We start from the raw sequence: 68,607 nt of genomic DNA, 5'->3' as shown, positions 1-68,607 counted from the left end.
CCTCGTTTTGTCCATATTGTTGTTCTACGTGTATATTTAATAAGTGGTATAGTCCTAAAACAAAAAGAACCGGGGCACTACCATAGAAATAGAAATTAGACTAGAAGCACGATTGGATTGAGCGGGGACGTACCAACTAGAAGGCTGCCATCAGAGTGGAATCGCGATAGTCGCACCATCTCATAGAAACAATTTAAACTAAATAAGTAAATATGGTCACGTGGAATAACATAGAACAGATCGTAGGCAACGTATTAAAAACTTTTATTTATTTATCTGACATTATATTAAGTTATTTAAACAGCTTTAGGAAAATCATAAAAATCTCAAGAATCTACTATATCTACCATGTCACCCTTAAAGTCACACGTTAACTTTGCGCAATCATTGTAAGTCTGAAATACCACAAATCATCACAGTTTAACTAAATTTTAATTATTTCAGTGTGGTTTAAAATATGCCTACATGAGATTCCAAAATCTTCGTTTCAGTGTCTTTTAAACTATCATCAGTATTAGTCAAGTCAAATTGAGTGGTTTCCGGTAGTTCACTTTTTCCGTAAGTTTTCTGAAATAACCTCTGATAAATAGGGAAACTAAATAACAATTACTAAAATCAATAAATTGGCATACTCTAGAAGATGTAAATATGCTTTGTTCTGGAATAGATATTTTTGGGAGCTCTTTCAAATTCTTGTTTTAATAAAGAAATTATTGATATTTCAGTTAGATTTTTATTTCAGAATGTATAGGGTAATTTTTAATTGTGTGGGTACAGCATTTGCTTTCAAATGGTGCCTTCCATTTTGAAAGTAAATTTCATCCGGCAGAAAATGTTTACTACACACAAAGTCATATGATTAAGTAATTGAAGATGGAGTCCAATTTTCGCGATTTGCCGCTAAAACCCATTTTCCTAGTAATCCAGCATTTCTCAGAGGAAATCTTAGTGTAATAAAAATATCTTATTGCGAGATTATTATAAAATATTTACTATAATATTACATACTTATGAAATGAGAATTTTATTTCTTTCCCAGATCTCTCTTTACAATGTGAAATAGCGCAATTTTTAACCATTTTTGCGGATATGCTTTTAGACGCAAAATATTAATGCGTTTGTCAGATGGCGCGTACATCGCGATTCCACCCTAATGTCAGCCTTCTAGCTCGCCTGTTTCCCTTGGGATTGGCGGAAAGGGCAGTGCTTCTAGTCTAATTTCTATTTCTATGGGCACTACCTGGGTACGGCCAACTTCGATTTCGCGCGTAATCGAAGTTGTTTCTACCGGCCGCTATAAATGTACGTCCAACTTCGATTTTTAGCGTGATAGAAGCTGGCCGTATCTAGGTAACTTTTTGAAATTGTTATGCTATTTTCCTGCGGCCAAAATTTATAATAAATTCACACACCCTTTATTCGAGAAAAATGATTAACGAAATAGAAGCAAGGCGCGCCCTGGCAAGTTGAAAAAAAGAGGCAGGGCGTGCCCTGGAAAAATGGAAAAACCAAGGCGGGGCGGTGCGCAGCAGGGCGACGCCCGGCGCGCGCCCTGGCCCGACTACACCACTAATTTATGTCATTTTTAATAATAAACCTTTTATAATTCCGACAGTTGACCATGCCTAATTTGAATTTAAATTCTAAAAGGAAGGAATGGTTTTAGTTAAAGTATATTAAACTTAACGTAAATAACTTCAATTAAGAATTAAATATAAGTTATACAGATCATAGAACAGTTCTCTTGAAATAAAATATAAACAAAATCCCTGCCTTCCTCTAAGCCAAAATAAATTCCTAAATGAGGTTCTCCGTCGAAGTATTCCGCCATGATAGATGTTCAGAAGAGGGGAAAATGTGAGGAGTGCATGAAGAAGCCGCGCTCGGTATACAGCATTAAAATAACTTAGCCATTAAAAATGTAAATAAACATTCTTAGAAAACAACGTAGTTTTCCTCGCAATAATACGAAGAAAGGTCAAAACTGGTTTCCCCGAGGTTGAGAGTTTCACACCGTTTCGAATTTTTAAATTACTAAGATTACCATTTTCGTTAGTGTTTTGCCCCATAGTAAAATTAGTAATATGTTTTTATTATTAACTGTGAGGCATCTGAAACCCGCTCAACAATCTGTCGGATTACCATGAATTCAGATTAGTTCCGGAGTTAATCTATCCGGTTTGTATTTTGTCCCATATGAACTGATCTGATTAAATCTGAGCGTAAAGTGCGTATATTTTAATATCTGATCTATCGTAATTACTTATTCGGTTCAGATAACTTAACTGTTATTTAGTGTATATTTGGTTTGGAATCTCCCAATTGAGCCCAATTATAGTTTGACCCTTGCCAATGGCGAATCGTAAGACTAGAACTATTTAATGAATCTATGGTTAGTATGTTTTTGAATGTCCCCCGTTGTAGTATTTACTTGAGTTCCTAATCATATTAGTTGTTGCCAAACAATAACGAGAGTTTTGGCTATTTTGTTTAAATGTTTGCCTCAAATGAAAAAAATTGTGATTGATTACCTGCTAATGTTTCCATTCTGAATTCGAATTTATCCCTATCCTTTTTCCTTTTACGCGACCCCCTCTCTGATTTGATTCAACCAGTTACGAAAATTGAATTTTCTCGCCTTGGTGAATTAATATCGTTGAGTAAGCGCTTGGTATAAAACGCTGGTAAGGTTATAAAAAAAAAACAGATTCAACAATGGCGGAAGAGGTAAAAGCCCTTTTGGACTAGGTGTGCCTGTGGCATTTTTTAAGTTTCTTTGTCTTTCAAAAAGATAATACTGAGTTTATCTAAGGTTACAAAGTTATTTTTACGAAACTCGGGATTTCTAAAGAAATAGAGGCGCTTTTTCAGGAGGTGCGACTTTCCCCCAATCAGCCGCTTAAGAGAAATCGCCATCTTAGAAAATGGCCGTCCAAATATACCTCACATAATAACAGCAATATGCACGCGCTATAGCGCGAATGGTTTGTTATTCTATTATCTGAAATTCATTCTTACAATTAAAATAATGAAGTTATAGCGGTTGGGTTTCTTAAATTATTGACGGGGCTCAAGCCGCACGACGCTAAATTTGTATGAGATTTATTTATATATATTCAGTCGCATAGACAGAAGGGGGATTTCGGTTTAACAAATAAAATCCAAAAAAAACCTATCAAATTGAATAAATGCTTAACGTCTTGTACGGAATACTTTATTCTTGCGAATCATGACGAATTGAAATAAATCTTCACTTACTAGATAATGGCTGGAAACTAAAATGATAAAGGCACAGTTCCACATATAACCATTATTAATAATCACGGGTGTTTCACATAAAATAATACTTAATTTATAAGTTTTTAATTCAAGTTAAGTCAAAAAAAATTTAAAGGTGTCAATTTAGGGTTTTAAAATTAGCTGATAGATAATTATCGTTGGTTTTATTGCTTCCATGCGGCTACAGTTAATATATTTCTGTTGTGTCTGGAGTTGAGTAATCGATCAGGCAGTTTAACTATATTAAGTCGTTTAATAACTAGAATTTTAGGTTACAAAAGTTGGAGTTTTATTACATTGTATCTAGAGCCAAGTTACTACCTTGACGTTCGTCCCCATACTGACGAGTGATTCTTCCTTATGTATGCCGCTGGCAGTGGCGTTACTAAATTATAGAATAGCGCGAAATACAAATGTGTGTAGATATATTACAATTTCAAATAGACTTTGGACAAATTGCGGCCATTATTTAAAGGGATAATGAAATCCCTATTAAACCTATATTTATTCTTTTTCTAATTCTAAGTACGAAAATGGTACTAACAAAATTTTATTGATTAAATTCAATTATTAATTAAATAAAAACTTCGGTGAAAACTGGCTGTAGCAGACGTCGGCCGATTTCCACTGTATTTTGCCGCCGTCAAGATTCATATGGGGGAACCAATCGCCGCTCTTTTCGCCCCTCGAGTCTAGCCGCCAATAAGAGATCTCAATTCCCAAAACCGGAATTTTGGCATTTTTCACTCGCTTATTTTGCTAAGCCTACCTCAAGCAACTTCAGAATTTTCGAAAAATTGTATTTATAAACGTAATAACTGCTTTTATAAAGTTTATAAATGTTGTGGAATAGTAATTAAAGCTGTTTCAGTTCAATTTCATCAGTTAGAGAATAATTTTATGAGCATTATTTAACAGTAGCCGAACAAATCAGTCTAACAGTAACATTCTACACCTACAGATGTCTGCTGGAGATATATGTGCAGTTTTTTACTGTAATAATTCTCGCCAGAACACAAAAGGACATAATGTAATGTTCCATAGATTTCCCAATGATCCTACTATTAAAAGTCAGTGGATTAAAATATTAGGGATATCTGACGATTGGGTTCCAATCACTTCCCTGATCACTGTTATAACTTCAATGCTGCTGGTGAAAAACAACGTCTTAAACGTGGATCAGTACCACATGTAAATAATGATCTTAACCCGTCTAAAAGATTTAGACTTAGTGACCCTGATGCTGGACCAAGCTTTGTAGAGGCTCCAATCCCCGAACCAATGGAAAATCCAAAAGCATTAAATGTAGAAGAAAGTATAGAGAATGTTCCACTGCCTTTGCTTTCACACGGATTGGACTTGATTTTTCACGATGCTGAAAGTTCGGTGAAGGCTTTAGAGTTTCATTCCTATGCCTGTAGGGTAAGAAATTTTTTTCTTCTCTATTGTAAAATTTATTTAAGATATAAATGTAATTAATTTTAGAAAACTAATAAATCGATGGCTGTTCAAACCTCAGAACCAAAGAGAAGAGACATAGGAACCATGGTCCTTCCAATTGGTAAAAATAAAGTTAACTTGGAATGTACAATTCATAACAACTTAGTTTGTTTAGATTTAGGTTTTACAGAACCATTTCCCTCCCCTATATGTTCTACTCCAATTGTGGATCAACCTGATACCTACGAGTCCGAACCAGAAGAAGATTTTCCCGAAGAACCTTTCCCAGAGCCTATTACTTTTTCCCAAGGAACTCTATCAACTAAAAGTGACCCGCACCTTACTGATCCTAATTACGAAGCGAACAGTGAGACTTTAACTGGTAGTCAAGATACTGATGAGGACTTTGAATCTTCAGAGTAATTTATTTGAAATGATATTAAATTTGAATAAATGTTTTAATGTATTATATTTCTTTTTATATACATGTATATAGAGACCTTTCCATCTGAACTTGATCCTCATCTTGAGGATAAGTTTAATGTCTTTTCATCATGTCTCTTCGCACTTTTCAAAATTTGCCATGTATGCCATAAAAGTCCAGTATCAAATTTTAAACGAAGAATTTTTGGTTCTTTTCTGAGCATTGAGACACAATGCTTGGATGGCCACATTTTTAAATGGTCAAGCCAGCCAAAATTTGGTGAAACAGCTTGGGGAAATTATTTACTCGCTGCATGCATATTCTTTTCTGGAGCTTTGCCCACTAAATTTTTGATGGTTTTGAAACCATTTAAACTCCAGTGCTTCAGTTTGAGAATGTATTTCTACTACCAAAGAATGTTTCATCCAATAATAGAAAAAGTATAAGCTAGCCATTCTTTTTAATTTTATTTTATTGTATATGAATTTTGCTTTTTAAATTTCATACATGTAGCTATGGCATAGTGAACAGGAGAAACTGTTAGAAAAAGTGAAAGAAACACCTCTAAATGTCTGCGCAGATTAAAGGGCAGATTCACCAGGTAGTTAATTATTAAATAAAATACTTAATTCTTTGATAAAATTAACCTTGAAATATAAATGTTTAGATTATACATTAAGGTTTCTCTGCTAAATACGAGATGTACAACTTTTCTTATTGGAGAAACTAGAAAAATCGTTCATATTGAGCTTGAACAATTAACTGAAGTCAAGAGCTCTAACGCTATGGAAATTGAAGGCCTAATTAGAGGCTTAAATTTTTTCAGTGACAGATCGACACATTGCAATTACAGCATATATAAGGAAAAAACACCAAGAAATTACCCATGAATTTGACAACTGGCAAGTGGCTAAAAGTAGATATTTTTCAATGGTTTCAAGTTATCAACCATTATTAAGTGATTTTTAAAAAATACTTTTTTTAGACTTAAAGAAGAAACTAAGGGCAGTATTGAAAATAAAGGGTTGTGAAGACCTTGAGTTTTGGATACAGTCGATTATCAATCACGTAAATTGGTAGCTCGCTCATCGGAAACCAAGGATGAACGTATTGGTAAATGGATTTCCCTACTTAACCATATCTGCGACGTACATAAGGGTCACACCAAAGAATTTCCAAATTATCTGCATGATGAGATATCCACTGAGGATGAGATATATTGGATAAGCAGAGGTAAGAAATATATGTTAAACCAAAAGTAGCATAATCACCAAAGTGTGACATTCGAACCAGTGGCGTAGCTAGGGGGGTTACAAATGATTTACTTTTTTTTATTTATTTTCATTGTGTGCCCCTCCTGAAGCGAAATTCTGGCTACCCCACTGATTCGAACCTTTTTCATGATGAATGCTACAAGCGAAATACAAGTTGGGAGGGGAGAATGGAGGGTATGCCTTGGGGAGGGAAAGACAAAACGTCACCCGCCTTTGATTCTACCGCATCGGGTGACGTAAATTTTACAAAGCAAATGAACTAACGGTATGATTGGGTTTATCTTAAGGAGGGAGCGTAACGGTTGAGATGAACTATAAAAAAAACAGCACTACATAGACATTCTCCCTAGGTATAAATAAATACATTCTTGTTACTCCTTATGTCCCATGAAACACCTCGTATAAAATTTAATCCAATTAAGTATTATTTCATTTGCAAAATCCATCACATATCAAAAATATTGCCTATTATCACTGCCCCTAATACTCTAGCCGCAGTTGCTCAGTTATCACAGTAATTTCAAACTTATTCATTGGAGGTTTTTCATTCGGTGCTGAATTCATTTACACCAAAAAGAATTCATTTTCATAAAGATTCGATGCTATCTAGGTAGTTCACTCAAACTTTGATTTTATTTCATATTAATTTCACATTTATTTCCTTCCAAGAACATATCTCGCAGCCCTTCATTTTAATGAAAATGGACAGAAAGTGAAACGACTTAACAAGCAAAGTGAAGAAGAGTATTATGTGTCCTACCCTAAAGCAAAGGCTGGAGAACCAACTGCTAAGGTTATTTTGGAAGAAAACACATGTGGTATTTTTAAACTTTTTCAGTGATGCAATAAATGCTAAATATATGATACTAAATATGTTGATAATCTTTTACAAATGGCATAAGAAAATGCTTTGAAAACATCTAAAGGCAGTACCCTAATGGCACCGGCGTGTAAAGCAGAAACTCTTGCTGCTAAATATTCAAAAGGAGTTGATAAGGGCAAAATTGTAGCAAGAAAACGAAGTAGATTTCAATGAAATTTCAGACTTGCAAATATATCAATTTAATAAAAGTATTATTTTCAAGTAAAAAATGACAATATTTACAACAAACAGTTATGACAATATAACAGGAGAAATTACAAATGAACATTATGAACTAGAGCCTGTACGGATCGTTGTTTTTAAAAGTCCAATCCGTCCATGATCACTCGGTTCGAATTCAATCCGTCCGTGAACTGTTTATGTCGGATAAGATCCGTAAACGTTGCATAAGTAAGTAATTTAATCCGAATGGTCCGATCCGAGAAACAAAATAATACAGATCGTGAAAATATCCAATCCGTAGGATTGAAGATGAATGTATGAAAATAATTGGACGGAATGGTCGATTACGGATTTTCCTCTCTTAAAAATGTACCGATTGGATTTGGATTGGATGAATCCGATACTGAACGGATACGGGTTCACCAATTCCGATCCGTCCGTGGTCCGTTCACTTCGGATTCAATCCGTTCGTGGTTCGGTCTCTTCGGATCCAATCAGAACTGTCCAATCCATAATTTAAAATAAACCAATCTGTGAAAAAATATAATCCGTAATTGAAGTTAATATTTCATCTGTGAAGTTAAAGCGGCTAAATACGCATTAAGCTTTAAAATAACGTTATTCAAAATTGAACGTCAAATTCCCAGAAGTTGCTTGAGATTATTATTCCATGGTGCCGCTAACGAGTAGCGCTATTTCGCAATTTTTTTAAGAATGTACTTAAATATTTTCCCATAGTTACTCATGTTATTACTCATCGCAATGACCATCACAAATTTAGCAAATAGCCAAAAAACAATAACAACAATCGAAAATTCGATCTTACTTTTACAAATTACGAAAAAAGGAAATCAACTAAATTATTAATGACTTTTAACAAAACTCTCCTATTCGAGGCATGATGGTTCATTATTAATTACACTGACAACGTAACTTTTTTTAATTCGAGTGTAACGTGTGGGACCGTTCAGTCCTCTCGTCCATCTTATTAATAAGGGCGAAATATGTGTAACGGCCACGCCAACGGGGGCATACGTGGGGACAGGGGTGGGGACACCCGTGGTGGAAGTATTCCAACCACCCGTTGGGGGATTGGTGGTCGTCCTCACACGGCCATCCACAAACTCTGCCTCCCAGACGCTTGACAACGTAACTGCAACGTCGTTTACTGGGAATGTTGCCGAGGGTGGCAGGCAATTGCCTGATGACCTCATTGGGAAACTATAACCCGAAAAAAGACACAAATGGCGACGATGCGACTTAATAAAAAGTAACAACATTTCGCGCTCCTTTCTCAGCCCTCTCACGGCCAAAACAATAATAATCAGCTAGGCTAATACCCCAGACACCATATTAGGCCTAAGTCATCAAGCGACTCTTAAAGCCTTTAATTCGGGTGGCCAGGTTACAAGGCGTAGAAAGGTGGTGGTAAGCCCTTCATGCCTAGCGAGCCAACAGCTCCCTACACTCACTATAACCGTTAACCTCAACAAGTTTTTACGGAAGGGGAAACCGAAGAGCTAGTGGGAAAACCCCTTAAACCAGTGGGGGAGAGAATAGGCAAAATCACCGCAGAAGGAGTTGTTCCGAGTTTTCACTTAGTGCCACAAGTTGGGCTCGAACCCGGTTCCTCTTGCTGCGAGGCGAAAGTGCCAACCACAGCTCCGCCAGCCCACAAATATCTCGCGTTCAAGAATACCTCGCTTCAAAAACATTTCCGTAATTTAAAAGAGGTTAAAATACCTTCATTTTCAATTTCGGAATTTTTATTTAAAATTAAAAGTATCCCAACTTCCCGTTTTAGATTTATGGCGCTTGACGACAATTACCCCTTTTGACCCCCTTTATTCGAACCTGACATGGAGTGTGCAAATTCACATTTTATCAACAATAAATAGAAATAACAATTATTTGTACGTTAAGCCCCGTTCATACTATACAAGTAATTTGGACACTTAACCGTATGCATCATGCATCTTATTGTACTCAAGAAAACTGTAAAGTGTGATCAGAAAAAATCACTATTGTTTCAATTTTTCTGTTACAGAATACAATGTTCTTGCGTTCAATTAATTGGATACAATTAAGTATCCCATTTACTTGTAGTGTGAACGGGGCTTTAGACCAAAAAGTTAGTATATACTAAAAACATATCTTGTGAAATTGGCATTTTATAAATTAGTCAAAACGTCACCTCCTAAAATAATGGCTTTCAAATTATACATATATGGTTAATCAGCGTACGTAGCGGGGAAAACTCCGCGGAACCCAGGGCGAAGGGGGAAAGGGAAATTATTAATAGCAACTCCAACAATAGGGGCCATCTGCCGTGACTTCTAAGTAAAGTAAGAACCCATGGTGTTTTCTCTCGTGAGTACCGTTCTCACACATTGTCGCGTTTCTACGATTGTAGACTCCTACACTTTCGAATTGAACCCCCCCCCCCGCCTCCCTCGAGACATCCAAACCTTATAATTTTTATGATGAATTGCACAAAACCTTTCCTCAGGTTACGAAAATGGGGTACCAAAATCAGACCAATGTCGAACCTTCATAGGGACCCTAGTCGCGCGTATTGACCCTAGACGGAGCATCATGAAGTTTTCTTTCGTAAGGCTATCTCATAAACTATGGTTACCACGATTTTTACTCTTATATATATGTCCATGATACATAATATCGTAAACCACGATGACCAAAATGTTATGTCTTGTAAACCACGATGTCCTTGAGGGTTCTATCGTAAACCACGATGACCTTGAGGCTTTTTATCTTAATCCACGGTGACCACGACATACTATCACGTTAACCACGATTACCACAATGTATGTTCTCCTAAATGATAGTGACAACGAAATTTTATGTTTTAAACCACGATGACCACAATATCTTCTTTTATAAACCTCGATGACAACGATCTTTCCTTTTGTTATCCATAAGAACCACTTAGTTTTCTATCGTAAACTGCGATATCCACGACATTTATTTCTTAAACTACAGTTACCACAGTGATATATCTCGTAACCCGCAATTATCATGATGTTTTCTCGTGTAAAATACGGTGACCGAGATTATTATATCTCGTTAGGCTCTTTGAACAAAATGTATTCTATCGTAAACTATGATGACCACGATGTTTTCAATCGTAAATCATGCTGACATCGATGCTTTCTCTCCTAAACCCTGAAGAACACTATGTTTTTCCAGAATTATCACAGGTGAACTATGGTTTTTACGCCAAAATCTCAAAGGTCGCGATGTTTTCTCTTGACAAATAGGATCACATCGACATTTCTAAGCTAAGTTGAGTCGAATACCATCGGAAGAGCAAACAGGGACGCATCTCAAACGTAAAAAGAATAAATTGATATCAACACCACTCCAAAGACTCCGAATTCCTCAGTTATAATTTGAACCCGGGAAGCTTTGCCATTTTCGCCATATCAAAACAGCCATCGGTGGCTCTAAATAATAGCGATGTCTAACGTTCGGGACTAATGCAGAGTATCGTGAATCATTTACTATTCGACAAGGAACAAATTCAGTCTACACTCCGCTAATTAATCAAATCCATTCAAGTTCAGATTCATACTGAAAATGCCAATCGTATAACGAGTAAGATGTCAAAATCCGTAACTAACCAAGCAATCTATTTATTCGGATATATTAGTCCGTACTCCTACAAATTTAGGCGTTTTTATCTTCAGTTTGGACTGTTCGAATTATATTTACTACGCATAAAACGCTTACTGTTACATCCGAAGTGAACGGACCACGGACGGATTGAATTAGGAAAACCCAGGGTTGGATTAATCCAATCAAAATCCAATCCCTTAATTTTTAAGAGGTGAAAAACCGTAACCGACCACTCCGTCCCATTATTCGGATACATTCATCCGTAATCCTACTGATTGGATTTTTTCGCAAACTGTATTATATTAATTGTCGGATCGGACGGTTCGGATTAAATTTCTTACGGTTTGAACGCTTACGGATTATATCCGAATATAAAGGGCCGCGGATGGATTGGATCCGAAGTGTACGGATCACGGACGGATTGGGTTTGGAAAATCTAAATCCGTTTAGGATCAGATTAATCCAAGCAAAATCCAATCCGTAAAATTTTAAGTTGTAAAAATCCACAACCGACCAATTTGTCCATTGCTACAGTCTTTATTAGGGGGCGATTTTCTTACCACTATGGCGTCACTATGAATATCTCTCAGTAAAATATTTCTACAATAACGCACTTATTGAAAAATATTATAGACTAATAGTTTTACTGACAAACTTACTCATGAATGTTAAAATCATTTCTATCGTTCATTTGCTGAACATGATATAGGTAATTGTTTTCTAGGACATCCATGTCGGTACAATTAACCACAAATTTACGAAAGGTCTGTATACATGCATGACCAACAGCCTTTTCTCGGATTTGTCTGACCTCCTGGCAACAAAAACTTTCTGACGCAGTTGGCATTATAACACAGTTGTTACATCTGCACCTATTTTTTTTGTTAATTTCTGGTATCAAAGAACTATATAATTTTAAAGCATAACAATAGATTAGACTACTAACAAGTTAGTATTCCCAATTCGTTCGTTATTTGGGTTCACAACACTTAATTCTCAACCTCAGGCTCTTCATCAGAGTCAACACCTCTACCACTATTTCTAAGATCGGCGGCTCTAGGCTCAAACATATATGGCTGCGCACCTAAATTTTCCTCTTCCATCTTCAGCTTTGCCTCCAATTACTATTTAATACCCTTTTTAAAACCGCTTATTACGTTTCTAAGCGAAAATTCTGAAATTGCTTAAAGTAGGCTTAGCAAAATAAGCGAGTGAAGAATGCCAAAATTCCGGTTTTGGGAATTGAGATCACTTTTTGGCGGCTAGACTCGAGGGGCGAAAAGAGCGGCGATTGGTTCCCCTAAATGAATCCTGATGGCGGCAAAATACAGTGGAAATCGGCCGACGTCTGCTACAGCCAGTTTTCACCGAAGTTTTTATTTAATTAATAATTGAATTTAATCAATAAAATTTGGTAAGTACCATTTTCGTACTTATTTTAGAATTAGAAAAAAGAATAAATATAGGTTTAATAGGGATTTCATTATCCCTTTAATTATAAGACTATTGATTTCCATTAGTAATTGTTTTTTTTAATAATAAAATGCTATTAGGAATTCATAATTATCATTAAACGTACACCAAAATCAGCAAATTGTAAGGCCTTATTATTGTAAAAATTAAATTTCGTTGCAGTCGGTCTGTTACATGTAGGTGTATGTGAGTACCAATGGTATGCGTTGTATTAAATTATGAATCAAAATGGAGGAGGATGCGACAAAATAAACAACGAGCGTGATGTAATTAATTTCTTCGGTAATAGTTCATCCCCAAACTCTAGAGAGGGTACGGTATACAACTTTTCTGTTATTTTCATCGAATACACAATTAAAATTATTGCTATATATGCAATTTTTGAATCAGTAAATGTAACTATAAATAGTATTAACTTCAAGAGCTATAAAAAGTCTAAAATGGGTTGACGTGAGACCCATTAGCGTTGTTCTTTGAATCTATCGTGAAGTGCAGTAGTCCCTTACATCTATGTAAATTTTATTTCGGGAGGAACACACAATGAAATATATTAAAAATAACAAGCAATTGTACCTAAAATCATACGTTCCGAAAAGACACGTATCCCCTGTGCCCCCCTGGCTACGCCTCTGGTCAGGTAACTGATGAGTAGTTAAAGCTGAGTCTGAATGTCTGTGTTTACAACGACTACTAGAGTGATCATACCTACGAGCATGCACTCCGAAATGGTAGATAAACTTCATTCAAGTCACTGTGGTATACAAGCTTGTCTACGAAAAGCCAAAGAAGTTGTGTACTGGCCGGGTATTACGAACGACATCAAAGACAAAGTCAGTTTGTGCACCATTTTCAACGAATTCCGCGCATCTCAGCCGATGGAACCGTTAATGCCGCTGCCTTTAGCTTCACCTACGTGGCAAAAGATTTCTATTTGCCATTAGCTCAGTTACACACAAGTATCTGGTTATGATGGTCGTTTACTCAGACTTCTGGGAAGTAGATCGTCTTCCCGACCTAACAGGTGACACAGTAGTTCAGTACTGTAAGCGTCACTTTAGCAGACTTGGAATCCCGGTGATTGTTCTTATCTACAATGGTCCACCATTTAATGGGCGAGCCTTTAAAGAATTTGCCGACTTGTGGGGATTTACGCACAAAACCTCATCTCCATTCTATTCTCAAAGAAATGGAAAGGCCGAGTCCGCAGTGAAACTCGCAGAGAAAATGCTAAAAAAATCTTGAGAAATCTAAAGAAGATTTCCACTCCTTAATTAGAGGAACACACCTACCGAAGGCATTGAACTTAGCCCAGCGCAAACATTGATGTCACGCCATCTACGTTCAACTTTACCTAATTCGGAAATACAACTGCGTAATTAGAAAAAAGAAGAACGCTGTTTCGTGAGTAAGAAGTATTTTTATCAAAACACAAAGCCACTTCGCGAACTCTCAAACGGTGAAGAGGTTTAGGTCAAGCCTAATCCGAAGCTCAGTGAAAGTTTGTGGAAAAAGGGAACGGTGGTTCGAAAGGTTGGGGAACGATCTTATATAGTTTCGATTAATGGGAAGGAATATCGTCGAAATTGAGTTGTTCTAAGACTAAAGGTTAGAGAAGTACTAAATCCTCAAACTGCGAATTCAACTACAAGCTCTTACTCAAATCCAATATCGGCTACAGGTTCTGTCGCAAATCCCGTGCTACCTCCGTTGCCTCGGTTTGGACAACCTATCTCAGTGCCACCATCACCGATTGCCGAACACCGGCAGAACGATTTTCCTAGAACTCCAGTGCGGATAGATTGAGTCTCCGCACCTCCAGAATGAAGATTCAGTCCGAAGATCTAATGCTCCAGTGCGAATACCTAGACCAGAAGTACGTCAAACCAGATCCGGGCGAATAGTGCAAACCCCGAAGAAAGACTTTTCAAAACAAACTGACTGTAAATTTGTAATATTCAAATTATATATATTTGAGTCTTAAACTAAAGAAAACGATTTAGTAGTAACTATAGAAATTCATTTAGTTCATGTTAATTTTAAAAATGGTATGTAAAGTTCTTTAAAATTGTAACTTAACAAACCTTTTTGTTTTAAAGGGGATGTCACAATATGTGCTTATATAGATGGCAACACTGCCTCTCGAAACTTTCAATGTACCTGTAGAGCGAGGGGTTGGTCACTCCGCGAACTCGGTGTACACTGTCGTACCTCTGACTGTGCTAATAAGAGTTCGTGAGCTCTTAAAAATCCGTGCCTTTAACAGTACTAAGTTATTGAACTCTGTGTACAAGTCATCCGAGAGTGTCTTACCCCTCGCTGTAGAGCGCGCTACGACTAAGTCAGTGCGAGACTGAACCATAAACATGAACACGTTGTTACGTTAACCTGTTAATTATTCCATAATGAATTCTAATTACGAAACATGGTGTTAACGTGGTTTTCAATTAGCTTTACTCGATACCGACGTCCTCTCACGTTATTTAATTATTTCATAATGAATTCTAATTACGAAACAGACAAGATCGCCGATGACAATTGGTTTAAGATTATAGTATTCGTATGAAATCATATAAGTGGATCTTTAACAACCACGGCTGGTATAGATATGCGTATAAGGTCATATACCCGAAGGGTAATGAAGATACGAGGTCATTTATGTACAGGTTGAACATAAGGGGGGAAAGCACCGATCCCTGGGGCACACCGATGTTAATTTGCTATGGGTCAGATAATACATTTCTGACTTTCGTAACACACCATCTCTGGTTTAGATAACTTTTAATCCATTTTAGAGCCACGCCCCTTATACCCAGACATTCAAGTTTACGAATCAGTCTGTCGTGGGGAACACTGTCAAAAGCTTTCTCCAAATCTAAAAACACGCCCAGAAAGACAATTAACTCCTTGTTCAGAATAAAAACGGTATAGTTTGTATTTCAAATGCGCTCTTTATTTTTTTTAAAACGTAAAATTGCAATAAGTAAATTTTAATCGTAAAATGAACGGGCAATTAAGAAAAAACATCCATCGGGCGCCCAAAAACCGGAAGAAAAATCAAATGCTTGTTGAGAACCAGAAACGAGCAATGAAACGTTTCTTATGCCATTCAGTGTCACCGGACAAAATACATAAGATGACATCCACTACCAAGGGGAAAAGCGCTTTGACGTAAGCATAGGCAATGATTGTTTGTCTGTTCGGCCTGTTTTTTCAACGTACCGAAAAAAGTTCATAAACGGAGAAACTAGAAGTTCAGTGACATGCAATGTCGATAAACAACACCGAGAGGATGTAACTAGGAACAGAGTAGTTTTGAAAACTCACGTCGAAGTGGTTCTTCTTTGCGCCCAATAAGATTTAGCACTTAATATAGTTCTCATAGATTGCTGCTCAGATATACAGCAATTTATGATTTTCCAAACAATTCCGTACTACGAAGCGAGTATTTCCAAGAATCCTAAAAAGAACTTGGGTACAAAGATAAACTTAAAATTCCACAAAGTTGCCAGACTCGATGGTCCATAAAAAAAAATAATTAAATTATCTTAGAAATAGAATTGACGCGGTGTTATTAGGTTTTGAAAATATTGAATATCGAATTAGATATAGTCGTATTAATGTGGCGGCGTTGGTTTAACGTTTTTTGATATACGAGCTGTCGTTTAGTCAAGTGGCTTTCTGTGCTTTGTTAATGGTAAGGTTTTTGCTTCTTGTTAATACATTTGGTGTGGATATTTGGATATCTACGATTCCTAATGCTGTCATTGATTTCCTGGGTGTGCGAGTCATTATATGATATTGGAAATTGGACGGCATTGGTCTTTTTATGCGGTATGTGTTACAACGTCAACAGGAAGTCTACGAGTCGACCACTACCAGAATTTCGAATATAGCTCTTCTACGGTATCTTCATCAAGGGCGAGTGTGGAAATAAAACAAGTTGGCAAGCCAAAATATACCTCTCCTCGGAAGAATTGTCCCTAGTGGTATTAATTTCTCGAGATAACCCTTAAAGATATCTCCGCAATTTAGAGTTATTTTAAAAAAATATTATCCCAGTTCTATCCCGCCCGGTATAACATTTTAATTATAATTAAAATAATTGAGACGAAACGACCAATTTTAATTTATTCAGAATATCATAAGTTAAGTAGTTACAACAGTGAGTTAGACGTACTATAACAATGCACAATCGAATTAAACCCTTTTTACAGAACAAGTTTATCAGTTAAATATAATATGAAGCAAATTTTAATGAAAGAAATATCTACAGATGGTAATTGTATTTTTCTCGCTTACGAAATACTTGCCGCATCTTTAACGCTCATTACCTCTCCGAGGGGACAAAGTCCCCTAGGAGGGGTTATACAATCACCGTGTCTAACTGTGGGTCTGTCTGTCAGGCCTGCGAACGCGTTCGCATTTTCGGGGCAAAGGGTAATCACTGCGTACGCAGTTTCTTGGCTCACTGCGTTCGCAGTTTCTCGAAGGGTTGGCAAAACCACCGTGTGATGGTGAGCGTTAACGGATTGCTTTGCGGTTGGGTTTGGTTTGGTTGGTCTTTCTTCGTCAACGCCCACCTTCGCGACATTTTTAACTCCGTTTGATTGGATATTTCGTTATTGTAATGTTTATGTGTAGGTTGTGAATGTTGAGTTCGTGTTGTGATGGTTGTGGGTGTTGAGTTTGTTGTGAATGTTGAGTTCGTGTTGTGAATGTTGTGGGTGTGGAGTTTGTTGTGAATGTTGAGTTCGTGCTGTGAATGTTGTAGGTGTGGAGTTTGTTGTGAATGTTGAGTTCGTGTTGTGAATGTTGTGGGTGTGGAGTTTGTTGTGTTTGCGTTATGAAGGTTGTGGATGTTGGGCTTGTTGTGTTTGTATGGGCGTTTTATCTCCAACTTCTTCTTAATGACTTCATGACGGACCGAGTGCTGAGTGTTATGCAACCTCTCAACGTCCAATGGCAAGGTTTCCACCAGTTGTACACGGTATTCGTCTTAGTATCAATTTGCGATTTTTTGGCGCCAGCCGGGAATCGAACCCGGGTCTGCCTCGTGCAAGAGGTGTACTCTAACCACTCAGTCACCAACGCTGCTTAATTTACCGTGTTTTTCTAAAAAACAGCTTTGACGAATGTCCTTCACAAAGTTATAACGTTAGGTAGTATAATTTATTCTACATCATTTTAAATATTTATAAATGAAATTAATCTTATATTTAATTAAATATTTATAAATTATATTAATCTTATATTTAATTAAATATTTATAAATTATATTACTCTTATATTTAATTAAATATTTATAAATTATATTAATCTTATATTTAATTATATATTTATAAATTATATTAATCTTATATTTAATTAAATATTTATAAATAATATTAATCTTATATTTAATTTAATATTTATAGATTATATTAATCTTATATTTAATTAAATATTTATAGATTATATTAATCTTATATTTAATTAAATATTTATAAATTATATTAATCTTATATTTAATTAAATAGTTATAAATAATATTAATCTTATATTTAATTAAATATTTATAGATTATATTAATCTTATATTTAATTAAATATTTATAGATTATATTAATTTTATATTTAATTAAATATTTATAGATTATATTAATCTTATATTTAATTAAATATTTATAGATTATATTAATCTTATATTTAATTAAATATTTATAGATTATATTAATTTTATATTTAATTAAATATTTATAGATTATATTAATCTTATATTTAATTAAATATTTATAGATTATATTAATCTTATATTTAATTAAATATTTATAGATTATATTAATCTTATATTTAATTAAATATTTATAGATTATATTAATCTTATATTTAATTAGATATTTTAGTATTTTAATCTTAATTTGATCGTGATCAGGAATTGAACTCGGATAGTTCACCGCCGAGCCATTGACTTCCTTAGCGAAAATATTAAATTAAAGGAACAATTATGATAAGGCGGGTTTTTTTACTAAACGAATTAATACAATATCTGTATATATTGTTTATTGAACTTTGTTTGTTAATCGATTGACGTGGGAATAGAAATCTTTAGCGTTGACCTTTACAAGACTGGAAAGAGCTGTCTCAGATTTTTTCCTCAAATTACGCGAGTGATTAGTGTGGCCGTTGCGAGCCTTACGATAAGAGGCAACATGTCCAGAGATAACTGACTGGGAAGCGTGTCGTTTATTAGATTGATTAAGGCGACACCAGGCTATAGATTTAGCTTTTCTGCTTAAGGCAGAGCGGTGGTTACAGGTACATTACGATGCTTCGGCTTACTAAATGGGATAAAACACGAAATCCCAGCAGTTAAGAGGGTATGAAAGGCAACCCAAGAGCCAGAGAGAGAATCACGGGAAAGCGTCAGAGACCAATCAATACGCAAAAGAAAGTCATGAAAAGCGTCATAGTTCCCTTTGTAGAAATTAGGTTTAGGTCTAAAAATGGGAGCCATACAAAGCAAATATAATACCGTGGTCACTAGTACCCAAAGGAGAAAAAAGGGAAATGTTCGAAACCAGACCAGGGTCAGAGGAAAAAATTAAATCAATAATATTGTCGCCACTGGGAGAGGGAGGAATCAGTTATACAATCAAGAAAGAGTTTCGTTTGGGCACAGGCACCTACCCGCGGAATATTATTAAGCCAGTCTATAGAGGGATAATTAAAGTATATTAAGAGCAATAAACTATAACGCTTCCCGTCACAATCAGAACAAAGAGCAGAGATTAAAGAAATAGCATACGCGTGGTCAGGGACGTACCTTTGGGGGGGACAGGGGGAGGCTCCCCCCCAAAGTTTTGTAGAGTTGGCAAATCGAGGTGGACTTGGCAAAATGAAAATTATATAAACATGTTAGTTAATTAAAAAAACTCCTAAATCGATAGTAAACAAATCATTTAGAATTTCCCAGCAATTTACTTCCCTAAAGTCATTAACTATGTTTGAGATTTTTATGTAGTTGCTTCTCCTTATGTATAACTTACAAGACCTGATTTCTACGCTAGGCAGCTAGTGTGTCAGAACTTTAGTTCAGCCTTGTGGTAAAAGCTTTTTAAATAGTCATTTTTCCTACAGCACCTTATAAAATTGAAAGGCAGATAGACGCGTGATAGGGAATATCGGTTGTTCGTTATTATTTCAGTGTTCATTTTCTACGTTAAATTTGGCAATGGTATAAAATTTATAAAAATAGTTTTAATTTCTGTAGGAGATGTTACAGTTTTTTTAACTTAGGGAAAATTAGGTAAGTCGTGAATATTATAGTGATATTCTTTAGGAAAGTCAAAATTTCACAAGCCAATATTCCTAAAGTTGCGTTAGGTAAAGATAACGTGTGATCATATCGTGTGATACAGTGTCGGTTGTTCTTACGTTAATATTTCAGTAATAAGTGTTTGAATTGTTTATGTTATATTTTGGTATGAATAATTCCAGTTATTCAAAGCAGTTCAGTTAAACCAAGGTGACTAGAGAATTCACTATAATAGGTGTGCCAGCGCGGCCGGTTTTCCAGAAAGAAAATACGCGGCGAAAAGGGGGAAGAAAGTGACGTCAGCTCCCGACCTCGAGTCGAGAGAGAACCGAGAAAGCGCGGTAGATCGTCAGGCCGCTAGCTGTAGCGCCGAGGCCCAAGTAAATTGACATTTACTGTGGATAACGAATACTGGTGAGGATAATTTTAATTATTTTTGGATATATCTTAATCGGGAATAAGGTGAATTAACCACTCGATGTCTTTACACACTAGGTATTAATCATGCCTGGAATGAGATGCGCAGTAGCATTGTGCAATAACAGTCTAGTCGCCACAAAGAAAGAGCCAAGAAAATGTCACATTATTTATCATGGATTTCCGAAGAACGATATTGAAAGACGACAAATTTGGATTCACAAATGTAGAAGAGCAGACCTTTTCAATCCCTCTACAAGTGTCATTTGCTCAAGCCATTTTACTGAAGAAGATTATGAGCGTAATTTAAAAGCTGAATTATTAGGTTATGAACCAAAAAGTAATGCTAAGCGTTTAAAGACAACAGCAATTCCCACCCAAAATCTAGCAATTGAGGCTTTAGTCTGTAATGCTAATGCTTCAAAAACTGAAAGACAATCACGAGCCCGCAAAAGAGAAAGACAGCAGTTAGCCAAAAGTGTTTTAAACGCAGAGTCAACCGTCCCTAATGTAGAGTTTGAAAATACCAATATTTCAGTGAATGAGCATGTATTTGACACAAACGAAGATAATCAAAATATAACAACAAGGCGACAGCCGTGTAACTGTAACAACTTGGAAAAAGAAAAAAAATTAATAACATCATGGCGATCCAGATTCTCTAAGTCAAGACTTAAATATATGAAAAAAGTAAAAGAAGTAAACTCTTTGAAAATGGAAAAAAAATGCCCTTCAAATGTCCAACAATCAACTCAAAAAAGAACTTAAGCGTTTGAAGACAAAGAAAGCCAAAAGAGAAGAGCTTAATCGTAAGTGCAAGGATATATTAAGCACAGTTTTCACACAAAGTCAGATTAAGCGATTAATGGGCAAGAAAATGGTAGTTTGGACAACTGAAGATTTAACCAAAGCGTTTTGACATTTGACGAAATGAAAATCAAATCGCAATACGAATACGATGTAAAGGTTGATCAAATTGTTGGTAAACATAGTCAGATGCAGGTGGCAATGGTCAGAGGGTTATTCTGGAAACAACCTATTTACATTGGTTTCGATCAGAAAATGACGAAAAAACTATTATTTGAAATTTTATCTAAAGTTTATGATTCTGGATATTTAATAGTCGCGATGGTCTGTGATATGGGAGGGGGGAACATGGGACTATGGAGAGAGCTAGGAATATCTGTAGATCGCACTTATTTTTCACACCCTACAAATCCCGAAAAAAAGTACATTGCTTTGCAGACGCTCCTCATGCATTAAAATTAATCAGAAATTGGCTTTTAGATGGGGGATTCATTTTAGATGGAGGAGATATAGAAATTAATAAATCACCATTAGAAAAGCTATTAACAGCACACAAGGGAGATGTTAAAATGTGTCCCAAGTTAAGGAAATCACATTTGACTTGTTCAGGGCCTGAGAGACAAAACGTTGCTTTAGCTGCTGAACTTCTTTCGAACACTGTTTCTAAAGCTCTTTTGTATATGACTAAAGATAAAAATTATTTAGGAACTGACAATATAGATGATACTACTGAACTAGCTTTATTTATAGAAAAAGTTAATAATTGATTTGACGTCTTTAACTCCTATGTAAAAAATAGTGGGGTATACAAAAATGAACAAGAAGAGGTTTTAGATCAAATGATTAATTTAATAAAAAACATGCAATGCAGAGATAAAACTGGTAAAGCGAAATCTTTTTTACAAATATTTCAAAAGGGAATTATTACTTCCTGTAAATCTCTAAAAGAGTTGTATTATGATTTAAAGTATAACTATGATATTAAGTTCCTATTAACTCATAAATTGAACCAGGACTGCTTAGAGAATTTTTTTTCTCAAATCCGCTCAAGAGGAGGTCTCGATGACCATCCTACTCCACTCAATGCAATATACAGAATACGACTCATTATTTTAGGGAAAAACCCAGGGATTTTTAATACCAATAGCAATACTATTGATCAAAGCCACGGTGAATATTTAGCCTCTCATATTCTTAACAATAGCAATTGTGATAAAGAGAATTGTGATAACTACCTGTTAAACAGTATTTTAAAAACTGCAGATGTAGAAACCGACATTCCTAGTTTTATAGTGAATGATGATATTCTAGTCAATGATAATTTATCTCCAAAGGAAATACCTGCACCTCTATGTTCAATTAAAGTAAATAATATTAATAACAATGTAGATAATTGTCAGGGAGAAAACGATTTTAAAAAAATTGAAGAAAATGGCTTGGAATATTTTGCCGAGTGGGTATCTAAAAAACATTACAAAGCCAACCCAGAATTAGATTTAGTAGATAAGTCAAAGTTAGATCATGATTATCAAATACCTACTTGGGCAAATTTCTTGTCGTATGGGGGTTTAGTTATTCCCTCTAGTGCTTTCATGGAAAAAATAACAATTTATGAGAATATTTTTAAAACAATATTACCCAACATGGCCTTATCTAATGATGAAAATATAGTAAAAACTATTAGTGCTAAAATGTACGAATTTTTATTAGAATTAAACATCTAAATTCTATTAAAACTACCAGCTCAGAGGAGACTGATAAAAAGAGAAAAACTTCAAAAAAATTTGGTAAAATAATTCAGTAAACGAATGAATTATTTTGCTATGTACGATTTTAATCTCAGAATTTTATCTCTTAAAATAATTTTTTTTAAATAAGTTTTAAAAGCAACTTAATAAGCTACTAGGTAAACGTTCCTTTTAACTTTATTAAATATCCTTTGAAAATTGTTAAAACATTTGTAAAACTACGAATTTTTATTAGAATTAAACATGTAAATTTAATTAAAACTACCAGCTCAGAGGAGACTGATAAAAAGAGAAAAACTTAAAAAAAATTTGGGAAACGAGTTAACTATTTTGCTATGTACGATTTTAATCTCAGAATTTGATCTCGTATTTTTTTTTAAATTAAGTTTTAATAGCAACTTAATTGGCTACTAGGTAAATGTTCCTTTTAAATTTATTGTTAGGTATATAAAGACTTGTTTGTAATTGAAATTGTAACAGTAAAAATAATTTACACTTGAAAATTTGTCATTTTACTAAGCTCGCTAGCTGCTAATGGTTGTTATTTACTCGGGCAGTCACGGCTGGCGGAGGTCTGCGGCCGACGTCATGAAAGAAGGGGCAGAAACGGAGAAAAAAAATCGAGAATTTGGAATCGTGAGTCGGCACCCGTTGCAGTTAAACAACAACTAGTATTCGTCAGGATGAAATGTATCTATTTTTTACTACAGCGGGATACACGACGAGAAAATAGTAAGCGGGTTTGATGGGATTTTTAAATTGCTTTAACATCGTTCAATCTCTTTTTTTCTTCTTCGTGTATCTCACTTTATATATAAAGAGAGTACGCAAATGCTTCACTCGCTATAACTAGACGCCGAAGCGTTTTCGCCATTGAATTGGGAATAGTACCGCTAGAATGACATAGGCGCGTTCGGTAGTCGTGGTTTCGCGAAACAAATTCTGAAATTTCCAGTCGGCGCAGTCAGCCGTCAACTCTATCATAATACGGGTGGCGCCATCTATAAATTCCAAAGTACATTAGTACCATTAATTCAATTGTATAGTATATAATTCCCGCCGCTAACAGCGGATGGCGCCACCGATTATAATTTTAATGAAACATTTAAATTGAAATCTACCGTAACAATCCAAACTTAGACGACTTGACAAACTTTCGTTTTTACTTGGCAAATTTCACTTAGTCCCCCCCCCCAAACGTACACTCTTCGGTACGCCCCTGCGCGTGGTTGTGATAATGAGCATTATTTGGCCTACGATATCTTTGATATTTAAAACACTGGCCTGATAAATCAAGTAGGAAGTCAGAATTTCTAATTAATTCAGAGCAACGTGTCTGCCATACTTTTTCAATACGTTTAAACTTTTATCAAAAGTTTTTGAGGAAGGTGATCCGTTTAGTTAATACGGAAGCAACGCCAAGAAGACACTCAATTTCTTCCTGGGGTACTACGTTTAAGCGACGGCTGTTGAGTAGGTGAGATTATAAAAAATCATCGCGTGATTTTAAACTCGATAAATATTGTTAAGCGTTAGGTGGCGCCTTACACGTAGTACACCAGTAATACGCGCAAGGTTTATAGAACTTGATACGGGGCTGTCTGGTAGTTATCGCTCCCGTATATTTTAGGCGAATAACACTCCGCGTAAGGTATCTATTTCTTTAATATATCTATGGTAGCGCCATCCGTAGCAAGAATGTGTTGCCAGCAGCCTCATTCCAAGTTTATTAGTGAGCTTCGGCCCCCATTGAAAAAAAAGCGATCGGCGCCACTGCAACAACTGAAGGAAGAACTTGAAAATTAAATTAAATAATAAATAAATATTAAACTTAAATGGAAAAAATTGAATTGAAATTTGCTAATAAAAACCAAATCTCTACTATATGAATAAAAATCGCAAAATGGAAGTTTAAAAAGAACAATTTCTGAAAAAGTAATTAAGGATAGTGATGAAGATATTTATTTTTAAACCGGGGTTCCAACTTATAAGAGGCTTCAGGCGATATACAAATTTCTAAATTCAGGTTAAAATGGTGAAAATATCATTTGGTGGAATTCAAAAGAAGTGGATAACAAAACTTCTCCCTCAACAGTTGGACGTCCACGAAAATTGGCAACGGAAGAACAGTTCCTAATGGTCCTTATGAGGCTCCGCCGAGGCCTTTTTGTAAAAGATCTTGCTCGCCGCTTTGGAGTTTCACCAAGTGTTGTTAGTGTGACAACTATTTCATGGTTGAATTTCATGGATCTCCAGAAAGGGCAAATTAATATTTGGCCAACACGAGAACAAGTTGATGCCACGATGCCCGAAGCGTTTAAATGTAAATATCCCAGTACGCGTGTTTTGTTGGATGCTACGGAGATTCGGTGCCAAGTTCCAAACTATCTCGCATTACAATCTAGAACTTAGTCCACATATAAATCGTGTAACACCTATAATGGATTGGTTGGGATTAGTCCCTCAGGATGTCTTACTTTTTCGTCAGCTATTTTTACTGGTAATATTTCTGATAAAATGCTGACATGAAGGAGTGGTTTCCTTAGCCTAGACTTTGCACCAAATGACTCAATAATAGTGGACAAAGGATTCTTAATTGATGATTTGTTGCAAAAAAAATATATACCAGTTTTACAGAATATTCCACCTTTTCTTCATGATAAAGGCCAATTCACACAAGAATAAATTGCACAAACTCAGAATAAAGCTGCTTTAAGGATACATGTCGAAAGAAGATTAGCCAGAATTAAACAATTCCATATATTAGATATAGCTATACCAATGACTCTTGCTCCGGTTATAAATCAACTTTGGACTGTCGTGTCTTTATCCCATAATAAAGCCAAAAGCTGTTGGAAGCCTGAATGAAACCTCGGAAATGAATAATATGACAGACGTAGAATCGCCTCTTGATGTTGACCTGGAAATTAATCCGGATCTGGAAACTCTAAGGAACTTCATTTTGATCTTGAAATTCTTGACTATTCTTTTGAAGTGCCAAACTCTGGATTTGAGTAATAGTAACTAAAAACAGTAACTTTACACCATTGTTCTCACTTATTAATCACTTAAATTAACTCTACCTAAACAAAACAGTACCTTAACACCATTTCTCTCACTTAATAATCACATTTACCCGTAAAGTGAAGTTTCAAAAGTAGTAAATTTTTTGGGGTAACATGATATTAAAACCGAAACCACCATGTTTTAAAATCATTTCCCTCCACTTTTTTTCTACAAATTCGATTCGTTCTTTAATCGTTCAGATTAAAAAAAAACAACAAAATCACCTCAAGTGAGCCCTCATATTCCCATTTGATCTATAACTTGGTGAAAATACCAATGCTTTTCATTTAAAGTTGACATATTATCAACCATCTTCATGTAAAAACCATTATGCTTAAAAGCGTCTGTTGGTGTCATATCCTTCATAGAATACGCACATTTAATTTCCAAAACTCCGAAAGGGGGGTAAGCCTGTGGGTCATGGACAATCCCATCGGGTGATGTTCCATACCAATGTTTCTGGGGCGAAATAATTAAACAGCTATTATAAACCTTAACGTTGTGGCCAAGTTCATACATGGTTTCTATGTAAAGGTTTCTAGCAACAAGCTACATGGTTTTCCCATATCGTACGGCTCTCAATTGACCAATGTCACATGGGTAGTTTATACCCTTAGTTGTTCATGATCAATTCTTCTTTGGCCTGCAAATTACTCCAAAAGTTGATGACGTTAGCCTCGAAGATCTCATTTCGTTCCATTCCAAACAGCTGGCTTGTTCAATAGTTTTTCTTTCCAATAATTTATATTCTCCGAATGGAAGTATATTTTTCTGAAAAGTTAAGTATGATAAGAATATTTATAGCTACTATATTTAAATAGAATTAATAAAGTACCTGAAATGATTTCTGAAGGTTCAAAGGCAGAGGAAAATAGCAAGCTTCGTAATGAATGTCTGATTCTGGTCTCCGTAACTCGGTATTTTAACTACTAAAACAGTTTCATCGTAGTTTTCCTTAAATTTGGGAGTGTATGTTTCTAAACTAAGTTCGGTTTTCTACGTAGGAACCAAATTATTCAAGGAGGTCTATAATCAGATTGAAAATATCTCGTCATATACCAGGGTTAAAAGAATCTTAAAAAAATTGTGTTTAGATGGGAAATAACCTAACGTTGCATATTGGTGTCTGGTATAAGGTGTTGCACAATAGGGTGTTCAATAAGTGTTTTTTCTTTCATTGGCTTTTATATTTTATTGAATTGTTTTTTGTTTTTTTTTCCGTTTTTTTTTGTTTTTTTTTGTGTTATTTTTAATTTAATTTAATTTTGTTATAATGACTTGTTTAGTTCTTAACTATTTTTGTGTATTATCTCTTACGTTTGAAACTAGATAAACAAACAAAACAGGGCTATTAGTCGCAAGAAGACTTGGCCCTTGTACACCAATAATTATATATTATACGTAAAATAAAAAAAATTGAATTTGAAATTATGCAAAATGTCTTTCCGTCCAGTAATTTGGGATCCTAACTTAGTTTCGGTCCAACGTGGTGTACTTTGTTTTGGGAAATTGCGCGGGAAATCTAACACAGATGTTAATTCTTCTACGGCTTGACTCAACTCTTCTTTACTTCGAATGATTCTCCGGCCCTCTCTTATCTTACAATTTTGTGACTTTTCACTCCCGTTCTCTTTCAGATATTGAAAATTGGCATCCAAAACGCATAGTGGGGTTATTTTGTCCCCACTTCGTTGGTTCCAGGTTAGCCTTTTGCTAGTTTTAGAAATTACTTCTTAAGTCTGAAGGTTTTCTTTATTTTTTACCTGCGACAGTAGCCTAAGCATTGCTATAACATGATTGCAAACCTTTAGGTTTAAGGTTTTGTGTAATCTGGCAAGGCTTACTTATCAATGCAGGTTTCCAGACTTTTTATATCTATATATTCTTGAACAAAATATAAATTACTTTTTTGTAGGGTCTGTTCGTGGTACTTAATATTGGTACATTTTTCAAACATTTTCACTTCAAGAAAAAATGACCAAAACGCCATCTAGTGATACCGCTTGTCATTATTTATTTTGTACCCCTTAAAATGCTTCTTTTCCCCTGATGAAACCAGTATTTATCTATTGCAATCCTGGAGCTTCTATAAATGGTATTAGTTAGTTCCTTCTCTCCTCCAGCTCCATGGCAGGATGTTGCGATGTAGAAGTATTTATCGGTGAAAGGAATGTGGTGAAGAGGGGTTTCCTTAGAACTCATAACCCTTATTGATAATGACGGTCAACTCACTCTCTCCACCTGCAGGCATCAGTGTCGAAGGATTAAACCCAATATTGTATATACTATCAAAATTGACAGCAGATACAATGCCCTTTGAATCCGCGAAGTGGGGAGAGATTCGACCATCGCTAACTGTACGAGGGAAGCAAAAATAAGATAATTAGATCCGCTATCGAAATTATGATGTCGGTATAGAGGTAAAATTGAATAAGACAAACATATACTTACAATATTTTTTTATTAAATTTTAATATTTTAAATTAGGCCCTTTCGCCCAAATTGGGCCCCTTGAAATTTAAAGTAAGCGACCGCTTACCTCGATTACGCCTGGCGTCGCCTCTTAATTTCTAGTTAATTTCTTGAAAACTATTCGGACATGCGCATAATTCTATGGTGGTAAAAACTATTATCCATCTGCGAAGTGAGTACTTAGCGAAATGCTTCCACGAGGGTTTACGCTCGACAAAACAGACGAAACAATAAGCGAGTTTCATTAATATCTGACCCATGCCCCGTTAGACGAAAAAGCGGACGAGTATGGTACTTTGACGTCATACCTCAGTGTGACATCGGTGACCTTTGACTTCATCTTAGGTTTCCTTTTGTTGTGACAAGTGCCATCCTAATAGTTAATTTTAAAGCCGATAGAGGGCTGTGCGGTAATTGAAACTCGCTTATTTGTCAATAGAACTAACTGCCGTCTCCTTTAATGCGTCAAGCGTGGACCTTCAATAATGAACCACGCCGAAGAGTATTTAGAGCAACATCAAAGGAATAAAGAGATACGCTGAATTTAAAATTCCACCGAGCTGACGGATTTTTTCTCACGGTTAATTCTTTTAAATTTTATAATTGTCCTATGGTGGATTCGTCTATCCTTAAAGCTAGAACTAATATTGTTCAATTTCGACCAGAGTTCTTATTCTGTAAATAATCGAAATCCAGTTTTCGATCGGGATCTCACGTGATTTAGTAAACATTTACTACATATATCTGAATGTCAATCTGTATGTCTCTCTGTCTCTTTCGCTATAGGCGTCCAAACCGTTCCGCCTAGCGCACCGTTGTTCTTATTCGTCAAAGGAAGCGAATCGCACAATTTGTTCATGTGCGTTCGCTCCAGTCAACTGTTTGTGAATTTGTCTGTTTGTCTGTCTCGCTATAGGCGTCCGCACCGTTCCACCTGGCGCACCATAGCTTCACACCGTTGTTCTTATTGGTCAAGGGAAGCGAATCGCCCTATTTGCGCATTGGAGTTCGCTCCAGTCAACTTAGCACTAAATGTATTTTTTCATATTGCGCACCCCGTGAATAGAATCACCCACCCGAACTTTTTTCTCATGAGCCGTATATGCTTTTGGTCCGCGGTCCGCCTGAGGCTTTTAGAGCACCGTTCCATCTAATATATATATATATATATATATATATATCTGAAAGTTTGTCAGCCAGTCTAATTATAGGCGTCCGCCCCCATTGCCCTAGAACGGCCAAATTGACCACATTTGTTCAAAATGAGGAAAGTAAGCGAATCGCACTATTTTGCGTGCTCTCCTAACCTGTCATTCTGTCTATCGGTATAATATATTTCTAAACGTTTGTCTGTCAGTCTCGCTATAGATGTCCGTACCATTTGCCCCAAATTGACCACATTGGTTCATAATGTGGAAAGTAGGCGAATCACACTATTGTGTGTGCTCTCCTAACCTGTGGTCTGCCGGCCATGTCATTCTGTCTGTCGGTATAATATATTTCTTAAATTTTTTCTGTCTGTTACGCTAAAAGCGTCCGTATCTTTGGCCCTATAACGCAAAGAGCTCGGCTTTCCTTTGTGCACCTGACTCATGCTTTAATTTTCAGGATTTCGAAGAGAAAAGTAAATTGATATTGTCACATTTGATGAGTGAACTTGCGGGTTGTGTGGTTTTTTTTGTATTCGAGTGTTTTCGGATGATGTAAATTGTACACAATATTTATAAAGAACTAATTTTTGTGTCCCATAACAACTAGCTGAGAGCCCGACCAAAGGGCGGGCTCCTCAGCTAGTTTGTCATAAAGGTCGAAGTCCAACTCGACATCGTAAACAGTATCGAAGTAGACATTGTTCGCCTAGGAGCTATAAAAAATCAGAACACGAAATTGAACCAAACTTTTCGAACCGCTCCTATATTTCGTATAAAGCGCTTTTCCATCAATTCCCCGGTTCGAGTCATCGCACAAGCTGTTGTATTACGTTTCTATCGCGTCACCACTCTCTCGGAATCAATCGATCCAAAGTGGTCGGGCGTGATGAGTCGCCTATTCTCGGTACCTGAACGCCCTCTAAGCATCCTTGGAATCACTAGCTCGTATCGATCTCATCCGGGGCGCACGACCGGGCACGATTCGTCGTCATTGAAAAAGGGTGGGGGAGGGAGCAACCAGGGAAAAGTCGCGGTGGACGCACGCGCCGTTTCTCGAGTAAATTTGGCGTCGCCTTGGAGATTTTCAGCGCGTGCCTTCCAATTCCGACTCCACTAAGGCCGAGTTGCCGCTTCCGCACTATCCGGGAGAAACAGTCAGCGCCGCTCCCACCCCAACCGCGATCGACTGTTTCACGTAAAAGGGATCTTTCGTAAAGTCCGTAGAGGGGGATTTCACCCGGCCCCTCCCCGCCCCACGCGCTTTTACAATTTCCCATTCTGCCCCCCCCCCTCCGTTATATTTCGACATTGAGGGCCGGCCATCGTGTTCTGGGCAAGAGAGGCGAAGAGCCGAGAATCGTTCTCCAGTCTTTTAATAACTTTTAATTCGGCGGCTAGCTGCTATTGTCGTCGTCGAGAGGCCGCCAGAGAGACTAGTCGCTATTAAAAAACCTGAGGTCGAAAAAAGGGCGAGCAGACTCCCGCCGATTTAAGGTCAACTCCGTGCTCGAAGGAGAAGCCGAGATCGCGGAGGCGAAGACATCTTTGAAAAGAAGTTCGGCGCGTGATCGTCTTGTTTGACCCGATTCTCCCTTCTATCTGGACGTCGCCTTCTCTAGAATCCTCCCGCGCGCCTATTAGCTCGTTACAGTTTCCGATCCCTCGTTCACTTCGAAGATTCGCTCTTTATAGGGCTTCGTTCGAACTAAATACACGACTCACTCGATCTCGACACGAAGCGAAGATGCTGCCGGCAATGTTAACTTCGAAAGCTTGGATTCTACCCGTGGCTGGAATCATACTTCTGTCCATCGCACATCGAGGTAAACGTGCATTTCCTTATTGATTTTCTAACCTAAAGCCGGCCGTATGGTGCTGACGCATCCTTAATAATGCGACAGCGAAATTAATTTCACCCTAAAAAGGTGACAAAATTGGATTATTGTAAGCCAAGTTTGAAATTACGTTATGAGATTGAAAAAGTATTTATTACGAATGAATTTTGATTGAAATAGGTTTTTTTATTATATAAATTTAAATATCAATCATTACCGGTATTTGTTCGTAGCTACACTCTTAAAATGTTTATGATTATGACTTAACTATACCCTTATAGTTTTGGAGATTAATACCGTAACTGCAATCTTATAATTTCAAAGATAAAGTCTATTGGGTTATTAATTACCAATATGAAACGCGTACCTCTACGTGTATAAAAGGCTTAACCGAATTGAAATCTATTACCGCCATGAAGTTCTTCTATCCCATTACGCTCTTAATCTAAAAATTTTAGGAATATTAAATTAAGAATTTTTATTTTATCTTAAATTTTGTGCCCTGTAAATTTCCCAACCTTTCACCTTTTCTCTTATTAGACACTTCAATATTTTCCTGTTTCTTGGCCCTTAATGTACTGTTATTAATACAAATCTACTTATCTAAGGTTTCAGGGGCCTTTGCGAATTAAATCCACAGCCTGACCCCGTTCCTCGCTTGTATGCTCGTAGAATAGCCTTTCCATACTTTCGAGAATTTTAATCGATCGAGCTTAAGAACGTACACTGAAACGGCTCTACATGTATGAAGTGTTGGTGCTGAACGTTTCGTCGCGGTGTGGATTGTGCTTCCAACCGCTATAGCTTATCTGTTATTCGGTCTGATAACACCTAGATTTTTTCAACTGCATCTAAATCAGATGAAGCTACTTTTTTACCATCTTCAGATGTAAATTGGAATGCTCGCAGTAGCCTAAATCAAAATAAAAATTCATCCGTTTTCTTTAAGATAATATATATCAGATCGGAAATAAACGTTATGTTTATTGTGTGTAACTTGTAAGGTAATGTTTTTTTTGGTTTTTTTTTCAAAAAAGCTTGGTTTCAGAATTTACCAAATGACATTGATTTAAAATCTGTAGTTGATAGCTGTTTGATTAATTTAAAAAGCAGATCATATTCAGATTAGATATTCTGACCAGATAAGATTAGGTGGGATTAATGTTTTATCTCTGCAGTGTTATCTGTATAAAACAAGAGTGTGAGAAGCATATACAAAAATGAGGGGTGGGGTGGCGGAGTCGAAATTTTATAAATGTTTATGGCCCATTTACCACTTATTTTAGAATTAGTTTTACCGCAACGACACCTATGCATAGTTTAAAATGTGTATTTAAAAGTTACGTGAATGGTTTTGAAAACCTACTCACATTTAAATAATAATGATGCTTGATTTGTATTAACCGGAAACCCTTTCTAAGAATTTGGCTTACACACGATAACCATTTTAGGTAGAAGATTTAACTTTTTAACCATTATAATCTTTAAATCTGTTCGGAAACTTTAATGAGAGTTAAGCAAAACCTGATTTCATTTCATTACTTTGTGCAAATTTGATTAAAGTAGAGTTAATTATGGTCGGAAAGTAGAACGCTAACCTGAGCCTGATTATTAGAACACCTTCAAGAGATTGAAAACATTAGATCAGATTTAATACCATTTTAATTTCTAGTGTTGGTCTACCTTCTAAGTCATTGGGGCACCGAAATGTCTGGTCCCCTTCTAAGTCATTGGGGCACCGAAATGTCTGGTCCCAAAACATCGCCATAAACATAATAACCTTTGAGCTAGCGAAATAATACAGGTCACCATACTCACGCTGTAGCAAATTAAACTTTAGTTCGTCAACTATGGATCGGTTCGCGTATAAACATTGATTTTCTAGCAGTATACGTTCTTTGGTAAAGAGGGAGCCAACACCATCGATCTGATTTGGAAAAAGGGAACATAATATTCGCATTTGCAAGAAGAGCTATTTCCCTGGACACAGCTTCGATTACTTCAACTAATCAATTCTTAACTGGTGAACCATTTCTACGTGTATTAGACCTTTAACTGGTACCGATTAACCACTCTTCGTTAATAACATTTTTTTGTAAAGCAACCACAATATTTCTTATTGCTATTAATTCTGAGAAACAATTAGGCAATTCTAGTCGCCAATTGTATTTTGTCACTCTCCAAAACCTAAAATTTTGACGTAAATTCACTATTAAACAATTTTATATAAATTTTACGTATTTTGGATCAGTCACGAATGAGCGCTTTTATTTTATTCCTGCGTTCCTTGTTTATCTGCGGAGATAAAATGAATTTATATAAAGAGACTAAAATTAACTCGTCTGATGGCATCATTGATTTTTTCACAGATTCTATTTCCGTCACCAGATGGGAGAATATTGGTTTTTTAATTATAATAAATCTTTTACACGTACGGCATGCTATACTACAATAAATCAAAATTACTTCAAATTGTCGATCAGGGAATTTATGCCGTAATTTGAGCTATAGATGACACTAGGGGTTGATACGCGAAATTGTTTTAAGAGATAACTGGAGAGTGAGACCTCTTATCAGTTAAGAAATGTCTTGGTCCGTAGGAACGAATAGTGACACTCCAGGGACTCGCAACAATAGAACACAACTAAACTGATTTTATGAGAAACGTTTTGAAGTGGACCGTTGAGGCGCACTTTCATCTGGATGCTGTGGGCAGCCTTTGAAAGGAGAAGACAAATGAATGGCTCAATGGCGGACGCCGACCAGACGTCGTGACGAATGTCCTAACAAAGACTAGCGTGTGCCTCATTCAAATCGACACTTTGTCTCCATAGTTTCCTACGTGCCACGAAAATCATTCAAGGCCTAGCTAATCTTCTTTAACATTCAATTTCAATTAATTTTCTAAACTTTTTTTTTACAAAATTAAGTGGAATGAGCGGGCCAAGTCATCTTGCGACTTATAGGCCCCATTTACACAGATAATCATTAAAAAATCATTACATAAAAATTGCAAAAACACTTATGACAAATCATAATTTGGTTTAGATTAAAAAAAATTATTTGTACAGTTCAAAAACATCTTTGCAGTTTAATAAGAATACATTTTACAGCCCAATAACAACATTTCAAAATTGACTTATTTGTTTTGCGTCATTTATTTTGTTTTAAAATCGCTGACTGCCGTTAAAGTATATTCGCAATGAAAACCAGTCTCTATTCTGGTAATGCAATTACAATAGGTCATTCATAAGTCAGGGGGTGAAAATTACCTTTCCCCAAAGGCGTGCACAGCATTTTAAGACAATTTGAGTAGACATTTTATTTTGAGCCTCCTATTAAGCGATTTTGGTGCTCCTTTTAATCATGGCCTACTTTCCTAGAATTTCGCGTCCCTTCAGATACATTTCATATCCGTGGTGACCCACCTGACCCTAGCCGTGAGCACGCCTCTGCCTTCCCCAATCTTATAAATTAATTTCCCCTACGACATAACGTCGTCGGTCTCATCGTCTTCCCTTAAGCTTGAGCAGTTAGCGAGATCTACATAACAGATGAAGTCTTTACAAATTAGTTAGTAACAACATTTTCAACGACTGTCTTTCGGAATCGACCAATTAAGAAATATAAAACGAAATGCTACCTAATTGGAAAACCTTATTTGGAATTCTAGAAATTTCATATAGTAACGTTTTAGTGAAAAGTCTTAAAAAAGTGTATTCATCTTCCTATAATTCTAATATTATTCACTTAGCTACGATTTTTCACCTAGATAGTCTTAGTTAGGTTTGAGTGATTGAATATATACGACAAATATTAATTTATACATGAATTTGAAGGAAACCTAATTTATTTTAAGTCTTAAAAAAGTGTATTCATCTTCCTATAATTCTAATATTATTCACTTTAAATATATTTCTCTTTTATAGTCTATATTTAAAATATAGATATAATTTGCTTCTAGTTTTCCTATGTCCGACCTTTGGAAATAAGCAACCAAATTATAGGTCACATTTTTAGTGGAACATATTTAAAATTATGGTGTCACAAGAAAAACTAGTGACGTCGTGATATCACGAAGTAAAACCATTCTATATGGTACAGGTTTACGTTAAGAAATCGTGATCGCTTGCCTATTATCTTACTTATAAACTCTTTATTTTACCCCTCTTCCTTACCTCCCTCCCGTCGGCCATTGCCTCTGCCCCTGCGGGGAGTCTAGCATCCACTCTTTGGGCTCCCGTAATGGAGGATGGGGCTGAAAGCGGAAAATACCGCGAAAAAAGAGTGTATACGTTGTTTTTATTTGTGGGTCACTTGCTCGAGTTAGAAATGGATTTATGCCCTATTAAGACCTATTAGACAGGTTAAGCCAGCGCTTTAAAAACGTTTACGGAAAACGCATATAGGAGTGTAGACCTAAAGTGCACAGACTGTGTACCATCTATTGTCTCAGTTTGCTTTGGCCTCCATTTTCCCCCTTTTTCAGGTTTATTTTTCGGACATGGCTAATTCACAATATACGAGTCTTAGGATAAAATCAGGTATTGAACTTTGGTATTAATCTTCAAAAGCCATTCGCGTGTTAATACTAGTTTTACCTTAGTTGTGTTGCCTTCACATTCCCAGTGTTTCCCAAGGACGGATTTTATTAGCAAATTTAAAATAAACTAGCGATCTTTCAAAATGGGCTTCAAAATTAATAGAAATGCACCTAAGGTTGGTTCTACTCTCCGATGAACACTGTATAAACAATTTAAAATTTGCCAAAACACTTAGATTCTGATGAACATGGAAAAGTTTCAAATTAGTGTTGTGAGTCGGAAAATTTTCCACGGAAAAGGACCGAGGCCTTATTTCCGAAACATTTTCCGTATTTTTCCGAAAAAAAAAAAAGTTTTCATTCCATGATTAGTCTAATATTATTTGCAAATTTAAATAAAGTGGCAATTTAGCCTCATTTTTTCGAATCTAAAAGTAAAACTAAACCTCTAGACTAGCTTTAAACTGATTAACAATGTAACACTATTAATGTTTAACAGGATGATTTAAAGAATTACAGGAATAGATTTATGGTGAATTCCTTTTACGCTCCCAGAGCACTCTCATATCACATCTCGTGTTTTATTTGTAATTGAGATTCTATTTCTAGATCGATCTGGGAGCAATCCTGGATTGCTTTGAGCGCGGGTAAAAGGAAAAAGCCATTATCTCTGAATTTTCAACGGTTCACAAAAACATTTTGGACGCCCCTAGAAATTGGGCACATTAGGCCTCGGTCCTGGGCTGATTATTCGTAAAATACCCGGGCCTTGACTTCAAGGAAAAAATGATTTAAGTGGAATTTCCAAATTACTGCTTGGTCCATTTTATCAAATCCAGAAAACACGACATTGGATTTAAATGTAAAATGCAAACCGATTCGAATTTTTTAAATTGGCCAAATTAACCTTAAAATATTTCGCTTGATTTAGCTTAAAACTTTAACGACAAATAAATTCGTACAAGTTTTAGGATTTCATAAAACAACCCGCCATTATTATTAGCACGAGTATCAAACAACCGCAACCCTCCCAAAATGTGCTTCGATTGGGTTTCGATCTATTGAGTATATATAATGTTTATACCCATATTTGATTTCCCTCTCAGAAAATATTGATTGACTTAAAATGAAGATTGGCTTATCTTAACCTTGAGAACTTATTTCGTGCTCTAGACGACTATTTATCTTCAGATATCTGAAAATCTAGACCTGAATAACGTGATCAGATAGCCTTTGGAAACACTAATCAAAAGTAATAACTAAATATCAAAGAAATCGATTTTGAAGGTTATGGGGACTAGAGTTTTGGTCATATTTCGTGAAATTCGTGAGAATACCATCTAATATTTCGTTTACGCCAGTATTTTAACAATTGTATCGTTCTAACATCGAAGTGTCATATCAGTTTCGAAGAAATTTAACTGTTTTTAAATGTTAAATGTTTTTAGTGTTAGGTAAGGGAAAGAGAAGTGTAGCTGTAAATATAAGTTTAAAAAGATCTCTTACCAGCGATCAATCAAATTAATGTTTGCTACAGTATATTTGCCAAATAAATAAAACTGGATATCCGCCCAATTAAAATGTAAATCTATATTTCTAAAATGTAATTTACGTCATAAAGTAAGTAGGCATTTTTCCTAATCCGCGCCCTTAGATATTCGTCAATTGAAGAGGGCCGTATTCAAATATATCTATCTAACGAGGGAAGATAAAATACAGGCGTCGATTTGGGTCCCGAGGGAACGAAAATGGGTCATTTCGCGTCCATTAACAGCCAACAACACTACGCTTTTCGTTTCCTTCCAGCCCCTTTCTTTCCCCCTCTTCCACCGGAGATACAAATTTCCGTTTCCCGGAATGGCGCTCGTTGTACGTGTAGCGAGTGATAGGGCTCCCTCCCTTGTTCTTCGTATTCCGTCACATTCTCTAATTACTGCCGGTAATCATCATTACATTGGTCCGGTGTATACGAGTTTGAATTTCCTCTGAAACATAAACGTGTGATAATCGTAATTTAAAACCTTACGGGCAACAACAGAGAACAGTCTTTGCTCAAAATTTCCGTTGGTACTTTTATTTTCTTAGTTGTGCAAGAAACAGTCCAGAACCTCCATCATAATAAAATAGTTCATTTATAAGCAAGAATGTAATTTCTTATATTTAGGAAAAAATACTATGCTAAACCTCATGCTCGAAGACAAAGCTTCTTCCTCTAAAAAAAATTAAATAAATCCGGTATAGCATAGGTTCCCTAAAACTGAAGACTTTTTGGGTTGGCAACTCTCAGCCAGACCGGATTTAACCATTTAGAAAAATCCATGGCTAAACCCGTTTTTTAAAGCATGAAAAGCAAAAAAGCTGTGAAAACAACCGAAACTATCTTTTCTTTAGAATTAGATATGAATAACAAGAGTCTTTCAATAACGAAAGTACGAAACTAAAACTTTCTGATTTGAATAGTTTGAAAAAACATCAACACTAGGAGAAATACATATTAGGGCCTGATATAAGAAGATTTTTTAATGGTGGTTTCATTTTGATTTAACCAATTAAAATCGACGTTTTATCTGGTTAAAACCATAATGGCTTTTCCATTTTGCCCACCCTGCGATTTTCAATTGAAGCGAGCCACGGTGACGTATTCGCTTAGCCACCCCACACGTGCTTGGGAAATATTTGTCTATGATGTCCATGGATCGTTTCAACATCTTCCTCCCTAAGTAAATAAGTACATGTACATAATCATTGATTTTAAATCTATTTAAAGTCATGGCGTTATAATTACAAAATTTAAAATAATAAAGAGTCGAGATACTTCATGACTAAAGTTTTAAAATTTATTTACAATTAAAATAAACACGGCGAGCTTTCGGACCGTGGTCCCTCTTCAAGCCAAAACTTTATTAAAACACAGATTATTCCAAGAATGCATTTGGGTACTTAAAATATGTGAGAATAGCAATAGCCGCTGCATTCATACGCGCATACTTTGCAGTGAAGTTCGTCTGTTTTTTTCTGACACCATATAAGCCGGAATGTCAAACTTTGCTGTCTAATCCCTGTTTCCATGCTGGGAGTCTGTATGCGAGTACTGACACCGTTACACCCTTGCGGTTGGAATTAGTAATTAAAAAAAGCTAATAAATCTAAAAATCAACCTTCCCCTAAAAAGTTACATTATCTGCAAGGTTTTCCTCGTGGGTTTATCAATTTGCCTTTTTGAAAAAGTTAAAGAACGCAACGTGTGGATAGACACTTTAAAATATCAACATTTTCGAATCATTTTCATCTTCACACTGCTAAGTAAATGTTCTTAATCAACTGAAAAATTACACATTTTTTCCACACGAATGCCCGCTCCTTCTTTTCCGTTTTCATTAACTTTTAAAATGAAGCTAAAAAGATAATTATAATCTGGTCTATCACTATCGCATCACACCCTTGTATCAGCCATTTTAATTGGTAACCTGAAAGTTAGTTCAAATGGCTCACGGTGAGAAAGCCACTGCGAGAGCATAGTTGCGAACGTATTAGCAGACAATCATTTCTCGTGAGCTTTCTGATTTAAATAATGTAACTTGCATTTGCTAACCATTTTCCGATGACCAAATCGGACGAAGTAGGTGTTGAGTCATAGTGATTCCTTCAATAACCTGAAATAACAGAAATCGTTAAAATGCACTTTATTTTAAGCCGTTATAAAAAAATGTACGGAGATCCAGTGCCATAGAGCTCTGAAACTTTATTTTTGCGACTAGTTAATCTCTTTTTGATGAAATTCGCAACGAGTCGATAATAGTCCTCAATTCTGCCATATCGAACTTCCTGTTAAATGTTTCGAAAATAGATAAAAAATGTTAATATAAATCAGACCTTTAAATTGTTGAGTGCATTTTACATTTCATTCTGCTAGGTCAGACTGTAGAGGTAAGTCATGTATCCATGCAGATCTCAAACATTATACGATGTATTTACAAGTAGTATTATAACGAAAAAGTATTTATGTCGTAGCAAGTAGCTAAGACTTTGACGTCATTAGGAATGTCCTAGACAGAGATCATGCGGGGAATGCAGTCTACGTGCAATTAGACTACATCTACAACCCCACACATTATCCCTGTCTATTAATTGACTTGTCAATTATTAAATAATTAATTGAAATATAAGGTTTGAGTACTGAATTTATCTAACCAAAAAACGCATTAAACTGATAAACCTATCTCGTAGCATTTTCCATTTCCATCTCTTAGCGTTAAGGTAGCTAAGAATTTAAGAAGAGCAACTCGTTATGTGTGTCGATAGTGACGTCCCACTATACGGTACGAGGGAGGTGCTTCCTTTTTGGGGGCTGATCGAACTCACGGCGGCGGCGTACGATGCGGCGCTGCTCGACTCGATATCGATCACATCGATTGACGGCCCACTTTGTTATTTCTATTTTCGGTGAGCAGTTCCTGTAGGCTGAGCCAGGCCGACTTTAATGGTTTCTGCCGGGCCATTTCTAAAGGCCAAACTGTCTTCTACGTTAATTCAGCTCGCTCCACCGTGAAGTAGTATTTGTTACTATACACAATATACGTCTGGTGCTCGAAAACCATAAGGGCTCGAATCAACCCTTATACTTGTGGTTTTTCGCACTGTCCTCTCTGTCAAGTGTGTTTTCACAACACATCTTGAAAAATGGCAACTCCTTTCGACATACCATCTCGGGAAACGATTTATAAAGATATTTTACTATCGAAAGCACTTTCAAGAGACTTAAATTTATAATAATTAAGCAGATTTTGATTTTTTTTTAAATTCATTCTTAGCTACGATTTTTCACCTAGATAGTCTTAGTTAGGTTTTAGTGATTGAATATATACGACAAATATTAATTTATACATGAATTTGAAGGAAACCTAATATATTTTAAGAAAAGCAGAATTTAGCGAATTGGTGCTAAAGTAATATAAATTTTCATTATTTATAAATAAAATAGGTTAATGCATATTTAACTATAGCTATAACTTTCTTCCTCACATATGTGGCGCCCGCTTAAAAACGGGAAAAAATTGTTCATCGATTGATTTCTCTTCCATTTTTCTGGAAAGTCGTAGTGTAGGTCGCCGAGACATCGGGTCTCAACTTTCGAAACGCGAGCCGGGTCGATAGCACTTTTCCTTTGCACGTCCATCCCAAAAGTACCGTGTGTCGTTTTGTCTTTCTAATGTAGCTGGCCATTTATTTTCAAATTATTCACTAACCGTGCTGTAATTTCTTAATGTCCAGGAATATAGCAAAACATTGAAAATATTTACACTAATACGGTACTTATGAGATTGGGAGACAGCATTCAGCCGCAGTCACAAACTTGTACGTTTTGTGTTCCATACACGAAAAACGTGTTAATCTATAGTAGACCTTAGAGGGCCACAGAGTCATTAGAATTTTGAGGGTGGGTCTACGAAATCATCTTTGCCTGAATCACGTGACGAAATGGGAGGAGATTGCTGACATTCTGGACAAATTTTTTAACCGGTTCTGTGGACCTTTAACTAAAAAGGATCTTGATTTAAATACAGGGTGTTTTTTTTTGCTCGAAAATTTCATTTGTTTCAAAAACTATAATCGCTACAATACTGGAATATTTATGGCTTGTTATTGAAGCTGGGGGATTATGTTTTCTGAAAACTCATCGATTTCTGAAGATACTTTCACAATTTTCAAAATATTATCTTTTCACCACAAGGTGCTAGATCAAATTTGACAAGGAAAAAGTTGTAGAGCGTCATCGAAAAGACCGATTATTCACTGAAAAACACGACTAGAAAATTGACAATCTGGGCAAGTTAAAATACACTTTCCATTCTTTCCGATTACACACTAAGAATGACTTAATCATTCTTTCAAACACCTTTTTCAGAAGTCACTCAGCCGTTTTTTTTATTAAAGCAACGCTTTCTTAAAAATGGGTGTTGAAAAGTAAGTTCATGAAATAATTAAAGAAAGCAGCCATGATATATAATTGGATCGTATATTGGATAATTTACAACAATGGTTAAATTATCCCCCCATCGGCTGCCACACAGGCTTGAGCTCGAACGATCATGTTATCAAACGCACGTTCGATCATTTCTGTGGTTACTTCATGGCATGCATTTATAATTCATTGACGAAGTTCATGAATTTACGTAAACCCTTTCTTTGATAAATCCCCAAAGCAAAATCCAGCGGCGTAAGATCTGGGGACCTTGGTGGCGAATGAACCGCACCATTTCTGTCGATCCAACGTTGAGGGAACTCGTGGTTTAAGGACATGGTCACGCCCCTGTGATAATGAGGCGGGGCACCATCTTGTTGAAACCAAATTCTTGAGCTAAAGGAAGGTCGTCGAAAACCATCACTGGGGATTTCCACACCATCACCAAGTGCAGTTTGAACGCTTAAATGTTTGGGTTGGACTCGTCGCAAATTCCCTCATTGGTCCAGTGTTTTTACCTCGAAATTTCAGAATTATTTGCTTTTCTTACAGAACGAACTTTCAGAAGAAATCGACGACCTTCCTTTAGTTTCAACAAGAGCGTGCCCCGCCTCATTATCACAGGGACGTGATCATGTCCCTAAACCATGAGTTCCCTCAACGTTGGATCGGCAAAAACGGTGCCGTTCATTGGCCACCAAGATCCCCAGATCTTACGCCACTGGATTTTTTCCTTTGGGGATTTATCAAAGAAAGGGTTTACGCAAGGTCAAGAAGAACTTCGTCAATGAATTATAAATGCTTGCCTGAAGTAATCCTAGAAATGATCGTTCGAGCTCAAGCCTGTGTGGCAGCCGATGGGGGATAATTAAACCATTGTTAAAAATGAAAAAAAATTGAAAATAAACTATTATCCTATATACGATCAAATTAAATATCATTGCCATTTTCTTTAATTATTTCATAAACTAAATTGTCAACACCTATTTTTAACGATGCGTTGTTTTAATAAAACCACAAACGAATAAAAATTAAAATATTTTTTGTAAAATAAATAGCTAAGTGACTTCCGAAAAAGGAGTTTGAAATAATTATTAAGTCAATCTTAGTAAAAGTGTACAATCGGAAGGAATTGAAAGTGTATTTTGCCTTGCCCAACATGGCAGTTTTTCAGTGATAAATTGGTCTTTTTTCATGGAATTAACGATATTCGTTCGTTTTCAATGACGCTCTACAACTTTACCCTTGGCAAATTGGATCTAGCACCTAGTGGTGAAAAGATAATATTTTGAAAATTGCGAAAATATTTTCAGAAATCGATGAGTTTTCAGAAAACAGAGTTCCCCGGCAATATTAACGAACCATAAAAATTTCAATATTTTAGCGATTTTAGTTAAAAAAAACACCTTATATTTTAAATTACGCCTCAATCTCGCAAACAAACAGTTCATATGACTAAAACGAGGTACGAAAAGATTTTACGAGATAGCTGGCTTAGGTAAATAAACCTATTCGTACCACCATTTACGCTTTACCATATACTCAGTCATTCGTACCTTCATAGTTTATTCACCATATTTCATTACATTTTATTCGCACTTTTTTCACAAAAATATAGCAGAGTTAACTGAATTGCCTTTAAGGCGCAACTCAAAGGCATAGGCAATTTGCCATTAACACTCAACAGAAGATAGTTCACGCTCAAACGAAGACAATTTTCCCATTCACGCTCAAAAGAAGACATTTAGCACTAGGAAATAGGCCATTCGCACTCAAAGAAGACAACAAGCATAGGCAATATGCCATTCGCACTCAACAGAAGATAGTTAACCATAGGCAATAGACCATTCCCACTCAAAGACGACAATGAGCATATGCAATAGGCCATTCGCACTCAACAGGAGACAACTAGCACTATCTGCTTCACGGGGGACATATCGATGACATTTTACAACGAAAAGCCTTAGGCATAAGGGTAAATTAGACGAGGCGCCAGTGGCGTAGCGTGTATTTCTTCCACCCGGGGCAAACCTAAATTTGCCGTCCCCCCTCCCCCCCCCCTGAAAATTCTGTGATACTATGTTGCTCTGTTGATTTCCAAAGGATTCAAGTCATTTTAAAATTAAAATTTTGTTTCGCGTGTTTTTAGCAACACGAACTCTTTAATGCAATGGTCAATATTAATTTGTACCTCTTGTTCGATTGCCAAGATACCCAGATTTGTTAATCGCAACGTGCACATTGTAGACCATAAATATTTTTTTATAACTTTTCCGATCCACGATCTCGGCCGGCGGCGTTCGTTTCAACTTACCAGGCCGCTGGCCGCCCCCTACATCTGAGCCGCCCGGGGCCATGGCACCCTTTGCCCCTCCCACGCTACGCCACTGCGAGGCGCCCAGTTTTTAAGTATAAACTGAACTGAATTTCTACGTATTTCGTGACGAATGAGCTACATAAAAACAAGTTCAGCAAGCGTAGCTTATTTTATTGAAAGGCCTATTCACCAACAAAAGTAGTTACAATTTTTGACTGTGGAATACCAGCCGCTGCTGCGTTAACACTTAGCTGAATTTTTGTCTGACGCGAGGGTCTCATCTCGTGTTGTCTCGATAAGTAATGGGAGTGGCTGACATCAGCAATAGACGAAGTAGAAAATGGTTGTAATGACATAATCAACAATTCCTTCCTGGGAACAGGGGCGTAGGAACCAGGGGGGAAGGGGGGGCAATGCCCCTCCCTAGAATTTTGCTGGGAGGGGCAACTAATGATATTGCCCCCTCCAACTTTTTGTTTTGTTGAAATCTTCAAAAGGCTGAAATGCTCATTTTAAACGCGTATAAAGCTTATAGAACCACAACTGTGTTTAATTTTCAGTCTTTTCCCGCCAATTCACATAGAAGTAAAAATTACACATGCACTCGGAGAAGCTACACTCCATTAAAAATTCCAAACCATTCTCCAGACCTCTTTTCGTTTCTCTTTGCTCCCTCCAACTTCTAGAACGTTCCTACGCCCCTGCCTGGGAAAGAACGCGAAGTCACGCTCTAAAAACGCCCCACTCAGATCTATTAATTCTCGATTTCTGCACGCTATTAATTAGCTTTTATGGCTAGCTGCAAGCCACCGAGGATAAAAAATATTTTACCAGGTCTTACGTATGACGACAATAAGGCTGTAATTATAATAGACATTTTTTGAAAATAATGGTTTGAATTTATTACGCCTGAAGTAGAGGTTGAGAATAGCTCCTTTGGGAAGAGGATAATTGTTCGCGCTTAAGCTCGAGTGAAAGCTAAATTCATTCGCGTAATTTATGCTAATAGCCGATCGAAAGGCCTCTTCAGGTAGCCTTTCCTATTTAAGAATAAACTCTATCTCAGCTTCTGAGAACAACCCATAAATGTATTCTCTTCTTTGCCAGAAATGTTGCCAGAGTGAGTGAGGGGCTAATAACTTAGAGTATGCCTGTACAGGAAGTAAGCGGATTACGGCGAATGCTTAGCCCCTTGAGATTAAGGCTGATAAATTTCACGCAAATTGTCTTTAGATCTCAAATTAAAAATAATTATTCCTCAAAAATGAAAAGAATTTATAAAATAGTCGTTTATGCTGAAGTAAGAGTTAATTTTCCTTGAGCTTTTGCTGAAATGAAAACAAACAATTGGAAGGCGGTGGTTTCCAGGTATACGTACCTGAAAGTCACGTCTACTCTGGCAATAGATCTCTTCCCCTACGCTGTGAGAGTGGAAGTTAAGACGACACAACAGACTAAATATGACGTTGGGGTAAGTGAGTATTCCCAAGATATGAGGAAGACAATTTCCAGCCACTGACTTTCGAAATTGACCAATTTCGTTTGTGACGTACTTTGGTAGAGGACGTATTATGTTTAGTGAAGTAACATTTCGAAAAACAGAAACGGACTTTTCGGCAACTGTGTTTTTTATTTTGTGTTCCATTTCTTTTCCAATGATTTTACTTTATTTTGAGAAACGACTCGCCGCGCTAGGAATTTATCCCGCTGTCAAATAGTCGTCATCGTTTATTAAATATTATTTTTGACGTTCAAATATCTGAACGCCGCGTAAATTTCTTCTTCTGTATTTTCTTTGTAGAAAATATTATTAGTGCAGTGGTAGTTAAGTTCTGTATATTCTCCTTTATAGTCTCAAGTACGGTGAAAATGTGCGCCTCTACCTCTCTTGATGTAAAAATATTATATATTGTATTGCGCACACGTAGTGTTGGAAATTTGGTGACAAAATCGATATTATTTATCACAAAGTGGTCGAGAGCCGAATTTGGCTCGAAGGAGAGTTTTCGCGTCGAGAGCCATTCTCCCATTGAGTATATAAAAGAAGCAAATACTCATTAAATATTCTAAAACCTAACATTTCCAAAGCCTTGAAAGGATTATAACCTATAGTATTTTTTATACCCCCAAAGAAAATGTCCGACCTTTATTTCGGTTGGAACGTTTGATGAGTACAGAGGAAATATTACAGTTTTTTTTAACATTAGTATATTTGTAATGTAATTTGATACCAAAACAGTAATTATTTACCCTTAAGACGTAGATATGAAATTAAATTTAACTTTATTAGGCCTTTTAATTTTTCGACTTGTCAATTTTAAGTTTTGCACTGAACAAAGGTCAATGACATTAAGTGCCTCTCCCAGCTACTTTATGTAGCGTCAACCGATAGATCTTGTCCTGATGAGTCAGATGGTACGGAACACGTGACATTGCTTTCGTTTAGAAAAGTCGTGGTTCGAAAGTTACGAACTGAAAGGATTCAATGGAAAACGTCCTATTTCAAGTTCTGAAGGACATCGTGGCCTATTCTCTGTGAGCTTCCAAAACATTTGTGTTTCCTATCAATGGTGAACCAAATAAATTATATTCAAAACTTGGCAGATCCAAAATTCTGTTATTTAATCCATATATTTGATGTATAAAATTCAACTTTATTCGGATTTGATAAAACCATTTCATCCAAACGGAATTGGATTCAAAATAAATGTGTCTTGATTCCACTTTGGTTCAAATTTGAACTTTGGATCATATCATTTTCGTAATGGTGTTTTCTAGTTGGACCCCACACAATTTGTCATATTCATCTAAGTCATTCATAAGCTAAAAAACACCATAACTGGTTAAAGGTTCAAAATCGGCGAGTAAACAATATCGGCAAAACACCGAAAAACCGCGCGAATATCAAACTCCATAATAAGGTCAGAGACTTTCAAAAACCATTCAAAAGTCAAAACATTTGATGATCAAAAGTCACGATATATCCTAATTAAATATTAAACAATTTGACTGTCGAAGTGTCAAGCATTATATTAAGTCGATACCTGCGAAGTGTTCGCCAATCACAAACTTATTCGGTCAATATTTATTCATTCTAATTCATAGGCGCCAGCTGGCGAGTGTTTGATAGAATTTGATTTATGAATTATAGTTTCGTGTATTTTTATTGTAGATGGGGCTAGTGCCTCGCTAGTAAAAAAAATCATATGTATTTCATCTAAGCAAAGCTAGTTCCCTAGTAGCAATTTCGGCCTTTATTCTAGCTATACTGTGGATGATCCGCCACTTTACTGAATCGTAATTTTCAAACGACGATGTGAACCTTTACTAAATTTTGGAATCAAAATCACATATAATTTAGCGCGACACCGACTTTTAAAGTAGTTTTAAGCAAATTAAATAATGGCCAAAATTTATACTAGAAAGCAAAGAAATCCAAATTAAACAATTTTTTTTAATTAACGTCCCTCTAGTTTGAGGATTTTCATATTGATCAGATAACCTATCTAGAATGGCCAAATTTATCCTATGAATCAAAGAATACAAAATCAAGTTTAAAACAAACCTCCTTATATCAATTTCATAAGCATTCAAACCGACTTAAGCTTTAGTGTATCTCTGGTTTGAAATTTTGGCTTTTAACAAAAATATTTTAACCGATAGAAAGTTGAAGTGGGCAATTACATTAGCTTCAACTCTCAGAAATATATTTGAGAGTAGATTGATTTAATACGTTTCTGGGTATGGAGTGTTAAAACGATTCATCCTGCTTTGATCTATTAGAACGTTCGTAATGGTGTAATTTTTCGTTTGAAGTTAATCTCGATCGAGTATACGTATTACATTACATATTACCAGATTGTAAGCTAGTGTTTTTTTTTTTTTCAAGAGATTGACACGTATATTCGCTGTCGGTATCCCATTCCAGTGAGCGTGTTTCAAAATGGGTGATAGGTGTGTACACGGAGGCTGGGTGACTTCGCTGTAACGACCTAGATATCCCCATCATCGATTTTCGCTTTCGGGAACCGTACACGCGTATAATGGAACCAGCGCAGTCTCGCCCACACCCAGTGCTCTATAATCCCGCGTAGATTTAAGGCTTTATATTGCATTACTAATAGGCCCGCACATTAAAGCCATTTTATTCCTGTCACTCGGCATATTTTATTAATATTTTATCGCGCGACTTCAATCGGCTGAAGTACTGAATCAAATTTTTATCGAGTCGCCGCTTCAGCCTGTACCGAATAAAGGCTGTCGACCTTAACTACCATACAAGCATCATACACCAAGTATACCCGCAAAATTTTTTATATTTCACGCACCGACCTTTTATTTCGTAATTATCTATATTGAATAATCAAAATAATGATTTATCTAGAAATGAAAATTTCTAATTATATTTGATGGTTTATCAGGATAGTAACGGGATCAATTAATTTCATTTTTGGCTACGTCTATTACTATTTCCGCTCATTACAAAAGACTAATTCGTGAGAGTTGAAACCTTACACGCATACCCTAAATCCAAAACATGCGGAGAGACTAGCGATACCTTCTGTATATCATTCTTCCCTCTCCTTTGCATGCCAAGCTGATGTACGTATGAATCCCAGAATAAGATTAAAGACCTCAATGATACCTTTGGGGCTCATCAATACTGTGTATAGCAATTCTGGCATGTTAACTAACCTCATCGTATACATACACCTACGACGATGTAAACTAGAAAATAGTTACTACTCTTTGATACTGTTCAATAAGCTTTCATATAAACGGTGTCGTATACTGGTAACCAAAGGATAAATAGAAGAAATTTTATATTTTTAAATAATTTTGAGGTTCTAAATATACGTCTTAGGGGCTGTTCACAAATTACGTAACGCAGAAAAACCACTTTTTGGACTCCCCCCCTCCCCCTCGTAACAAAGAGTAACAAATGGAACGACCCCTCTTCTTAAATTACGTAACAAATATCGAACCCCCCCCCCTTAAATTATTATAGTACGTAACAACTAATATGCTGGTAATAAAGTACAATAAGATCAGGTACTAAATTTTATTGTTTGTAATTATCATTTGAAATTACAACTGTATTTTTACGCAACACTTTATACCCATGGGTATGAAATTCTTTTAAACGTGAGTAAACCAATGAAAATACAAATGTTTTTAATAATTGTGACTGTTTCTGAAAATGGAGAAAATTTTATTGTTCGATATTAAAAATAAGATGTGTTACGTAACATTTCAGTAAACCCTCCCTCCCCCCACGTAACATTTCGTAACGCTTGCCAAACCCCCCCCCCCCCCTCCCCCCCCTACCACATTACATAATTTGTGAACAGCCCCTTATTTCTATGCTTCGGCTGTTCAACAAGATGGAAAAGTAATGTAAATGTTCTCAACGTGATAAACGACGGAATTTGTACTTTGTACCAACTCAATTTGTTTGTATTGATTAGGCATACTCAGAAGAACTTTTTTGGTTGAAATCTGACACCATCTTGGAAAATGGTTGATCCCATATGTAATAACTGCGGTAATTTGTAGCGGATTTGGTATAAATCCTACTTCATCTAAGAAGGAAAAAAATCAGTGACTCGTTAAAATAGTTCTATTGCAGATTTAATTAAATTATAGTATAGATTTTCTTTTCTATAACCTTTCGGAGGTGATTCTTCAAATATGAAGGGGCTTCAACAGCCTGTGAATCTCCTTCTATAGATACGTACTTCTCATGCATTAATGTACTAAGAGCTGGAGATTCATTTCTCATATCAGAACTGGGATACGTATTCGGAGGAGAGACAGAAAGTCACGGTACAAAATTGAACCAAATTGTTTAACTCCAAGGAAGGCTTTGTAAATGAAAATAACATGATTTCGATATGAATTTCTATTGCGACGCGGTTCAGTAGCTGAAGACGTGTTCTCTGAGGGTAGTCCCTGTAAGACGCCACCTATGAGTCGTCAAAATTAAAAAGATAGAGTCAATTATTACACAGAAAGTGCGATTCTATATACATTATTTTAATTTCTTAAAGCCATAGAATTGGGTATCTACTTTATTTTATATCTATGTGTAGCCAGATCAATTATTGTCTGGTACTTCGTCATTCTTCTCCAATGAGAGGTAAATTGGAGTTCACAGCTGAATGACTATAATTCCCTACACTCTAAAACTATAGGGCAACGTTTTTAATTGTGGTCATGCACTGTAGATAGTTCAAAAGGATATTAAACCCTCAGTGGGCAAAGGCAAGTCACGTAATATTTGTTGATAGAAAGCAATCTGGAAAATTAATAAAGTGCTAATTTACAGTCAGGTTTGATTGATGGAAATGGTAGCCATTTCAATGACAAATGTTTTCTAGAAATAATTAGTTACGTCATGCCATGTGGGCAATGCAATAGCTATTCTGGTTTATTTTTCCATAAAATATGGTTTCTTACAGTTCAACTAAAATTTGTCTAAATCCAAGAGGTATTTTAATTATAGATGTAAATAAAATTTGTTACAAATATCTTTCAGGATTGATATTTTAGTCCCTCGCAGAATAGCGTGAAAAATAGTGAAAATAAGGCGAAGCATACAGATAAGGTGCCATAGTCTTACGAGGTTCATTACCACTGGCTAAAACACGTTATATCTTATTTAATTTTCACGTCGCCGCTCGCCGTCTAGAGTTTTTCACCAGTGAAAACCGGCCTTTAAAGTGACACGGGGACTTTTATGTCCAGAGTAAACTGGGTCATTATTCACGTACGAAGTGAAATATGATGTTGTACCGGTAGAGAGTATACGATCGGCTGGCGAGGACAAGTCTAGCTGTTTCTGAATAACAACGAGCTGCGCCGAATCGATACGAGCTCCTATAAATAGAAGACCGCGGTGGCCTGGCCCGAGGACGGACAGTATTAACGACGGTTTCGAATCGCAAGACGCGTTCACAATGGACCGGAGGGGGGGGGGGGGGGAATAAAAAAAAGTACGTGCGTGAGAAAAAGAGAGGTCATAGTGCAGCCACCGTCACTGCGCCATATTGCAGCCGCTCGAGCATCCTGTTTGGTGACGTTTTTCTGACGTATCTCAACTATATGGGCGAGGAGCATTCTCCCATTATTTTTTCATCGGTGTACGGGACACTGCAATTCGCGACGAAAGGGTAAAATAAGATTGTATTTCATTGGGAGAATCGCGGTACTTAAGCACGTACGATTTCAAGACTTAGAAATGGCTTAGAATAAAACCCTTTATTTGCCAAATTTGACAACAATATGTGTTTAACCTCATCATTCGCAACATATTCAATTAGACTTAGACCATATATGGTTTTTCATGACCAAAATATAGAATTTGCCTACACATTCGGAGGGGGGGGGGGCGTGCCTCTGTGCCACTCTGGCTACGCCTCTGAATATAGTTTAAGATTTAAAGATTGCAAAAATCATTTAATTAGGGCAATAGTGTAGGTCATCTAATTTCACATTGTCTAAGTGTCTGCCTTCTATCATAAGCCACATTACATTTTATATTTGTAGATCGAGGGGCAGGTCACTTCCATTTTTGTTGCGTCTTAATCATAGTAAAATGATTAAATCAGAGTAATCGTGATTAAATCAAGGTTTTAATCAGATTTAATCATTTTAATCAGATTTAATCACGATTTAATCAATATAATCGGTCGAATCGATATTTTATTAGTAAAATCAAAACTTAAGTACGATAATTTAATATTAATTATTAATATTGATAGTTCTATCGCAATTGTGTTTAATTTAAATGATTCGAAAAATAACTTATCACATTTTATTTGAAACATCCGAAAACAACACAGCTTTGTTACAAGTTATCACAATTTAGTAACTTTTTTTTTGGAATTCTTACCATCACATTTCTTCAGAGATTTAAGGAAACATTTTACATTATCGTTTAATCCGAGTGAAAATCGCGAAACGAGATCGCGGTAAACGTGGGCCTCGACGTCGGCAGTAAATCGAGCGCGGTAAATACAAAATGATAATTCTAATCACTTATTAGATTATTCTTATCCACTGGTTATAATTATGCACAATTATAATCATTCGAATCACCAATAAACTCATTCTGATTCTTGTTCTAATTTCTAATCGCGATTTAATTATACTAATCACGATTTAATCATTTTAATCAGATTTCATCATTTCAATCAGATTTCATCATTTTAATCAGATTTCATCATTTCAATCAGATTTCATCATTTCAATCAGGATTTAATCATTTTAATCAGATTTCATCATTTAATCATGATTAAATCAGATTTAAACATTCTAATCATGATTAAACGTGATTTAATCAACATAATCGTGATTAAATTGAATTTAATCAAAATAATCACGATTAAATCGGTTTTAATCTTTCGAGGGGTGCGTCGTTAATCAAGGAAGTGACCTGCCCCTCGTTGTAGATCCAATTTTAACAATATTTCATTTACGTTCATAATTTTAATACTCTGGGAAAGGCAACTTTGAAGTCCGCGTTTTAAAGTGATTGATTTAAAAATTATTAAAACAATAAACCTATTTCCACCAAGTTACCTAACTTATGGGAAATTTCTACTTAAATTTTAGTTTTATTTGAATTTCTTTAAATTGACAACAAGCCATCCCTAATTGTCTTGTTTATATAAACACTTTTGGGTTTTATTTTTGTAACCATCATTTTTTCGCTTAGCAGGCGAAACGAGTAGTGGGCTTTTAGGGTTCAAAAACTTGGTGTAGTCGTTTGACCATGAATAGAAACCGTAGGTAATCAGAGAATTAGTCGATCTCACTGCGTATCATGGGGACTAGCAAACGTGGTACCATCCCTAGAGCTATTGCTGAACTATTAATTAGAAACTATCGTCTTCTAAATTGTGGTTCAGCAAGGAATCTTTCTGTCAAAATTGTGTCTTCTATGATGTTAATTTTTTGTAAGTTGAATATCTAATTATAAATTTCGATATACCTAGAATCGACTAGATAAAAATTACAAAATCGTTGAATTCGGATAATCTTTAATTTTTTTAAATCAGCAATCTAGGTATTGAAATATTTATAAAGAACTATGTACGGTATAGAAAATGTTAAACTTTATATAGCCTTCTACTATAATTTGTAGAATGTTTTAAGGGTAGTAGTAAGTAAATCAAACAGAATAGATATAAGAAATATAATTCCACCTTTTGGTATGTTAGTTTTACTAACTTCCGGTAATTTATATATTACCCATAGGAAATGATTAAAAATCTAAAACGAAATGGATTACATTTAAATATTCAGATCCAGCGACAATGAAGTTATTTCTAGCACGGGAAACTAGTAAAATTCAAACGCCAGTTGAGCCCAAATTTAATTACTTTCTAAACCCGTAATGTTCATACTGAAATAAAACAATACTGTACCAAAGCAACTTAAGAATTTCACTTTGAAAGATTACAACCATAATAAATTTTTGCAAGCATTTTTATTTTAGCAAAGGTCCCCATCATTTGGTTGTACTCACAAATTTATATGGCGGGAAATAGTTTTTCGGTAATATCTACGTTTGTGTTAAATTTAGAGCTATACAATCTATTACAATATTAAAGGCTAGGCTATTCCCTACAACAAAGTTACAAAACTTCTACGAAAGTTTAGATTATCGTACGAGAATTTTTTCTGGCGCAATCTCAATTTGAATGTTTATCTAAAACGTGCCTTAATAAACGCGTTTCAATAACCGTACTGCCATCTATTAGCTTTATATATAGCTATTAGAATGTTCCTTTTTCATAACAACGTGAAGCCTGAACTGACCTCATTCGTCACGGAGGTCACGCTGAGGTATGAGGTTAAAGTACCGGGTTTGAAATTGTTCTTAAATTTGATCAATTTTTGTCTAAAGTTACTAGTCTATTTAACTAGAGTGTAAACCTGTTATGTTCATACCACAATAGAAGCCAATATCTTAACAATAGTGTGAATATGTGCGTATTTTGTAGGCACGGCGATTATGTGCTGGGAGTGCAATTCTCGATACGACCCCGACTGTCGAGATCCGTTCAACAACCACACAATCGCTCTCGCAGATTGCAATCAAAGGAAGCTTGCTCTCAGTCCCGAAGAACCGGCGAGTATTTGTCGAAAAATTGTACAAAAAAGTAAGTTCAATTTTGTGAAAAATCTAATTTTTTTAAATAGCGGATTACTGGTGAGAATGCAATCGTAAACGAAAACTATAATTATTTTACGTATCGGTTTTGACGTACATTTTGAAACGTAAATGTTTCTTCCATTTAAAATGTACCGCAGCGCCATCTCAAAGCCAGATTTGAAACTAGATAATATTAATAGCGAAAAATAATAAAATTGGCTTCCAAAAACACCACTTGACTGGAGTGTCTTTACGAATGAGAGTTTCCTCTGTAGTTTACGTAAATATTGTAACGATTACATTTCAGTTTCATTTTCCGTTGCATTTTTTTCGTTTTATACGCCTGAAAAGAGCCTCTCAGGTTTTTAATTACATTCTAGAAGTTTTTGTGACGGGTTTCAATACATAGCGTGGTTCGTTTACCTTAAGAGTTAGATTATTAACGCCACTATTTACCACGCGCCAAAAATTACCCGGTGTTTACCCTTTCCTGTCAGTTCCCATTCACCCATGCACGCGCAATTAAAAGTTGGTGTTTATAGTGGGAGATTGTATATCTAGCCCATAGACCTATATCAATTAAGGGCCCCCTTGAAGCTCTGGTCTCAATCAAGTGGGATGTTCTCATTTGAATGGTATCTCTCACCTTTTCTTGATAAGTTACTTATTTGCTCAAGTAACGCAGTGAATGGTTAAGGGGCCACACCGGCGTTTTAAAAATCAGGGGGGGGGGATAAGTAGGTCCTCCCTTTCAGTACCTAGTGATAGCAAATGCAACCAAAAATATTCAGGGATTTTACCAGCCCTAATTCCGTAGATCGCGTGGAAAAGAAATAAAAATCAAATGCATGGTCCACAATTACATTTGATTTTTATTTCTTTAACTTTAAGACGTTGACGTCCCTAAATAAAAATAAATAAATAATAATCAGCTAGGCACCACCTTAGGCACTCTAGCTCAATCACGCCACTAATGGCGAAAATGTATTCTTAAATTAAAAGGAATTAAAAGTCATTAGATGATTTTGACCTAGGGTGGTGCCTTCTGTGTTAGCCTGGCGGATTATTATCCCATTCTAAAAAAATGAAAAACCTGTATACACAAACATACGCTTTTTAACAACCAGCCCTTATGTCTAAGTGACGAGATAATAATAAAGAACCTAGGCTTTGTACGCTCCCAAGTGAATTGTCGAATCGGTTTTATCGCAGGGCCTACTTCTCTAAACGAGCCACTTGCCTAACTATCTGGTTTTCCGCTTTCCAGTCTCAGACGAGTATCGATACATTCGTGGATGCGGTTGGTTCAAGGAGGAGAAAGAAGGTCAAGACTGTATAAAAAGAGCGGGTACCTTCCACGTGCAAGTGCAGTATTGCCAGTGCCACACCGACGGATGCAATTCCGCTCCATCTAGCGTTCCCGAGAGTTGGCTCCCGACGTTGGTAGCGCTGCTGTCAGCCCTCTACCCCTTACGAAAAGTCATCAAATAAACAGGACCTTCTCCACAAACAACACACAGGCGCGACGGACTAGTGATCCTTTAAGGTGGCAAACCGATCTTCGTCAGCGGCTTGCCACCTTCATCGAAAACGAGCCCGAATCCCCGATGCGTAGAAACGTAAATATATATAAATATCGAAATAAAGACGAAAAATTTAAAAACGCAAGCTGTACGGACTTAAATATGGAAATGAAAAAAAAAACATATATTAAGAACTGTTCGAATGAAGATTATACATTGACACCTAAAAAAGACGTTTCATTTTTGTAGGTTTCTGAATAGAGCGTGCTGGTTTGTTTCCGTTTTCGCTCTTCGTAGAGTTTGAATATGTTCAGTCTGCCCGTTTCGATTAATTACGGAAGCGAGACATTCAATGAAATCGCCGATCGTTTTAGAGACAATTAAATACATAGGCATTACGCGCATTTTTTAATACCGATCCTGTTTTTTCGTTAACGTCTTTCCGTCACAGTTTGATAATTGCCGATAGAATCGTTTGTCCTCGATCACAAGCATCATCGAAAAACTTCAACCGAAACAGTTAATAAGTTATATCCGCGCTAAACAACTGTCAAACAATTATTGGCATAAATCGACATAAATTGCACGTGAAGTAGGTAATGTACGAAAGGAAAGCTGATTTCCTTTCCAATCAATATAATACAAAATAGTACCCGGTAGTACTACGTGTAGATAGTTATATAACTCCTTCAGTTATAGTCGAAGTAAATCCGTGGCCCATTCACCTAGACGAGAGATATATATTAGTTGATCAACAAAAATTCGAGAAACAAATTATATATAAAGTAGTTAGATTTCAATCTATACACTAACAAAAACAAAATATAGTTTCTCCAGAATTTAATCCCCAAATACCCTACAATTAAAACGCTGCTATTAAAACAAAAGCAATGCGTGTAACTATAAATATACACGATGCGTACTTTATAAGAATAAGAGGGCGAGATCGTAGTAGCGGCGTCGTATTGTACAAAAATGCCACGCGTATTACAACATATAGATGATATTCTGAGATAAAACAAGTCACTTCTTTATAAGGCGTGAATCCATAATTATTAAAATAATAAATATTACTTTCGTTTACAAAAAAATATATATATTCAACGATTTCCAGCGCGCGAATATGACGTGTAAATATCGAAAGAGGAATAAAAAATAAAAATAAAAATCATATTAAGTTTAATTTGAAATAGAAGAAGTCGGGTTTTACTTTCAAATGGCTTTTATGGGTACTAGGTGTAAAATCCCGCGGTCGTCATTGTAAATGTGAGAACGATCCGTGTCCCTCGAGCGATACGAAAAAGCATCCCTTACGAAACTCGGTTTACCGAAATATTGCTGAGAAAACATATTCGTGCTCGAAAAGAAATCCGCGTGTATACAGAAAAACCAAACGACGTAATTATAAACGTAGTTGTCTTGTAGCTAGGCTATGTAGGTGCTGTTCAAACAGAGCTAATCAGAGTTTACGTGGTAAATATGAGCCCCGCACCTGTGAGAGTGATAGTTCAAATCGGTGTAATTAAACCCTCTAAAACTCTTCTTTGTAGAGAACGTGTATTCTTTTTATAGTGTTTAAATCGAGTGCCACCCTCCCGCCTTTGTAAAATCGTAATATTTCGACATATTTTTAGAGAAAGAGGTAAAAGCTATATACTCTAAATTTACACACTGCCAATTAGTATACTCTTGTAAACGTTACCCCCAAAAGTTTCCCCAACCCCGAAAATTTGTAGAGCCAAAAACATTTTTACCAAATTTTGTAAGGGATGCTTGTTGGGATGGGATTTAACAATCGGCTAAAAAAGAGGCGGTCCCCAAACGGGACGACCAACCGCGAATTGCTTCGTTAAAATATAGACACTGTAATACTCATTTTTAAACATCTCACGTTCCTTTTACGTGTAACGTTAATTTCATAAAATAACAGTGTTTTCTCTCGTTGTAAGTGGTTCTTTCGGCTGTCTAACACCGCTTCTAGGGAAAAATGAGAACTGAAAACGCAAAATACACGAGACAAATATGAAATATACATAAATATATCTCTTTAAGTGTTGTGCACTAGCCGATTTCTATGATTTTTGAACATTATCGGAAAGGCCCTTTGTATGTCGGTGGAAGGTGGTGGTTTTTCTCGGGGTTTGTTACGATTGATCTTGTATCAATTTATAATTCGCTTAAGCTTCTATGACTATCGTTCGTAGCGTCGGCATCGTTCATTTACCCGTTAGCATAACGCGACACGTAAAACCAAATATTCAAAATCTACTTGTATATTTTCCCCGTAGAGCATTTTACCAATCTCGTAGTCGTTACGCCTGATTGTTTTATCTCTTTGCTAAACGAAATAATACGGATTTCTACAATCGTGTAAGACGCAATAACTAAAGACCGTCGACAGACGACGCGATTTTTTCGTGAAAAGCTTAAATTTTGGTACGTTTCCAGGTTCGAGGTAATTTGCCAAAATACGAATATAAAAAATATATATCTAAGTTAAATGTTAAACGCGTAGAGTTATTTGTTCCGAATTTAATTTATCCACCGCGAGAGCACATTTCCTCATCTTTTGTAACGGATCCCACGGTTAAACGAAGGTTTGGACGTGAATAAAGAATTTTACGCAGTATTTCTATACATTAGGTGGATTATGACACACACCTTTTCTAGTCAAATGACTTGAACGTTTCTTCTTTAAACTAATTCAAAGGTGTTCGTTAGTCGCTAGATGAAACGAAAATCAAATTCATTCCGAATCATTCACGAGCGTATCTCTGTAGCACAATAACTGTCTCGCGTAAATTTGAGGTGTTCCTCTTTCGAAATGGGCAGCTCAAAACATTTTTAATGAGTTCTCTCTCAATCAGTTCATTAAAATTCTCAAATTAGTCGCTCATTTGTCATCGGAAATAATTGACGAAAATCTAATTTATCTTAAACTATTCCACTCTGAATTTATAAAAACAAAGAATACAATCTTAATCATTAACGAAAGAAGCGAATAAAAGAAACTAATTTAATAATAAACTAATAATTCGTTATTTAATGAGGAACATCTCCGTATAAAAAAGCGAATTTGGTGTGTGCGTAATTCAGTGTTGAATGCTTGGAGCCAAATGAAATTTAGTTTTGTCATCACAAGCATCAACGACTCAGTATATTCCTATGCCTAACGCCATATTATAAATAAATAAATAAAAAATAAAAATATATACAACATCAAATAGCGTAAATGAAAATAAGCACTGTAGATATAAGTTGTACGTGTCATGACCTTTACTACTTAAAAATAACTCTTCTAGATTTTTTGTGGTTATCCGTTGTATACTGTTTCGAAATCCTAAACTTTTAGGTGCCGTTACTTTGGTTCGACGTGTTCTTTCTAAAATCGAGTGTAAAATAGTGCATACAATAATTACTAAAAAAAAATGTGCTCTTTTTTGTAAAATGAACGAATAGTTTGTAATTGTACCATAAAGGCTGGCTGAAATAAAACAAGATAAGCAACGTTACTTCCTTCGACTCTCACATTTATTTACTAACAAGATTCTTTAAAAGACAAACAGCTGAAGCAGTCTAAAATTCTATGAGAAAAACATGATGGCTTGTAGGTACAACGAATATTTTGCACGTGTCATTCTCCTGGTTGTGCCTTGTTTACGGTTTAATTTACAATACTCATATTACTCATTACTAAGCCTAAGCTTTGTTGTTGACTTATACTGACAAAGTGCTATAATTTGCGAACTTTAGTTAAGGTTATTATTTACAACATGAAAAAAGAAGCAAATTACGGAAGGTGCGTGAAAAATATTTTTTAAACTAATTGCCTATTTGCTTTTAAAATCTTGAGCTCGTTATAATAAGGTATTAATACCATCTATTACAAATTGGAAAATTTTATATATTATTTCTTTTATTCTACTTAGTATGTCTTTTTAAGTCAAAGATGTCTCTGGCGCTACATTTGGCGAAGTAGTTGGTACTGAACTAAGTGGTTGATGGATCTGATTCTGAACTAGGCGCAGAATTTACTGGATAATATTTTTCTGGGTTTCCTGGATAGTGCGGCGCTGCATTTTCTAGTTTATATGGCGCTGAATTTCCTGGATAATACGGCGCTGAATTTCATGAATTATATAGCGCTGATTTTCCTGGATAATACGGCGCTGAATTTCATGAATTAAATAGTGCTGATTTTCCTGGATAATACGGCGCTGAATTTCATGAATTAAATAGCGCTGATTTTCCTGGATAATACGGCGCTGAATTTCATGAATTAAATAGCGCGGATTTTCTTATACAGGGTCTTTTTTTTGCTCGGAAAAGTGTTGTTTTTCAAAAACTATTTATAGTACCGATTTCAAATTTGGAAGGTCAATTCTCTATACCGGGGGACATCAGTTTGAGAAATTTGAGCGTTTTCGGTAATGTTTTTCACCAATTTTGAAAAATTATTTTTCGACCACTAGGTGCGAGATAAAAAATTTCTATTATAAAGTTGTAGGCCGTCATCGAAAACCCTTAAAAATTGTTCACTCGACGAAAAACAATTTATTTATCAGTGAAAATTCGAGCTTGAAAAATTTACAAGTTGGTGAAGCCAAATTACGATTGTTTGATACGATAATTGAAACCGAATTACCTAATCCAGTTGAAACTTTGGTTAAAAAAACGACCGGATTTAAAAAACACGAGGCTATAGGTCAATCCTAAACATGCATTGGGTATTTAAAGGAAAACTTTGGGAGATTATTATCAGTGTTTGATAATATTTCGAACAATGCCTCGTTATTCAGTAGCTGAGCGTACCGAGATAGTTGCCATTTACTATGGAGAAGCAGCGCAAAACCTTAGAAGAGTGACTGAAATCTTCGCAGAAAGACATCCAAATGGAGCACCATCTGTAAATACAGTAAGACGAGCAATTCACGATTTCAATCAATTTGGTAACTTGCAACCTAGGTTTCGCGGATTGGGTCAACCGGATTTAGACTTCGAGAACAATGTACTCGCGTACTTTGTGGCATATCCTCGTCATAGTTGCGCTAACGCCGCTGCTGATTTGGGTTGTTCTGCAAATCGTGTGTGGAAAATTCTTCGTAAGAATCGCTATCACCCATACAGAGCTACGCTCCACCAAGGACTAATTGACGGAGACCATCAAAGACGTTATGAATTTAGCAACTGGTTACTAAATGCTGTCCAAGAAGATAGACAATTTTTGCGCCATGTTTTGTTCTCCGACGAAGCGTCATTTTCTAGAGATGGGCCCTTTAATCATCAAAACAGCCATCTTTGGTCTGACATCAACCCACATTGGGGTTTTGAATATCATCACCAGGTTCAATTTGAACGGGTCAATGTTTGGGTTGGACTTGTTGGAAACCGTTTGATTGGTCCCTTTCTCCTGCCGACGAACCTCAACGGCCAAAGGTATTTACATTTTCTACAGAACGAACTGAGTGACGCAATCGACGACCTTCCATTGGCTGAAAGACGTCAGTTGTGGTTTCAGCAAGATGGCGCCCCTCCGCATTTTTCCCGGCAAGTAACTGAGCACCTCAACAACGAGTTTCCTGAAAGGTGGATAGGGAGAAATGGTCCAGTGCATTGGCCAGCAAGGTCACCTGACCTAACACCGCTGGATTATTTTCTCTGTGGATTCGTTAAAGCAAAGGTATACGCCACGCCCATTGAAACTAGGGAGGAACTCATTAGACGAATAATCAGAGCTTGCCGAGACGTCACACCAGAAATGGTAGAGAAAGCGTTTGAGAACTTAATTGTCCGCGCACAAACCTGTGTTGCAGCCAATGGTGATATTATTGAAAATGTTTTGTAAAAATTTATGTGAATAAAATATCTGCATTTAAAAACCAAACGTGTACATTTTTTCAAGTGTGAAAACTCTACTACGTTTGTATTAGACTTGTTCCCTTTTCAATTATCGTTTCAAACAATCGTAATTTGGCTTCACCAACTTGTAAATTTTTCAAGCTCGAATTTTCAATGATAAATAAGTTGTTTTTCGTCGAGTGAACAATTTTTAAGGGTTTTCGATGACGGCCTACAACTTTATAATAGAAATTTTTTATCTCGCACCTAGTGGTCGAAAAATAATTTTTCAAAATTGGTGAAAAACATTACCGAAAACGCTCAAATTTCTCAAACTGATGTCCCCCGGTATAGAGAATTGACCTTCCAAATTTGAAATCGGTACTATAAATAGTTTTTGAAAAAAAACACTTTTCCGAGCAAAAAAAAAGACCCTGTATAATACGGCGCTAAATTTCGTGATTTATATGGCGCTGAATTTTTTGGAGAAGGTGGTGCTGTATTTTCCATCAGATGAGCTGACAATTTTCGAAGCTTGTGAATAATTTCGAAAGTCATCCTTTACTGGAAACGGTGATTTTACCTTCGCCAGCACTGGCCGGAACACTACCTCATCCGACTTGAAACCTTCCATGTTATCGTTTACAATCTGTTCACCTCCAAACCCACTAGATTTAATTAGAATGTATTTTCCTACGCCCGTTCCAGTCCCAATTCCCACGTTGGATGACTATCTTCTTCCATTAGACTGACCATTAACTAACACAAAATAAAAGTTCGCGTATTTGCGTCAAATATACATATAAACAAGGTATTATTTAGGTTAAATGTTTTTTTCGACCAATTATAAAAAAAATCCAAACATAGGCTTACACATTCTCCCGTTAATATATAAATAACGTATCGTACATGCTCATAAAGCGTTTTAACTCCTTGTTACACAACTTTTAGTTATAGGGACATCTTGAAAAATTAGTACAGAAGACTGAAGTCAACAACATTGATGACCTACGATGATCGCTGTGAAACTATTCGCGACTGAAACGGGTCTAGATGACGCAACGGTGCCGAACCGTATAAGGGGTCTAATAACATCAAGCGTCTGCTTAAGTTTATAACTTGCTAGCTTCCACAGTGCATTAAATCTGACCTCCGATGAGTAGTTCCGCCCGGCGGCGTTAGGTAACGCAATCATAGTTTTCGGTCCCGAATTCATAACACGCCTCGAATCTTCGACGGCTTCATGAATGATTTGCGTGCCCCAGGTGATCATTTTGTAAATTTTTTGTACTTCAGTTATAGCATGTTCCACTGGGAAGACCTCAGTGCGCTCTAAAATTGGTATCTGACGTCATTGATTTGCCTCCGACTTTGTTGGAGCGCCACAGATATATTTTCCAGTGGAACACGCGTGGAAATTTTAATCATCCTTCCGGTGAAGTCAAATGGCGCTAGTACAAAGACAAATCTTAACTACTTACCTCGTTATCATCATAATTCATAACCACATCATTCACATAATTAATAAATTTGGGTCTAGTTATGTTCGATGCATCATATTATAATGCTATAACTTCCAATCATTCATCAGAGCTGTCAGAAGATGACTCCAATAACATGTAAGCTAGCCGAAATCGAGAATTTCTGTCTCTAGAAGCCGACATTTCGCACATAAAAATGCGCGCAATTTGTTGATGTGCCCAAATTTTAGGATCTACTTCGAGCGCTTCCTGCTAGATCGCAATCGCCATTGGAACACATGAATCTCGCCGAGACCTGCTCTTGATTTCCCAGTGGAACTTAAAATAAAAAATCAAGTGATCTCGGAGCGCCCGAGATCAGCCAGTGGAACGCGCTATAAAATTTGTACTTATGGAATTTGAAGAAAAAAAAACGAAATTCAATCAGTAAGTTTCATTCAATTGAGGTGGTCACTATGAAACACCTTGTTATTGTTAATTTCTACACGTATAATACTTCTTTCACTTAATAACGAACTTTTGATACTAGTGATCGTTATCTTTTTCGATAAAAAACCAAATGCTTAGTAAAAGGAAACAATTGGGTTGAAGGAGTAATAGAAACTGCACATTTTCACGTTTTTCGACGTTTCTGATTGCCCTTTTCACTCCTTGTTACCCAACGAACCCACCTGTATATTTGTACCAGACTTCTCTGTGACACCCTGTATAATATTCGCTATCTTAAAACAGTATTTGATTACGTTATCATTAACTGTAAAGATTTATGTTTATTATTTACATATACGTTGGATCGCTTGTGTTTGAAACCTAAACGATGGAGCCTGATGTTTCCTGCGGTTGGCATCACGATATTGAAAAAGGAATGTAATGAGACTAGTAAATCTTTATCTGTTAATATTTTATTTGAAGTAAAGAAATAATTTTCAGTTAATACGAAACGTAAAAAATAGGGGTATATGAATTTTTAAGTTTATGTGGCTTAGAAACGATAATACAAAAAATTACGTACCAAAACTATTTTGTTTTTTGCAATAAACATCAAAATTTTATACTCCTGTTTTTCGCGTTTAAAATCGGTACCCATTGATTAAATATTTAATTAAATTTATATGGAATTTATTCTTGGCTACTAAAACAAAGGCTTGCTCCAAAAATTCTTTATAATACCGTTGTTTCGTTATTCAATTTTTGAAGCAAACATTTGTTCTGAACAGCATATTGGTCTCAGGACTAAACGTGAAAATAATTAAAATTAATACAATTAATTTAACTTTTTCGAAATATAAACGTAGTTTTAGATAGTGTATAGACAGACCTTTCTGTTGAAAGCCCTCCAAGTTCTAAAAAAAAATTATCTGTGGACCGGGTAATAATTAGTTTATTTTAAGCAAAGTAAATGAAATCTAATTACCCTCAAGCTCGGTCAAAGTGCTATCTACAGCTCAATATGAGAAGCAAAATGACGCATGCCAAATTAAATATTATTGATTTTTAAATCGTTAATGAAAAGTCTATGAAACCTATCGATTTCTAATCCCAAAATAAATGCGAAAAATACACTAAAAAGGTTTCATCTAATAATATCAAATTTTAATTATTTAAACACTTGAAGAAAAATGGGCTTTGGCGATTTAATTTAATAAAAATTATCACTGCAGATACCAAGAATAAAAACCAAGGCACCACGCATAACATGTTTCAATAACCCGGAGGCTACCACCAACTACGAATTGGATTGAGTAAGACAGGGACTCTTCGCGTCATTTCATTGGTCGGTGCACTTTCACACTCGTTTAAGCAAATCTCGGTAAAATACGCGAAAAAGTAGATTAGTTCATAATTAAAAGGGATAATATAGCTAAATCCTAAACAAATTTGAAGAAATTAAAAAATTTACAAATCTAATCTACTTTTTCGCGTATTTTACCATCCTTCTCTAAGCAAATCTCGAACGCTTAGGCTTTGATATTTTAAGCAACTTCATTTCATAAAATTGCAGCTAATTTTAATAAAAAATTAAGTACATACGTATAAAATATTCTATTTAATATAAATTATATAGGTTTTTGGCCAGAAGCGTCTATAAGTAGCAATATTTTTGCCGTTTATAACATTGACGACCATCATTCAAAAACAATAAATCTTGCCAACTGTGGTGCGCTTTACGCTTTAATTTCTTTAATGAGACTGGGAACGAAGCTTCGTTAATAGATTTTTAACAAATTTTTAAAAGAAAGTGAGTTGTTTACAAAAAAAATCAAAAAAAGTTTGGTTTCTTGTTGATATTTCAAAACTTCATAAAAATTGAAATTTGCTACGTCGTTAGCAGAAGAATATTCTGCAGATTTGAAAGTAGTGGCTCACCTAGAAATTAAAGGGCTTGGGGAAAGATGGAATAATCCTTTTCTGAATGTCATTTTCGACATTCAAGATTGGAAAAAACCATTCAGCTAAACTGCAAATGAAATTAAATGTTTTCCTTAACGAGCACTGAAGGAGTCATATAACAAATAAAATTTCGTTCAATGAGGTTCGCGGGCAGAAAGCCAGTGTAGATTAGTCTCAGTATGATAATTAAAATGACGGCCATGGCCGAAGCCAGTGTTGGGCACCGCTCATCTCATTGTGAGCTGATTTGTTATTATGAGCGAAAATGAGCGGTAAAATATCTTTTTAAGAGAGCGCAAAACAAAAATAAGAGGAGCGCCAATTTTACCGCTCAAAAAAAAGAGCGGAAAGAGAGGAGCGAAAATTTTACCGCTCAAAAAAGAGCGGAAAGAGAGGAGCGAAAATTTTACCGCTCAAAAAGACGTGAATGCCCAACACTGGCCGAAGCTACAGATTTAAATAACTATTTTATAATTATTTAAAAAATCAAGTTGTAATGCTAGTTATTTAGCATTTAAAATTTGCTAATTTATAACGACTTGTTTCAGAACCAAAATCAATTAAATAATGAAAATTTACAGCTTATAAACAAGACAATTTATACGACAGTTTTCCTTATACGTATTTACTTAATTTTTAATAAAAAATTCCTTTCATTTAAACTGACAAACCATTTTTGTCAACTTAATAATATCACCAAAGTATTGGGTGAATTAAAAATATCAGTTTTTAAACCACGCCCGTTTCTAGCAATGTCATCTAGTCAATACAGTCTTCCTTAGACATTCCAAGAATGCTCGTAAATAATTTCCTGGTTCAACCAAGTTAGTAAGTTCTTTAAAAAATATATATTGTGATCAGTTTAAAAATAATTTATTAATAGAATATAATACATTTATTCATAAATAGGGTACAAGTGGTAATTAAAGAGCGGTGATAAATTGAATTATTTACTAGCCAAGTTTCCACCACCTGATCCGGTACCACTTCCTACCACGTTTCCATTCGAGGAACTTCCCTTCGCTTTGCTGCTTCCAAAGCCAAATGCCAACTTTCCTGGAGCTGATTGAACACCACCTCCTCCATTGCCCTCAACGTCCACTGTTGCGTTTGTTCCATTCGCCGATGCTTTACCAGTTCCGGATCCGGAGCCAGAATTTGGAGTGTCTTGTCCCCGTACTACGAAAGAACAATTAGTTTTTCCGAAGAATTTCTTTGGCCTCAACTTCCTTTATGATTTTTACAGAGCACCATTCTGTACGCTCAGTATACCGAAAGGGTAGAAAGAAGATGCGGAAAATTAAACAGAGCCTTAGCATAAGTATATAATATATGTCTTACGAGATAAGTATCCATCTAGTTTGTAAAAATGAGACGTGTACGTTTACCATCGAACGTCTCCCGAGTAACGATGTAAAATTAAGAAATTAAAACTGCATCGCGATATTTACTTATTTGATAAGCATATTTTCGGTAGTAAATAGTTTTTTTTTTCTTCCGAAACGTACTTGTATTTTGAAAAATTAAGCGGGCTCCTGCAAATGTACTTGTTTCAAGCTAATAACATAAGCGGTATTGAGAGACGAATACTTAAATCTAAGAGGCATAGTATATACTTTGGCATTTGCTAACAGAAGTTTACTTAGAAACTATGGAATAGTCCAGCTTAAGTTTCAGACTCTCAAAAATACTCTAATAGCGCGCTAGTGTTACGTTTTATCAAACAGCTAAGAATCAAGTCAATGGTTGGTGTACGTCACTAATTTCAATCTGTGAAATAATCGTTTGATCACCTTCGAAATGGTGGTCTCCAAATCATACCAAAATCTTAATTATAATGAAAAAAAAATACTATTAGCAGGGTGACCTCGACCTTCAAAGTCGCAGTCTTTTAAACTAGAACTTTAGAAAATAATATTTATTCTACTGACTTTTGTAAAAAAATATTTATTTCTATATTATATCTAATTTTAAATGTATAATTGAAAAACCATAAGTTATTTATTTATAAATTCGTGTGCAATAGGCGCAGCAAAATGACAAATCGTGTTCATAAAGCGCAATATAGTTAAAGAATGACCGTAAAGCTGATAGCTATATGTGACTATTATAGAAAGAAATACTAATTAGCTTAACCACAATTTTGTTAAATTTGTAGTTGGTCGGAAATTTAATCCGCTTAGCCGTGGCCTAACTATCACCGAGAAAATATTTAATTGAATCGTTTGTATCAGGATTTCATCAAGGTAGGAGAATTAGCGTTTTCAGAAGCTCATAAACTGTTACAACCACAAGTCTGATTCAATTTTGATTCGCCGAAACCTTATTCACATAATTTTAATTTCTAACAATGACGTAGAATGAACTCTTCATTTGATTAATCATACAACTTTGATGTACTAGTTTCTGTGGGATCAGAATACATACCTAATTGACTGCTCCAAAGACAAGCCAAGATGATTGCAATTGCAAGGACTTCGTGCTTAGAGAAACTCATAGTTTTAGCTCTTGATATTCACTCAAATAGCATTGTTGAAATATGACACTGCTCTTTTATACCTACTTTTCCAATATATTAACCATGAATATATTCAATATATAATCAACCCAGCTGCCGCAACCACCGTTCGATCGGATGACCCTGTTCGACTTGCCAAAAACTCCAGAGGGCAATATTTGAAATATGGTTGTATACTCATACCTCAAAAATAATTAAATTGTAATATTAAAGGGAGAAATAACACACTACTTGGCTTTTGCCTCACCTTAGTCGTAAGTGACAAATGATTTTGGTTCAGCAAGTTAATTGAGAAATACCAATATAGGTTTATCACCGATATCAGGTACGATTCGTATCGATACAGAGGTAATGCAACATTTACATCACATACATTGACCTCGTTCGTAATATTTCATTTCGATCAAGGGACGCGAGCGAAATGATATCCATGCTAAAATAATGAGGACATAGAACTGGAATGACCAGGGTACATGTAGGTGGTTACAATCACGTATTAACAGGAAAATTTC

The 68,607-nt window shown here is 35.9% G+C and overlaps 1 protein-coding gene across 1 annotated transcript; it reads left to right on the top strand.

Moving 5' to 3' along the window:
• Positions 1-30,629: 30,629 nt before the first annotated feature.
• Positions 30,630-59,369, top strand: LOC149940529 (UPAR/Ly6 domain-containing protein crok-like). Its single transcript, XM_090178030.1, has 3 exons — positions 30,630-31,348; positions 54,193-54,351; positions 55,612-59,369. The coding sequence occupies exons 1-3, from the start codon at positions 31,270-31,272 to the stop codon at positions 55,833-55,835; spliced, it is 462 nt and encodes a 153-aa protein (XP_090034156.1). The 5' UTR covers positions 30,630-31,269; the 3' UTR covers positions 55,836-59,369.
• Positions 59,370-68,607: the final 9,238 nt, after the last annotated feature.

Source organism: Leiobunum rupestre, chromosome 6 (genome assembly GCF_980474605.1).
Source record: "Leiobunum rupestre chromosome 6, qqLeiRupe1.1.hap1, whole genome shotgun sequence".
In the NCBI taxonomy this organism is placed as follows: Eukaryota; Metazoa; Arthropoda; class Arachnida; order Opiliones; family Sclerosomatidae; genus Leiobunum; species Leiobunum rupestre.
The sequence above is the reverse complement of the archived record's forward strand: the minus strand, read 5'-3'. Positions and strand labels throughout refer to the sequence as shown.

What these genes read in the sequence shown, in the direction of transcription:
- LOC149940529 (XM_090178030.1), top strand. Translation starts at nt 31,270, where the DNA reads ATGCTGCCGGCAATGTTAACTTCGAAAGCTTGGATTCTACCCGTGGCT. An exon ending in TCTGTCCATCGCACATCGAG is followed by an intron (nt 31,349 to 54,192) that starts GTAAACGTGCAT and finishes CGTATTTTGTAG; the next exon opens with GCACGGCGATTATGTGCTGG. An exon ending in TCGAAAAATTGTACAAAAAA is followed by an intron (nt 54,352 to 55,611) that starts GTAAGTTCAATT and finishes TCCGCTTTCCAG; the next exon opens with TCTCAGACGAGTATCGATAC.